The following is a 50,713-nucleotide window of genomic DNA, read 5'->3' as shown; positions in this document are numbered from 1 at the left end:
AGAAGCTTGGAAGAAAATAGTTCAGATTAAGGTTATAGAGTTGTCGGCAGCAGGATGTGAGGGAGGGATTTAAAATAATCTTTAAACTCAGAAAGGAAGACAAACATATCGGTCTTAGCCCAAAAATGTTGTCTAGGGTTATCAAATAATATTTGATTATCTTAGATAAACAAATATAATTGAGAAAAAATACGTAGTTTTTTTTGTTTCTCAATAAAATAAATAATATAATACTTCCTGATCCAGACTCCATGCCAGATAGTGGCGGTAATGCGCCAAATCGTTGTCTGCCAACCGTCAATAAAGCCCAAAAGAGGAAGAAAAGAGGGAAGCGGAAGAGGAAGAGGAGGAGGAGAATAATAAAGGCCGATATATGCTTCTCCGAGCCCGTTACGGACGGACGGACACTTTTTGATTTATAGTTCTACGAGCCTTTTTGTTCTGAAAACATTTAACCGCCAGAACAGTAGTTGGCGCAACGCAAGTCGAGCTTAGAGAAGCCTACCTCATGAAGTATAGAAGAAGTCCACGCTGGTTTATTTACGTCCCCCCGGCTCCTCACAGAGTGAACGATGGCAACTAACATAAAAAAGCTGTTGATGACGCGACAGTTTTTGCTGAAATAAAGTGACACCGTGCGGGTCATAATGCTTATGTTATCGTGTCTTAGCGCAGCGGTACCCAGGTCTTGTTGCCAAACTGCGTTGCTAATTCAACAGCTGCAACAGCTTGAAGCTACACGGAGGCACCTAGCTTCCCCCCCAGCTTCCACACACAGTCAGCAGGGACTCCCGATACTAACTACTACCAAGTGTGTGCTTCTAACCTGACGGTGTTTGAGAAACAGTGTCATGACAGCCGTGGGATTAAAGTCAGCGGGGTTTTGCGCTGCTCCCACCGCAGTTAGCATGGTGGCTAGCCCGCTAGCCCCGTTATGAAAGTTCAGAATAACCGTATGTGACCGTACACACATGCCGTAAGTGCTCTAACCAGCCATCGTCAGCCGGGCAACGCCGCTGGCTTAACACACTTGTCACATTTATCATAGAGACGTAGTTGTGATTTAGGTTTATTGTGCCAGAACACTAGGCGGAGTAACGTTTTTTGTCGAAGACAAAACACACAAAGAAGAGACGTCTTCTTCTTCGTCGACTCTTTATTTACGTCGCCACTCCGGCTCCTCATAGCCTATTTCTGGCGGACAAATCGGCCGGTCAGTGACGGGTTATACAAGTGGTCATACTTTCGGATCTCTTCTGCCAAGTGCTAATCTATTTGATCCATATTCGTTCTTCTAAATCTCCCGTGATTTCTCCGTATGATAGGGCATGAAACCGGAAGCTAGACTCCGGAAGGGATGTAGTAAGCAGACCAATCACAAGCCTTGCGGGCTGCGTGAGGCTCGCGTCGCTTTGTCGAAAAATTGGTGGACGCACGCAAGCCGCCAGAGGGCATGAAAGGGGCGTGTTGCGTGCATGCGTGCCCTCGGCCCATATGGCCCAGTTATGGCGTCATCCGGAAGTAGTCACGCCGGGCGGGATGACCGGTTGGACAAAATGGCGAAGGATGAGGACTTACGGGTAGGCGAAAACAAAAACACTGATCATGATTCACTTTGACAAACAATACAACCAGTACTGATAGTGTCATTAATAAAGCATAGTATATAACGTCCCGAGTTGATGGGAGAATAATGTAGTGCACTGCTAACAAGTAAGATTCCTTTCATATCAGATCGTTTACGCTTCGGCAGTTAGCTTAAATGCTAACAGGATAAGTCTAGTCGCTAATAGGTTTGTTGTAAGTCGTCACTACATTGACTTGTGTTTATCCAAAGGACTTTAAGGCATTCGTATAACAGATAAGTAATCTTAGGTGTTATGCAGTTCACGTCACTAGAATACAGCCCGTTAGGTCATAGTTAATGTTAAGGTACCATACTATCGTAAAAGTCACCGTGTTATGTTTAGAAAATCTCAGACTTGTACAACAAACTATTCAAATTTACAGAAATGCTGATAGGGAAGACTATAACACTCAAAAGAGAAACACCAGTTTCCTTTTAACAATGCTAGGGTCCTTTTCTACGAAGGTGACCAAACCCAGAATCATTGACTATATATTTAACGGTACCTGTAAGCTGGTTTGAATGTTGGTCTGTTGAGGCCCTGAATGTCTTGTCCGTGCTTATAGGGAGCGTGTTCGGCAGAGCAAACCAGTGCACTGTATTTCAATGAGAGAGAATGCGAAACTGTGAATATGAACAGGAGATTTATTAACAGCACAGTACTGATGTTACTGAGATGATTCATCACATGTTTTTGGTCCCATGTTCTCTAGGATCCTAATTTGTAATATGATCGACCTGTAACTAATGCGAAAAAAGTTTGGAAACTTGTATCAGAGTCTGCACATGCATTCAGTTCTCAAATTCCGACAATTAATCAAAGTCTCCATAAATAGCCAAGGCACTAAGACTTTATATATATTAAACAAACGTCTGAACAAATTACTCACATACACATACAGACACACTCACTGATGTCTTTTAACCGCTTATTTTAAATGTTGATTTGTTTGAAATGACAGCCACAATATCAACAATGATCACCATAGTGATCAATACTTTTTTTTGTGAGTAAAATCTTTCTTCATAGCTGTGCGCATTCATTAACTCACCTCGTCCTGGCTCCGTTCATTCTCTACCTCTCTCTAACACTTACACACAGATACACACTGACACACAAACTCACACACAGTGTCATCGAACATATCTGTAAACTCAGGCAATGTATGGAGAGCCAGAGGAGATGTCTGGGTGTGCTCGATTCGGTTGGCAGAGCTTAATGCAAATGATAAACACAGAAGGGAGCACTTAATTATTTATAGTCTGTAAAATATAACCCTTTTACGGTCCAAACATGTTTGAAAGACCCCAAATGAACACTGTAAGCGCACTTCTTGATTATTATATCAGTGATCACTATATTCGGTTTCCACTAGGTCTGCACGTTATTACGAAAACATACAATATATGACATGATATGATATAGAGCTTAATCTTAATATACATTACCTCAATGCACTTAACATTGATAGTGGAGACCTTAAAAACTCGCTCATTAATCGGAAGAAACCTCTAGAAGAACCAGACTCATTGTGGGCAGCCATCTGCCTAGTTGGGGTGAAAATGCAAAAAATGGGGAGGAGAGGAGAGATGGGTGGAAATGAGGGGTGAGAAGAGAGATAAAGGAGAAGGAGACCAGGAAAACTTATGCAACTAACAACTATTCTGATAGTCGATAAATCCATCAATTATTGAAACGATTAATTGACTAATCGGATTATGAATCACACAAATTCTCAAATGCTCTTAACTAGCCAACAGCTTTTAAATTTAGCTTGAGGTTGTCCGCGGCATTTGATGACTGAAAATAAAGATCAATACTTCATTCAAAAATGTCTTTTAATAAACTTAGCTGCATATTAGGGTACTATTGATACAATGACAAAGAAAAATCTAGTTTTTGTTCATTTAAAACGAAGGACAGGCAAAGCGCTAGTATAAAAATAGTTTAAATTCAAGTTTCCCTTGTTCCTGTGAACCAATACAAGGCCAAGTGCCGATACTTAAAATAAATAAGTATCCATTTTATCTGTGAACAAAAGGACAGGGAAAGTATCGGCAATAAAAACATCAACAAACGTAACTACAGTCTTCTTCAGACTGCATAATTGTGCTTAAAAAATAAGTTTGTCAGGCAATAGGATAACATAATGCTTTAAACTCGTTAAAATAAATGTTTAAACCATATTTTTCTAATGGATTCTAGAATCCTGCGCACAGGTATGTACGTTTATATATCAAGCTAGATAACAGGCTATCTTACAGAGGCGAGCCTGAATCTTCTCTGTACGGTGTCAAACGTGCCTCCTCTTCAAATGCTTGTGTCCTGCTTCCATGGAAAGCAAGGTCCACCTTACATATATTGCAGGTAGTTTTTTTCAGGGTTAGGGGGTTATGTTTAGGGTGAAAATCTCCCATGTTGGAATGTTTTAAGTCTAACCTTAAATGTAGAGATGGTGTCGGCCTCCTGTACCCAGAGTGGGAGCTGTTTCCACAGGAGAGGAGCCTGAAAGCCAAAGGCTCTACCTCCTATTCTGCTCTTACAGATTCTTGGAACCACAAGGGAGCCTGTGTTTTGGAAGGGAAGTGATCTTCTGGGATAATATGGTGTTATGAGCTCTTTAATATACAAAGGGGCTTGATTGTTAAGGGCTTTGTATGTGAGGAGCAGGATGTTGAATTATATTCTGAATTTTAAAGGAAGTCAATACAGAGAAGCTAAGAGAGGAGTAATATGATCTCTTCTGCTAGTTCCTGTCTGCACTCATGCTGCAACCATTCAGACCAACTGTGGGCTTTTGACAGACTTACTGGGACATCTTGATAATAAAGAATTACAATAATCCAGTCTAAAGGTAACAAATGTATGGAGCAGTTTCTCAGCATCCTTCTGAGACAGGATGTTCCTAATTTTCACAATAATCTCAAGGTGGAAGAAAGCTGTCCTGGAGACTTGTTTTATCTGTGGGTCAAATAACATGTCATTGTTAAACAAAACTCCAAGGTTCCACACAGTGTAGCTAGGGGCCAAACTAACATCATCCAAGTAGGTATATCTGGTCTGACAGTGTTTCTCTGAGATGTTTAGGGCCAATTACAACGACTTCAGTTTTGTATAGTAAGACGTTCTGGGTCATCCATGCCTTAATGTTCTTAAGACATTCCTGAAGTTGAACTAAGTTATAAGATTCATCAGGCTTCTTAGATTTCTACAGCTGGGGGGAGTCTGCATACAAAAATGAAGTGTAGGTGGAGCTTTCTGATGATGTTGCCTAAAGGGAGCGTTTATTCATTGACCACGGACAGCTCAACAGCCAGGAGAGGGCACACAGACAAGCCGCAGCGCCACCAAGTCTCGTGTAGACACCAGTGAACAAATTCACAGCTCCACTAAGTCCACCTGCAGTATTAATTTGTGTAACGAATAATACATACCGTACATGTTTGGACAGGGGCTGCACAATATATCGAAAGTCTATCACCACCGGATATCAACGTGAGCGAAAGACTTATCGCAAGAGACGAAAAAAACTGCGATAATTGGTGTTTTATGCGCTATGCATTCTCGCTCTGCGTTTCAGTATATTTGTCAGATGGAGCCCTGCTACCCTAGATGATAAATTAAAGACATTCAGATCATTGACGTGATTTTCTGTCAATGAATCATTGTTGTAACAAGAGAATATGAAGTGATTAGAGAGATTTGATGGAGGGATGCAGCTCCGTCTGATCTCACTCCGCCGTCTACGACTAAATTCTATTGTGGAAACTTCTAGTTATCACATTTGCCCCGAGTCAGATTCATTTGTGTGAGCCGTTGATTATATAAAATAATTGTGAAGCTTATTTATGATCCTAGAACCTGAGGGAAGTATATCTGTAATTTACTTCTCTGCTTTGTGTCTATCATTTGCACTGTGCGCTATGTCAAACCAAACAGGATTTGTATGGAGCTGGTCTCCCCCAGTTCCATACATTTACTAAGTTTATAAAGTCTATGATTTTACCAAGACAGACTTTGTACATGTGTGTGATCGGACACATATATCATATGAAACACAATATAACACATATCAGACAATAACTTAGTGTGGTAAATAACATACAGTAAAGGAGACAAAAAAAGCATTATACTAATATTCTTGCTCAGAATATTAACAAAAATTATACTACAATATACATGCATAGCATCTGAGAGGACATCAACACATCAAGGTAAATCCACTTGGGACCATTACTCGTGTACAGATTGGCTTAGATTTTAAATGATATTTCAATTTAATTAAAAAAAGTGTAGTAATTGGTTCAGTTTCTGAAAACTATAGGGAGTTTATTCCAGATTTTGGAGGCTCTCACGGAAAATTCTGAATTGCCAAATGTATTGTGTCTGTATGAAACATAACCGTCTCATCTGTTTACTGACCTTGTTAACTTCCAGTTCTTATTCTTAGTTGTAATGTAAACACTTCCTCCAGGAGGAGGAGCTAGGCCATTAGGAATTTTAAACATCAGGCATACCTGTATATTGTTTGAAGCTGTCCATACTCAATAAATTATACTTGAAAATTATATTACAATGATGGTAACTGTTTGGCTTTTTATCAGTTTGAGACCAGCTTGTCATACAATAATTACAATGAGAAAGTACATTGCATGATTAATTGGGCTCCCTGTAGCGAAAAATACGGTTTTATAATCCTAAAATTAGATAATCGAAATTTAACAGTTTTTACTACTTAGTTCACATGTTTTTTAAAAGTGAGAATCCAAAATTATGCAACGGTATTTCTGACTTACTTTTGCCATGAAAAAATAAAGTATCATCTGCATGCACTTGAACATCCACTTGTGGACAAATAGGCGGCAGGTTATTAATGTAATCACTGAACCAAAGAGGTCCCAGTTTTTATCCTTGGGGAACGCCATAATAATTATAGAGCACACTGGCTACGTCCCATATGAACTTTTTGACCTAAGTTTAATAGGATTGTATCCAATTAATTGCTTCACTAGAAGCATATGAGGACAGCTTAGTAAGAAGCACATTATGGTTGACAGTATCAAAGGCTTTTTTTTTTTTTTATCCAGAACTACTGCACCAACATCACCATATAAGTCCAGTTGTGATTTAATACGCTTAACTGAAACAGCTATTTGCTCATTTCTGAATCCAAATTTCATCTGATAAAACATGTTGCTTTTGTTAAAATGAGAAGTTCAATGCCTAGCAACCCATTTTCAGCAACTTTAGAATAGCTAGAATGATCATTATGGGCTTATAATTATTCACATCTTTTGGATCTCCAGATTTAAATATTGGAGTAATCCTGGCACTCTTCCAAGCAGTGGGAAATATCTCGCTTCTAAATGATAGATTCAGAAAGAGAGCAATTGGTACAATCAAAGCATATTTGTATCTTCAGAAAGGCAGTGTCTAGACAATGCACATCTTTAGCTTTGAGTTATTTAAAGACTTAATTATATGGTTAACCTTGGATAATGATATTTCTGGAATGCTAAATATTGGTTTGGTAGCATCAACTGGAATATTATCAATGTTTTTATTTACATTTTGTAAAGTAATTTCTTTAAAAGATTTGATAAGAAAGTTATTTAATATATTAGATAATAACTGAAAGTATTTGATTAAAATGCCATTTTAAGGGGCGGCTGTGGCTGAGGGGTAGTGTGGTCGTCCTCCAACCTGAAGGTCGGCAGTTCGATCCCCAGTATGACCCATCAGCATGCCGAAGTGTCCTTGGGCAAGATGCTGAACCCTGAATGGCCCCCCATAGAATAACAAAGTCCTGCGAGTAGATGCACTGTATAAATGTGTGTGTGAAAAGGTGAATATAAAACTGTACTGTAAAGCGCTTTGTGTGGTCATCAAGACTAGAAAAGCGCTATATAAATACAAAACCATTTACCATTTACTTTCAGTTCAAAATTGTTTGATTAATTTACCTCCCTTCCCAAGAGTTTATTTAGGTTTTTCCAAATTATTTTACCATTACCTTGAGCATCTTTAATCGCTCCTAGAAAGAAACCTGCCTTTGCCATTCTCTACCACCTTATTTCTGAGATATTTACACACAATTTTGTCCTCAGTGTAGCCAGATACCAAACCTTTTTTCAGGCACAATCTCGTTCTTGCATCAGCCTTCTGACTTCAATATTTATCCAAGGTAAAGTTGTTTTACATCTAGGCTTATATTTACTTTCTTGACCAAAATATTTTATGACGTTATTAACAGTAGACATAAAAGCTGTATAACAAGACCGTTCAATATTTCTTATAACATTGTTAAAATTACTTTGTTCATTTTTGTTTGATTGTGCTCTTTGAGATCGTTAGGATTGCTAAATCTCCTGGTAAATTTTCGAACCATCAGAGTAGCATTATGGTCAGAGACAAATAAGCAAGTTGAAAGACTTTGTTATTCATTAAAGCCTGGTCTAATTGTGTACAGTTTGTCTGGGTTACTCTAGTTGGTCCTTGTACTATCTGGGTCAAATTAAAGTAATCCGTTATCTATTTCAGTTTTTTCCTGCATGCTTTACTTTCCCAGGTTGTTAAAATCCCCCATTATTGTTGATCTTTTGTGGTCACATTCATCGAGAATGGCACGTAGAGGTTCATAAAACATAATGTCACATGATGGTGGACGACACAAGCCAATAATAGTCCAGATTATTTGGATGTTTCCATGGAATGGGATCCCTTTTGATATGGTCTCTCAAATAAATCATCAACCCCCCCCACCATGGGAACCCTGGGATATTAACAGCTGCAGATGGGACAGATGTCTTTAACCATGTCTTGCAATGGTGCTTACAAAGTGTTACCATAGAATGGTGTGCATTTAGGCACTTAATAAATTTGGTTATCAAAATAAAATATAAAACATTAATATTTAAAATATTAATATTAAATCATAACTTTAATTGGTTAAAGTTGTCTCGGGGCACCACCCTTCAAAGAAGGGAAACAAGAGCCAATTTATTGATTAAGATCAACGTTACTCCGCCTAGTGTTCTGGCGGTGAATTGCGTTGCAACACGCGCAACACGTTAGAGAAGCATAAACCAAAACGAGTCTGTCGATGCAACTGCGTGGCCTTCTGCGGTTGCAGTCGCAGGACTATAATTCGGCCTTAACGCCTTCCTGTGGGCTCTAAGATGGCCCCTAAGATAGCCATAAGATTTTTTCCGGAATGAAACTGCGTATGTTAAGATACCCCCCTAATAAACCCTTTGGTTTGGAGCGAGGGTCCCATACCACTTAAGTAGAGTTGAGTCTGAAAACATTTCATTGTCAGTTGTTTCTTGAAAGCTGTGTAAAGCCAAATACTTTATTTTTTCGGTAATTCTGTTTTATTTTCAAAACGATTCTATATGTTGCCTCCAACCTCAGATGTGGGATCTTTGGCCAAAGTTGAGGTGTACATTCTGCCTCATATGGCTTCCCAGATAACTTCTCCTCTTCCTTTTCATCTTTTTTTTTTTTTTTTTAGGAGTGATGATGATTTTGACTACAGCTACATTGCCACTTACTTCAGGTTGAGAATGTTGTACTATCCCATTATGATGAGCGTTTGTTCCGTACATGTAAATTACGTTTTTCCATAATGCATCTAAATTTTCTTTTGTTGGACTTTACTCCATTTCATCCTGACTCTCACTGGTGTTCGTTATTTTGAGTCGAGTCTGTACTCTTTCAGGGCTCTGTCCACCATATTACTAGGGATGCACCGATCCGATATTTGTATCGGTATCGGTACCGATATTGAAGACATTTCTAGATCGGGTATCAGTGACAATGGGCCGATCCATATCGGCTGATCTATTCAGTGTAATTCTATGCTGTGCGCTATGAGTGATGTCATACGCAAGCAACACGCCGTGCGGAGCCTACAGTGTTTACAAAATACAGCGAGCGAAAGGATCGGCTATCTGGAGCTATTACACATTACCTCAGCCAACAAGCTCCACGGCTACGTGCAACATCTGTTAAGTGAATGTTCCGAGGGGCGGTACTAAAGCGTCTAGTTACAATGCGTCCGTGGGCCTCCCTCCTCGGAGCCCCGGTTCCATCCATCCCACCTCCGCCGTCAAGCCAGCGACTCGCACCCACCACAGGATTGGGCGAATAGCGAGCCAATACGTCCATGTTTCTCTGCCCGCTCCCCCCCCGACCTCCCCTCCCCCGGAGCTGACAGCGGACATGGCCGAGGTCGCAGCAGAGCAGGCACGGCCGCCGAGGTCGCAGCAGAGCAGGCACGGCCGCCGAGGCTCGACCTGTCCGCCCCACCTCCGCATCCTACCGCGCCTCGCCAGCAGTCCAGAACCCGGGAAGCTGGCGAGCAGCAGCTCAGTGATTTTTTTTTTGTTTTTGTTTTTGTTTTTACCAAGCTAGAGAAGCTATTGTTTTGTTCAGATGCTTTTGTAATGGATGTTTAATTCCCATTTGCACTAAACTATATAAAGAGCTGATTGCTATTTATTTTGAATGTCTACCAACCAAGCTAGTGAAGCTATTGTTTTCTCAATTTCAGCTCCTTTATTATTTTATTATTTATTTTGTTTTACATTGTATTTTGAATCCCTAATTGCACTGACTGAACCAGTCACACTATATTTTTATGATTAAGATTGTTTTACTGGTGCACAATTATTAAATAAATAAGTAATTGAGTACATTTATATCTGTTTATTTGTTTTAAAAAAAAAAATAGGAAAGAAAGGTTTAAGTCAAGTCTAATGATCCCAGTCTTTTCCCCCCAATGAAATTTACAGTTTGTTACCATAATTTCGCACTGTTTTTCTATATCGGTATCGGATCGGTATCAGCCGATACTAAACCTCAGATATCGGTATCGGAGGTGAAAAAAGCGGATCGGTGCATCCCTACATTTAACACTCTACCCAAGTGTGGGCCAAGCTTTGTGGAGCATGGTAAGGCACTAGTTGGAGATCCTTCAACATAAACAAAGCGATCTCGATTAGTGCAATTAGTAAGTTGTCCTTTTATACCTTATCAGAAATCTCATCACTCCTCCAACAATTTTACCTCCAGCTTTATTCAGAAACTCTGCAACAACACTGTCATCCACAGATTCAAGTAGCTGTTTTATAGTTATCTCGAGAGAACTTTGATCAGACTTCAAGTTGAGAGGGTTGTTTTCTTAAACTGAAATAGTCGATGACGAATACACTCATCAATGATTCGTTGGTTACGTCATAGCGCGTGTTTTTCGTGCCGTGCAGCTGAACTAAACGTTGTTTTACGGATTTCGTTATGTGGCAGGAGGTCGGAATATCCGAGTTGCCCTGAACACAGCACAGTGAGGATGTTAGCATCTGGAGAAAGAAGCCTGGAGCTAGCCTCCGCTGCTCAGCTTCTTGTCCGCACTCAGTCAACGGGGAAGGGAACCCGGACAGTCCCGGGTCTGGGTGAGTGGTTCCGGGAGTGAGGACGTGACAACAACCGGACTGAAGGCCTAATTATAGTCCTGCGACTGCAACCGCGGAAGGCCACGCAGCTGCATCGACGGACTCGTTTTGGTTTATGCTTCACTCACGTGTTGCGCATGTTGCAACGCAATTCACCGCCAGAACACTAGGCGGAGTAACGTTTTGTTTCGAAAACAAAACACACAAAGAAGAGACGTCTTCTTCTTCATCGAATCTTTATTTACATCGCCACTCCGGCTCCTAATAGCCTATTTCTGGCGGACAAATCCTCCAGTCAGTGACGGGTTATACAAGTGGTCATACTTTCGGATCTCTTCTGCCAAGTGCTCTTCTATTTGTTCCATAAGCAGACCAATCACAAGCCTTGCGGGCTGCGTGAGGCTCGCGTCGTTTTGTCGTGTAGTTAGAAAAATTGGCGGACGCACGCAAGCCCGCAGAGGGCACGAAAGGGGCGTGTTGCGTGTCTTGCGTGCATGCGTGCGTCCGTGCAACACGAGTATAATTCGGGCTTGAGAGGTCGAGAACCGTCAAATCCAGCTAGCTCTCAGCAGCTGGCTGCTGCTCTCTCCGTCAGCTAGCTGCTGCTCTCATCGGGGTTTAAGAGTACAGCAGCGCATATTTTCAAGTGTAACCAGTTAACGGATCCCGTTTAACTTCCACAAGAGTTGTTCATATTGTAATAAAGATCTCAATGAGGAAACACGCTGTGTTTTTTCTATTTTCACTGCATTTTAATATAGCCTATAAATAGTGAATTTTTATATAAAAATATTAATGATTAATCGAAAATCGATCATTAATTCTCCCGACGATCGATTAATACAATTTAATCGAAAGGCCATCCCTACTCTCCATGGACGCAGGACTCGCGCATTTGAGGAGGAGGTTTGACATCGTAACGTAAACGATGCAGACTCGCCTCGGTAAGATAGCCTGTTAGCTAGCTTGCTATATAAACGTACCTGTGCGCAGCATTCTAGAATCCATTACAACAGTATGGTTTAAACATTTATTTGAACGAGTTTAAAAGCATTATGTTATCCTATTGCCTGACAAACGTATTTTTTAAGCACAATTATGCAGTCTGAAGAAGACTGTAGTTATGTTTGTTGATGTTTTTATTGCCGATACTTTCCCTGTCCTTTTGTTCACAGATAAAATGGATACTTATTTATTTTAAGTATCGGCACTTGGCCTTGTATTGGTTCAAAGAAAAAGGGAAACTTGAATTTAAACTATTTTTTATATTAGCACTTTGCCTGTCCTTCGTTTTAAATGAACACAAACTTGATTTTTCTTTGTCATTGTATCAATAGTACCCTAATATGCAGCTAAATTTATTAAAAGCCATTTTTGAATCAAGTATTGATCTTTATTGTCTTTATTTTCAGTTATCAAATGCCGCGGACAACCTCAAGCTAAATTTAAAAGCTGTTGGCTGAATAAGAGCCATTGAGAATTTGTGTCATTCATAATCCGATTAGTCAATTAATCGTTTCAATAATCGATGACTAATCTACTATCAAAATAGTCGTTAGTTGCAGCCCTAACTGTGGTAGAGCTCCTCTTCTCTGATATGATTGGAAATGGCCATTTCCTTTATGATTTATCTCTCCATGACAAAGCTGGTAAAACAGTCAGTTTAGACTTTCTTTGCCCCACAAGCCTGTTGTTGCTTGTATGATCCTTATTTGCTTTGACACCAGGATTTGAATCACTAGATTTAATTTCCTTGTTTCAGGGTATCCGTGGGGTCTTGAAAAGTATTAAAAGTTGATATATCAATTTAGGGAAAATCAAGACCCTTGAAGTCTTGAATCTTTTTCAAATTCAAGACTCTTTAGATGTGTAGCCGATGGTTTTTTCCTCTTATACAAGGAGTCAGCAACCCGCGGCTCTTCAGCCCCTTTGCAGTGGCTCCCTGTGCATGTTGCGCATATTTTTCGCGAACGGTGAACTTAACGAATCAGTTTTCATATGATGAACGTGCGTGAACGTCACGTTCACGTAAATTTTTTAAATCATCTTATCAGGCCATGAAATACCAGGAGCTGGCGAATGTGTGTTTGTGTGCACTCCCACACAGCGCACACAGAGCCGGGGCGCTCACTCGCTCAGAGACACAGTGAGATCAGAAAACAGAGTTTCTCTGGTCACAGCTGCTCAGAGATCAGCGCTGCAGCTTCTTGATCAGAGCAGAAGCTGCAGTTGGTTTGTACCGAGCTTCAGTTTATGTTTCCGCCTCTAGTCTGATCTGCTCTCACGTTTTGTTTTAATATTTCGTCAACTAAAATATGCGTCACATCCTATTACGTCTAAGGCCTGGCGCTCTTCCCTGCAGGTCGCTAATCTATAGTGTCCGACCCGGCCTCGGTAAACTAACCATGGATAAATCCCCAAAAAGAAAAGTCTGGGAGGAAAATAGTTTAATTCTGCGTGGACAGATTAATTTTCTTTCACTGCCAACGATGCTGGTTTACCTGTATGCTTGATATGTGGCGAGGAATTGGCAAACAACAAAAAATGTAATGTTTAAATACATTTCCAGAGCAAGCACACAGCATCTGCTGAAAAGTACCAAGTTGGAGATGAGCAAAAAAAGCATAGTTCTGTGTTTCATTTATTTCAAAGTAGGCCAACACATGTATTTTATTCTCCTCCTCATGAGTTTGGTGTTTACCTTTTTTGTAACAGGTAAAAATAGCAGTAAAATGTCTATAATTATATCTGTAATTTAATAAATGCAAAAAAAACTATATTTTTTATTTATATTGTATAACTTTACATAAAACGTTATTCGTTTTGTTATCAAATATGTTTTGCAGCTCCATACACTTTATTTGGGGGAAAAGGGGGCAAAATTTCTCTTTCGATAGTAAAGGTTATTTAAGCGTTGTCCTTTTGAAAAAGTTAGCCAAATATTGAAGTGTTTTTTATGAAATTATGGAAAATATTGCACTAGACACATTCACCTTTACTTATAAAATGTTCTGTCAGCTAATGCGTTAGATTATGATTATTCCGCGATTAGATATTTTATGGATTATGCCTTGCTTCAGGTCCTCGTGGATTTCATTATTGTATGCACAGACATTAAAGTCTGTGCAGGACCCTTCTGTCGGGAGTGCATCATGGTGCTGGGGGGGTTGAGCCATTGTCGATGGCTCACAGGTGAAGCCTTTAAACCCTTGTCAAACTTGATTAGTGCAGAACAACAATGGAACCATATTCAATGTCCAAATATGTCTAGTCTAGTCCGCTGGCTGGTGCCACTGCATCGAGGTGCATTACTCTTCACCAGTATACAGTTTGTATACTGATTCGTTCGGTTCAGCGTTCACAAAGAATATGAACAAACAGTCAATAACTGTCTGAACACTTGTAAAATCGCAGGGACTCTTCTCTTTCTTCCGCTCTCTCCACGTTCTCTGAGTCTCTCCTCTCCTGCTAACAAAATACGTATGTACGGAGGAGAGTTTTCTGGATGGGTGGGGGAGTGAGCAGTCTGCTGTGAGAGGTTCAGGAGAAGAGAGAGCAAAACTCGAAGAGAATTTCATGCTGACGGCTTAAAATATTCACTTGACAATTTATACTTGATGGTTGCGGTATGGTAATTGTTTGAATTGCACGTGGTACATGTGATACATCGAATATATTCCATATACCACCTACCCCTACTCAGACCAATCATCAGCCACATTCATTTTGGAACTAACACTACCAAACGCCTTGCCACCATACTAGCTCCCCTGGTTGGAAACATTTAAAAAAAAAACTCAGGATTTTGCCACAAATAACAGAAGAATAAGACTGAACCATGGTGTCCTACGATGTTCACTTTTTACACACATCCCTATCACAGAAACATCAGGGAAACAAACAACCACTACCACAAAAAGAAAATATGTCTATATCAATATATTCCCGGATTTAAAAGTGGCGTCATACAAGTAGAAGACACTTACAAAGTTGTCTAGAGCAGTGGTTCTCAACCTTTTTTCAGTGATGTACTCCCTTTGAAAAAAAAATTCAGCCGGGTACAGTCATTAGTCGGGCACTAATGACACAGTGCTGTGCCATTAGTGTCTGATTTTAATAAACCTTGTAACTAGACACTTTCTCTCTCTTGAACTATTTGGTAATAAAATGATATGAAAATAACCAAAGACTTATTAAAAAATAAATAATTATCTCAATTATAAATAAAGATTTGTGCACATAAAAATTATCAACTTAAAGTGACCTTTTTTGGGATCATAATAAAGATGTTCTCAAACTGAACTCATGAACTTCATTATAGATAAACACTTCTTCACAAAATATAAATCATTAACTTAATTTTAAATAAAAGATTAGCTCAAAATACATTTTTTAAATATGTCTCATCGTATATCTTTATGGATCGAAAATAATACTAACTATCTTAAATTTACAAACTGATAGCATTTAAGATTAGATTGTTGCATTGAGCTGAGTGAGTGCTTTTGCATTTACGTTTTAGTGAGAAACTTGTGCTTATGCTTCACTGAGGATCTTTCTCAGTCTTGGTGGCAGGGAAGCACCTGCTGTGATCAAGCTCTTCTCCATGCACAGTCTGTTTTCTTTGCTTTGTTTTGATCACACTTTTAGCAGAGAAGGAGGCCTCACATAAATGTGTGGAGGCAGAGGGTAGTAGCTGCTCCAAAGCTTTCCGTCCCAGATGTGGGTGCTCCTGCTCCACACACACCCAAAACTTTGTGAGTGTGGATGTGGCAAACTTCAACTGGAGGCCACGGTCAGATGACACTTCCAGGAGTTTTTCCTGATAAGTGACAGGTAGCTTGTTTCTGTTTGCCTCGGGGAGGCTTTTCGCATCGTTTCTTGAGATGACCTGAATTCAGAAACTTCCTCTTAAAAAACCTCAGGTGGTTTACCAACATGACTTTCATGTTTTGTCTGGAGATACCGCTGAAGATGTGTTGCCTTCATGCCACTGTGGCTAATGTCTCCCCATAGAAAAAACACAAAGTGTTAATTACCCAAACTATGTTATTGTTAATATTGTTGAAGTATCTTTCTGTTATTTGTATTGTGAAATATTTGCTCGCTTTAAGGTCAGACAATTTCATTTCCGTTTTTTTATTAAATGCTTTTATTTTTAAAGTGTTCCGGTAGAGACGCGGAGTTCCTGTTATGAATTTGTAACTTAACAACAGAAAAGTGTGATTTAGCGCCCCTCCGAAGAGGCACAAGCTCTCACAGTGTGGTTTAGGGAAGTTTCAAATAAACCTGAAAACATCAGTTAAAGTCTCGACCTTCTTGTGAATACTGACGGAATTTTGCTGGTCTGGTTTCGCCTTCTTTGGCAATTGTCCCTCCGTGTTTCAGCGGCATTGCTGCTTCGCTTCAGCCCAAACTCCAGAGTTTTCAAGGCGGCACTGCAGTGATGAGAGGTGACGTGTGCCAGGTTGGGTCAAGCCATCGGTATGGGGGAGACTCTGGGTTTTTAGGTTAATGAAATTGAATAGCCTACTGAATATAAAATTCAGTTCATGAACTTAAACCTATATTTTATTCAATATTTATTAAATAACAAATTTTAAAGGATTTTTGAATGGATGCTAATTTGAAATATATTTAAAAGAAATCTCACGTACCCCCTGGAGTACCTTCAAGTACCCCCAGGGGTACGCGTACCCCCATTTGAGAACCACTGGTCTAGAGAATGTGAGGTGAAAAGAGCCAACTGTCTAAGTGTTGTCAAGAAGAAGCATTTGTTGCAAACACGTCTGTACAGAGACCCTTCCCACTTTATAATGCCGCTATTAGTCACGAATATGAAAAACAACCCCATCCATTACACATTGGTTACGTGCATGGAAAACACATAACAAATTTGGACTGAAAATAAATACATACCACTTTTGCCTGCTTATATGGGAAGTGACGTTTAAGCGATGCATGATAGGTATAAAATAAAATACCCCAAGAACTCTAGCCTCACAGTGGAAACATCATTATAGATATGGACAGATCTGTGACTGCAAATACATTTATCCATAGGCTATAACAAGGGTTGGTAACCTGCGGCTCTGGAGCCGCATGCAGCGGTGTTTTGCATGAATGCATTCAATAAAAGATGTTCATTGACAGGTTTATATTTTTCGTTAAGATGAACTCGAACGAATCAGTTTTCATTAGTGCTGTCAAATTTAACGAGTTAATGTGGGATGACTCATTTGTGGAATTACGTTCATAATTGCGGTCATTTTTTTAACTCATGCACAGAATGACAAACTCCATGTACCCATACCCGCTCCCACTCACTTGCTCAGAGCGAAACGCGCAGTGTGATCAGAGCTCGTTCACATGTAGCAGCCCGTCAATGACTTCGTGGAAGAACAGTGAAATGGAGTTTCTCTGGTCACAGCTGCTCAGTGATCAGCTGCGTCATGATTAGAGCAGAAGCTGCATTTGGTTTGTATCGAGCTGAAGTTTCCGTGTCCTCCTCCACTCCGCTCTCACTTGGACTAATAAACGCTCATCACTAGCTATCAGGACCCGATCATTACACAAAGACACTTAGTGTTTGTTTGATTTGCTCCAGAGTTTGAGGCTGCATTTGAACATTATGAAAATTACTCTTCAACATGTGCTCAGCTCACGAGAGGTGACGCTCACAGTCAGGACTCTGTGTTAAAATGAGAGGAGCGACACGCAGAGATGATCCAAAACCATTGATTAATAACCAAACACACGACCGGACTCTGTCACCCAAATCATCCAAATAAAAAATTTACTATTATATGAAGTAAATGGTTTTGTATTAATACAGTGCTTTTTTGAAGTCTTGATGACCACTCAAAGCGCTTTACAGTACAGTTTTACATTCACCCATTCATACAGTGCATGTATTAGCAGCACTTTTGTTGTTCAATGAGGGCCAAATCAGGGTTCAGCCTCTTGCCCAAGGACACTTCGGCATGCAGATGGGGAAGACTGGGGATCAAACTACCGACCTTCAGGTTGGAGGACGACCGCTCTATCCCTCAGCCACAGCCGCCCACAAGTTTATTCTCATCTGCATGAACTGAACTTTGAACTTGTTCTTTTTAAGTGTGAACTGGCTCAACACTGCTTCTACAGTTGGGCTCAGATTCAGATTTCACATCCACATTTAATTGTGTAAAGGTTTGGTTGTTTGTTGATAAAAAATAAACGAGAAGTTTAATTCAACCATACTATATTTGCTTAAAAAAAAAGAGCAAAGGCTATGAACCCTCAATTGTTTCTGATAAAGATTCTTTGAGTTTGATTTAATACTAATACCATCATCCTATGTTTGCTCAGAGGCACATCAAAGAGAGAGCAACATTAAATAATGGTGTAGTGTGTTTTATCGTGTCGGGCTCACAGTCTCAGGACTCAGTGTTAAAGTGACCGTAGTGACACGCAAACATGATCCGTCACCATCGAATAATAACTAAACACATGATTCTTAGTTTGTCACCTAAGTCGTCCCAATTAAACAAATGAACATAAACTAGTTCAGTCTTGGAACCGTGAACTTAATTCAAAATGTAAAAAAATTAAATAGGAATGTGAACTAGTTCATTTTCACCAGCATGAATAGAACTTTAAACTAGTTTATTTTAAGTGTGAACTGGCACTACACTGAGTATAACTATGTAACTTTATAAGCTGTGCTATGTAATATGTTTTGCAGCTCCAGACAAGTTTTATTTGGTGGAAGAGGAGGCAAAATAGCTCTTTTGATAGTAAAGGTTGCTGACCCCTGGGCTAATGACTTTCATCACAGGTACAGTCCAAGAGAGGAAACCTGAAACCTCCCATTAGTTAGAAGGGAGGAAGCCTCTTGGATGATGATTGAAATGTCTTCAATGATCAAAAGCAATTCCGGTTGCCTATGTACTAGGGCTGCTCGATTAATCGAAATTTAATCGTGATTACGATTATGGGGTCAAACGATCTCTAAACTACTATAATCGAGTTGAAACAATTATTTGGCATTTTTTTCGAGAGAGACGCGCATGCGCAATTCAGTCCTTCCCCCAAAGCATTCACAACCCAGCTGACTGGCACTCACTCTCAAGCAGCAGTAAAGTGAAGGAGGCGAGTTGTGTGTGGTGATCGGCAGTGAAAAAAACAGTTCGAGTGGAAAAGCAGGGAGGGGAGCAGCAGACCATGTAGCGGCCGCACCGCGCACCGCTATTCTCAAGCGCGCTCCCGCCTGGCTGTTCAGACCGGTCAGACCGGACCCGCATTTCTCCGCGCCGGTCAATCGGTCATAGAGTGTTAGGGTTGCCATCATTAAGGGTATGAATAACCGGGCACAGATATCCAGGTTTCACGGAGCATAAGGCACGCAGCCGTCATCGGTGTTTACCGGAACCGGAAGTGATTACAAAAATAAAGCATAGACTTCAGAATAAGGGCACATATTAATAATCGTGATTTTGATATTGTCCAAAATAATCGTGATTATGATTTTTTCCATAATCGAGCAGCCCTACTATGTACACTTGTACATCTTCTGAAGGTACCGTAACCTGGATGACTGAGAATCTTCACACATCTGAATGTAAGGAGCTATGTTTAGTTGAATTTCTCCCTGAAATTCACAATCTATTTACCTACTTTATGATTGCATTGTTTCTTTTATTGGATTTAAACCATTTTAGGAGAATAATGTTCAGCAAATTAAATTCTCTCTTGGTATGATAGATATCCATCATTTTGATAGAGGCCATGTATTAGATCAGTTTCGATATACACTCAACAGCCACTTTATTAGGCACAACTGTTCAGTTGCATCTTAACACAAATAGCTAATCAGCAAATCACATGGCAGCAACTCAATGCATCTAGACGAGTTGAAGACGACTGGCTGATGTTTAAAATGAGCATCAGAATGGGGAAGAAAGGGGATTTAAGTGACTTTGAACGTGGCATGGTTGTTGGTGCCAGGCGGGCTGTCTGACTATTTCAAAAACTGCTGATCTACTGGGATTTTCATGCAGTACCATCTCTAGGTTTTACATAGGATGGCCCGAAAAGGAGAAAATATCCAGTGAGCAGCAGTTGTGTGGACGAAAATACCTTGTTGATGTCAGAGGAGAATGGGCAGAGTGGTTCGAGATGATAGAAAGGCAACAGTAACTCAAATAACCACTTGTTAAAACCAAGGTATGCAGAATACATTGAAGCAGATGGGCTACAGCAGCAGAAGACCACACCGGGTGCCACTTGTGTCAGCTAAGAACAGGAAACTGGAGTACAATTTGCACAGGCTCACCAAAATTGGACAATAGAAGATTGGAAAAACGTTGCCTGGTCTGATGAGTCTCGATTTCAGTTGCGACATTCAGATGGTAGGGTTAGAATTTGGCGTAAACAAATGAAAGCATGGATCCATCCTGCCTTGTATCAACGGTTCAGGCTTGTGGTGGTGTAATGGTGTGGGGGATATTTTCTTGGCACACTTTGGGCTATTTAGTACCAATTGAGCATCGTTTAAATGCCACACCTTGTTGAATCTATGCTACGAAGAATTAACGCAGTTCTGAAGGCAAAAGGGGTCCAGCCCGGTACTAGCAAGGTTTACCTAATAAAGTTGCCAGGGAGTGTATGATTCTAACTTCAAAGGTCAAAAGCTTACTTACCATAATTCATCTCTGCATTGTGTTATTTTTGCTTGTCATTTTATGCACTTCGGTGGTGGTAATTGGCAAAATTGATTCTTAGATGCATCAAGATGCAGACAATTCTGCATTGAGACACTGCAGAGACCGACCATAGAAACGGAACATAATCGATTCATTTTTTTCCTCTACTGACATTTTTTTAAGCGATGTCCCGTCTATGCATAATAGAACCACTGCTGCTTCAGGATCAGGACTGACATAATTTAAAGGTCTGGTCGTCTTTTACCATGTCAATGACTCCTGTCTGAGTGTCCTACCTTCAATCTCCAACTGATTTGAACTCACTTTACACTCTAACACTAATCAGAAGTTATTAGGACCCAAATAGTAATGGCATTTACTTTATGTTTGTCCATTAGCTTCAGAGTTTAATAGGCAAGTACTTAATATACTAGACATAACACACAAACAGTCAGGACATCAGTGTTAGAGTGACCACAATGATCCGGATTCAAGATCTGACACCATCAATAAATGCACACACCCACCCAGAGGCTGCAGAAAGCAGATAATACTTCCGTCAGATTATCACAAGACGCTTTTTTTTTTTTTTTACTTCATTGTTGCAGAAGAAACAACGCGCCGCTTATCAACGTAAATAATAATTCAGCAGGTTTTTATAAATATCAGCTCTTTGAAAGAGGAGAGGAGCCAAATCTCTTGTTGACCAGTGGAGTAATGCGCCTCAATGGTGGCCAAGTGGGGCCACCCTGATACAATAAAGGCTAATGTGTTGGCTAGTTACTCGGCCACTTAGGTCAATGTTTTCAGTGTTTGTGTATAAATAGAGATATGTATCTCTTGTTTCTCATTGATTTCTCTGTTGTTGTTTGCTTAGAAATTGTTTCTGTTCTGTTGATGAACTGCTCATACCTTTAAGTGTCTAACCCTGAGAGGTGCTTATTCTGATTTATATTCGTACAGAATCTCTGATCATTATAGAAAACACGGAGTATAGAGGTCAAGAGATGTTTATGCAATGAAATACATACTGAACATAGATCATAGTCAGTGACAGGCTGAACTCTCCAAAAGCATTACTCCATTATTGCAGTGACACCTGATCCAAACTTTTACCCATAGGTAATGCTGAGAGAGGAATAACTGTAGCGAACATTGACATCTCTGTTAACAGGAATCAAGCCTGTGAAACACACTTCATCCTGTCTGGTGGAACAGCCTGCCTTGATGCAAGACATAAAAACCAACATGAATCTCCAGCAGCCATCACCTCTCATCCCCCCTGTCCACCCTGATGTGCAGATGAAGCCCCTGCCCTTCTATGATGTACTGGATGTCCTAATCAAGCCTTCAAGTCTAGGTCTGATCTGTTTTCTTTCTTTTTTTATTTTAAATGATAACTCTAGATTTTGCCATCATGACTTGCAAATATGATGTATGAAATGTACTATACCAAAATAATCATGTTTTAGTGGCGTTATTTTCCCGAGTAGCAACAGTAAGCATTTACAATTTATCCAACAAGAAATTCATTTTATTTTATAATTATTTAATTACTAAGATGTAACTTGTTCTTGTCAACTTCCTTTTCAAAGGGTTCATTATAACAGACGAAAACCGAACAAGTGACAAATCACAAAGACTTCAAATGCAGTTAATTAAACTATCTAATCATATATTAGATGGAGGAAGTTATTGCATATTTGAATATGAACAACATTGTTAATTTCTTAACAGTCTGGTTTCAGAGTCTTGCATAGTATAGAGAAAGTCTTGGTGAAAATAACAAATTACCTACTCCTTGCTGGGGAGGAGTGAAGAGACTTCAATGCTCTTTTTGTTACACTTGATTGCCGCCTTTGACACTAAAGACCAGGGGTCGGCAACCCGTGGCTCCGGAGACGCATGCCCTTCTGCAGTGGCTACCAGGTTGTACAGGGATACCAGAAGAATACCAGAAGGGAGAGAAAATGTGTGTGTGTGGGGGGGGAGGGGCGACCCCTTTTAATTAAGTTGTCAGAACAATAATAATAATAATCCAGATTCTTTTCCAATACGTGATGTCATCACTTGTGTCTCCAGGAGCAAGTACTGCACAGAGGTACCACCAAGAAAAATATTTTATCTTTGCCTTGACACCACAGCAAGTTCGAGAAGTTTGCATATCCAGGTAGGACTGATAAATAGCTCAGTAATTGAACGAATACTCAGAGACACATGTCTGTGTGTGATGTAAATAATTAAAATGTTACTGACTCAATGGTCAACCTTTTTTTTTTTCAGGGACTTTCTGCCAGGTGGCAGGCGGGACTATATGGTTCAAATTCAACTGAGGTGGGAATGGTCAAAGTTCTTGACATTTTTTACAACTTAGAATCTGAACTAAGAAACGCAAACAAATCAAAACTTTTAAAATCATGTACAATAGCTTGATTAGTGTTTTCTTGAAGATCAAACCAATTCCTGTTCCATAAAGGTATTCACTAGTGCTACCAAAATCCGGTGCTATAATTGAGGGCGCCAACGCTAAAAATATGTTAACATCAATATTATTGTGTAGAACATTCTCAATTTAAAGATGCATTGTGATTCATTTCATAGCAGTGGTCCACCACTGCATGATTATTACTGCTGCTGCTTCAGGATTACAGCAGATGCATATTAAAAGGGATATCTCACCAAAAAATTCAAATCTACTTATCTCCTCACCACCGATGGAGGTGTGGATGATGTGTTTGAGTCCACAAGACACTTTTGGAGTCTCAGGGTTCAACAGTGTTTCAGCTAAGGCATCCACTTCTTCAGATGTAATACAGGGGACAGAAGCACAACATGCCTCCATACTTCTTATGTGCGTTCATCCAAGTCTCCACAAGAACTGATATTGATATCCGACTCAAAACGAGGTCATTTACACCATGTTTTTAGCCTGAAAGTTCACTACCGGAAGTGGCAAAGCTAGCGGACCGTCAATTAAATTCAAAACAACTTTGTCACCAGAGGGCAATTAAAGGACATAGCCACGCGAACCCTGCGCGTTCGTGTGTGCGCGGTTTGAGTGTGCCCGTGCTTATGTGAACGCGCCTCCGTTGAGGCTGGCAGAGGAAATTTAAAAGTATGCTTAAAGTATGGTGTAAATGATTCCGTTTCGAGTCGAATTTGAATGTTGGGGTTTGCGGACACTTGAATGAAACCACACAAGCAGTATGGAGGCATGTTATGTTTTTTCGGTTGTTTAATTATGTCTTAATAAGAGGTCACGATTGTCTTCAATCTCCAGAAGTGAGACTCTAGAAGTGTATTGTGGAATCAAACACTTCACCCACCCCTCCAGTGGTGAGAAGATAATTTCATTTCATTTCATTTTCATTTTCATCATGAACTAAGCCTTTTAAAGGTCTAGTATCCTGTTGGAGTGTCCGCCCTCCTCACTACCCAGCCGTCACACATTCACATTCTAACAATAAACATCAAAAGTAATTAGAAGTTATTTGGACTTGTCCAGTTCTGTTTGTTTGAGTAGCTCAAGTCTTTATGAGGCACATATTTCTCTTAAACCTTTTAAAGAATCCAACATTTTGTGCATATGGAGTTCACCTGCCAAAAAACGATAAGATGTGACATGACGCCAGCAGACAGGACATCAGGTTTAAAGTGCTAAGAAGGATCTTGAATAATGATCAAATGCCATTGATTAATAACAAAATATGATAAATTCTCCCTGCAAACTGTGACATACCCGGGTGTTAGTTTGAACTTGTTATAGAAGAAGTGACACCAGCCTATCCAGGAGAATAAATGAATAAATGTCACTTGGCCTTGCACTGTTTTAAACTCAATATATCAGGAATGCCGAAAGGGAATTTCATCCGTATGTAGAAATATGTAAACAGAAACTGCACTGGTTTATGTTGAGGCATACAACCACAGTGCAGTAATTCTGGTTGTTTTAAAACCTAAAGATATAGTGTCCTAAATCCCTGGCCGTGCTGGATATTTATTGATAGTATTTTATAGGGGTGGGAATTGGCAAAAATGTGACTATTCGATAGTATTGCGATATTTGGGACACGATTCGATATTATGCGATTGAGCAAGTATTGCAATTAAATTCTGCAATATATTGCGAAACATGTCCCCCATATTATTCAAAGGCATTACAAAAAATTGGGAAAATAATACTGCTCAACTCACTTCAAATGTCACATTTAATTCTGTGAACAACATTGTCTTCTACACATTAACTGAAGTGCAAAAACAAAGAAAGGGTAGTGCAAAAACTTTTTCCTTGAACATTCAGGACAGAGGACCTTTGTAAATATTTTCTGAATATTAGACCTCTCATATGAATGCTGAGCTCCCAGCACATAACTTAAAATTATTTAAATACAATACAGTAACATAAAGCAGACATAATAGAGTAACATAAACCTGAGAATAGTCATATAAATAAGAGTCATTTAGAGCTTCAATCAAATTGAGAAAAATAAACAAATGTGTACTGCATAAAGTCCAGTCCAGTTGGCTGCAAGGTCATGAACCAAAATGTTAAATTCATTTGGGAATATTGGCATTTTTGTTCAGAAAAAGGAGTTGGTCAACACGCTCAGATGTTAAAGTGCTCCTCTAGGCCGTTACTATATCTCCTGCAGTGGAGAACACCCTTTCAGCAGACACTCGTGCCTGGAATGCTCAGGTATATTTTAAACTCTGAAACTCTCCTCGTCATGCTTTGCCAGCCAGGGGCTGTTACATATATAATCAAATATTGCAAAAATTGTAAATAAAGTATTAAAAAAAATATATATATATAATATATAAATACTTTGTGCTACTGTATCGATATAATTGCGTGCGCAAAATATCGCGGTAATGAACAGAATCGAATTTGTTCCCCCCCTACACTATTATTTTATGACCGTTTATGTGTTTTCAGGTTTTGCTTGTCAGAGACAAGTTGCCCTCAAGAGGATAATTATCCCAACAGTCTTTGTATAAAAGTCAATGGGAAGCTGTTTCCTTTGCCAGTAAGTGCTTGTGTTATGGCGCAGTTCCAATTTAAGAACAATCCTGTTGGCTACGTTTCTAAACTCAATATGTTTTACTCCTGTAGGGGTATGCACCACCACCCAAAAATGGTGTGGAACAGAAGAGACCAGGGAGACCTTTGAACATTACCTCGCTTGTCCGACTCTCATCTGCAGTACCCAATCAGATTTCAGTGACATGGGCCCCTGAAATTGGAAAAGTGAGGAGAACTTAATTGGAATCCTTTTTTTTTTTGTTGCTTTTCCTCTTCTCTTTGAATGATTGGATCATAGTTGGGCTCAATAACTGTTTTCTCAACTAAGGTTTTTTGATCCTATGGTTTTTCAGACCTATTCTATGTCTGTGTACCTGGTGAGACAGCTAACATCACCGCTGCTGCTGCAGAGGCTGAGGATGAAGGGCATCAGAAACCCAGACCACTCCAGAGCATTAAGTAACTATTGAATCGACCACTATGACAACATGTCAGTGTTTCCTACAAGATGAAAGTTAAATAGAAGTTGAATGCACTAAGTATAAGTCGCTTTGGATAAATGCGTCTGCCAAATGTCATAATGTTATGTAAAAATAGCAGCAGTCTGAGCAGTCAAGCCTGCAGGGTTCGTACGGTCATGGAAAACCTGGAAAAGTCATGGAATCTTCAAAAGTATTTTTCCAGGCCTGGAAGAGTCATGAAAAAAAATAATCTCCCAAAAGTTTTGGAAAAGTCAAGGAAATTTGTTATATTCATATTTTCATGTCGTTCATTTTAGGGATGGGCATAATTAATCGACGGTCGATGAATTGATCATTAAGAATTTCGTCGATGACATTATTTTTTCATCGATGAAAACTATTGCATGTTCGCTATGTGGCAGGAAATCGGAATATCCGAGTTGCCCTGAACGCAGCACAGCGAGGAAATTAGCAGATGAAGGATGCACCCCGAAGCTAGCCTCCGCTGCTCGCTTGGCTTCATGTCCGCACACGGACCGTCAGTCCACAGGGAAGGGAACCCGCCAGACCCAGGTCTGGGTGAGGGGTTCCGGGAGTGAGGGCGTGACAACAACCGGACTGAGAGGTCGAGAACCATCAAATCCAGCTAGCTCTCAGCAGCTAGCTGCTGCTCTCTCCGTCGGCTAGCTGCTCTCTCATCGGGGCTTACGAGTACAGCAGCGCATATTTTCAAGTGTAACCATTGAATCCTGTTTAACTGCCACAAGAGTTGTTCATCTTGTAATAAAGATCTCAATGAGGAGACACGCTGTGTTTTTTCTATTTTCACTGCATTTTAATATAGCCTATAAATAGTGAATTTTAATTCACTAGAAAAGAAAGTCTATCGTTAATTCTCCCGACGATCGATTAAGACCATTTAATCAAATGCCCATTCCTAGTTAATTTACGCTGAGTTTTAAATAATTCATATACTTTTAAAGAAATACGCTCAAAATATAAGCAGGCATACTTGGGTTTGTGTCATTTAAGGTATACTGTATGCCTTGGAATTTTAATTGTTAGTTTAAATACTCAATTTTGTCACTGTTTGGCGTATACACAGAGATTTCACAAAATGTTCGGTCATGGAAATTTGGTTTAAAGTTATTGAAAAGTCAGGGAAAAGTCATGGAAATCCATTGGACAAAATGTGTAATGAAGCCTGAGCTTTTCACACTTGAGTAGAGGTTTTCACGAGAGCTGCAACAATGATTAATACATTTGTTGATTAACTGAATGTAACGATTTTAATTTAATAAACATTTTAGTTATTTCAAATTAGGCTATAATGCCAAATATATGCTGAGATAATTATCATTTTGATGCTTTGTCACTTTTTATTCTAAACTGAATATATTAGGGTTTTAGACTAAGACAAAACAAGACAGCTTTTTGTAAGCTGTTTCTTTCTAAAACCATTAATAGATTTAATTAAGAGACTAATCATACAAACTATTGTAAAATACACATTGTGTCAATACATTGCCTGTTCTCTCATTGCAGCATCAGTGCCACACACGCTCACACACACACACGTTTCTCCTCAAGGAATTTTTTGCAGTGGGGTTAGCACCAATGCTGTGAGGTGCATTTCTTCACACCGGTCAACAAGCGATTCTGCTCCCCTGGCTTAAAAGGGATAGTTCACTGAAAAAAAAAACACTGTACTAGTCTCAGAGGTAAACTTTGTTTTGCAGAATAATCTGATACAATTGGTACAAAAGTCAGTAGCGAGTCCTTCTTCAGACAACAAACAACTGTAAAAACATACACTACCGTTCAAAAGTTTGGGGTCACTTAGAAATTTCCTTATTTTTCAAAGAAAAGCATTGTTTTTTTCAATGAAGATAACATTAAATTAATCAGAAATACACTCTTTACATTGTTAATGTGGTAAATTACTATTCTAGGTGGAAACATCTGGTTTTTAATGAACTATCTACATAGGCCCATTTCCAGCAACTATCACTCCAGTGCTCTAATGGTACATTGTGTTTCCTAATCGCCTTAGAAGACTAATGGATGATTAGAAAACCTTTGAAAACCCTTGTGCAATTATGTTAGCTCAGCTGAAAACTGTTTAGCTGGTGAGAGAAGCTATAAAACTGGCCTTCCTTTGAGCTAGTTGAGTATCTGGAGCATCACATTTGTGGGTTCCATTATTCTCTCAAAATGGCCAGAAAAAGAGAACTTTCATGTGAAACTCCCCAGTCTATTCTTGTTCTTAGAAATGAAGGCTATTCCATGCGAGAAATTGCGAAGAAACTGATAATTTCCTACAACGGTGTGTACTACTCCCTTCAGAGAACAGCACAAACGGGCTCTAACCAGAGTAGAAAGAGAAGTGGGAGGCCCCGGTGCACAACTCAGCAAGAAGACAAGTATATTAGAGTCTCTAGTTTGAGAAATTGACACCTCACAGGTCCTCAACTGGCAGCTTCTTTAAATGGTACCCACAAAATGCCAGTGTCAACGTCTACAGTGAAAAGGCAACTCTGGGCTGCTGGCCTTCTAGGCAGAGTGGCAAAGAAAAAGCCATATCTGAGACTGGCCAATAAAAAGAAAAGATTGATATGGGCAAAAGAACACAGACATTGGACAGAGGAAGATTGGAAAAAAGGGTTATGGACAGACGAATCAAAGTTTTTGGTGTTTGGATCAAACAGAAGAACATTTGTGACTGCATCTGTGGCTGCTTTGGTGCTGGTAAATTGGGAGATTTGTTCAAGGTAACAGGGATTTTAAATAAGGAAGGCTTTCACTCCATTTTGCAACGCCATGCCATACCCTGTGGACAGCGCTTGATTGGAGCCAATTTCCTCCTACAACAGGACAATGACCCAAAGCACACCTCCAAATTATGCTAGAACTTTTTAGGGAAGAAGCAGGCAGCTGGTAAGCTGTCTGTAATGGAGTGGCCAGCGCAGTCACCAGATGTCAACCCCCTTGAGCTGTTGTGGGAGCAGCTTGACCGTATGGTACGCAAGAAGTGCCCATCAAGCCAATCCAACTTGTGGGTGGTGCTTTAGGAAGCGTGGGGTGAAATTTCGACAGATTACCTACATGCATTAGCAGCTAGAATGCCAAAGGTCTGTCTGCAATGCGGTAATTGCTGCAAATGGAGCATTCTTTGACGAAAGCAAAGTTTGAAGAACAGAATTAATATTTCAAATATAAATCATTATTTCTAACCTTGTCAATATCTTGACTATATTTACTATTTTCATTTTGCAACTCATTCGATTAGAAAAAGTGTGACTTTTCATGGAAAACACGAAATTGTCTGGGTGACCCCAAACTTTTGAACGGTAGTGTACCTTGCATTCACACTTCTCGTATGGTGTCATCCAAGTGTCCGCAAGCCCGGACATTCATATCCGATTCAAAACTAGTTACTTTATACCGTGTTTTAAGCCTAAATATCCCCTAAAATCTAACTAAGAGGTGGATTCACGGATCGTCGGACTATTAGTCTAGCCACTTCCGGTTGAATTTTAGGCTTAAAACATGGTGTAAATTATGCTGCTTCGACAACACACTTTACTTACTCCTCCATCTGCAGAAGGGTGAGTAGAACAATCACACATACACACACGAATGCACACACGCACGCGCACACGCACATAGAGGGCCTGAGGTTGCATTGATAGGCCAGGCATTATAGTGACACTGAATGTACATTTTTTAAATAGTCTGAAGTTCATCATCCAGAGGCTGGCAGTGTGTTTAATGTTTGTAGTCATGCATTTGTATTTGAAGGCACATCCACATAAGATATGATCTTTCTGACACTTCCCTTGTCCAAAATCTAGAGAAATCTGGAGAAATGTAGCATTGGATTCCATTAATTCCTTAACTCAAATATGTAGACCAAGTTTCCTGCATAGATGTTCATGACATAAGTGAATGCAGGTAACTGCAGAAAGCTGACTGCATGGCTTTCTGGCAAACTCCCCTAAGGCCACGGCCTGCAACTATTTGTTTCATGAGAAGCAATAGTTTAAGAAGCTATGGTTATCAGTTCTTGTTGTCAGCTCTTTACCTTTTTTTGCATTTGGTGTAGTTAATTGTTTCTTGGTGAATGTTTTGCCTATTCTATGTTCTCTCTTCTGCTCTCTGTGTTCCAGTTAAAGAGAAGCTGACCGCAGATCCAGACAGTGAAATTGCTACAACAAGTCTTCGAGTCTCACTTATGTGTCCGGTAAATTAAGCATCTGTGTGGAATCTTATGTGATCATGGCAACCCTCAAATTGATCTGACCGTGTAAATTGACTGTAAAAGTGTTGTTGGTGATAATAGTCTGTTAATATGTCACTACCAGTATTGACATACAATATTTTCAAAGTTTGGAAATGGATTTGTGTCAGAACCAAAAAACCTGAAAGTGACACCTTTTATTCTCTATTTATGGCAATTTGGTCCTTATATATTACTCAGATGAGATTGCACCTCATGATGGTCTTGGGAAATGTTGTCAATTAAGTGAGTACAACAATGTATTTGAGGGGGTCATCACTCGTCACTGCTGGTTTTTGGGGCTCTATCACATGTGAATTTGGGATTTGTCAAAATCAATTTAATTTAGTTCAAACAAGTGCTTGCTGGATATTGTCCCCTCCAAACAGTCACGAGGGATAGGCCTTGAAATGTTCCCCTAGGAGTTGGGACACCACTCGCTACGTCATCAGCAGCCAACCAACATTATTGTGGTGGCAAACAATATCAACTAACATTATTATATTAACAACTGTTATCAACCAACATTATAATCGGCTGTTTTCAGACATGACCTCTGGGTAGAATTCTGAGAATTTGCCTCGGAGTTTGCCTTTCACACATGCACAACACAGCGATACGGTTCTTTGCGCAGATGTATTCACAACAGTATCAAATCCTCCGCATTATTCAAGCGAGAGGGGGAGTAGCCATGTGCAGCAGACAGATGCAGGAAGCGACGTATTAACTCCGCTTCGTAGATCACGCAATAGTAGGAGTCGATGGGATGAAATAGTCGTTTGCTGCACCTCCCAGTGTGCCTGGTGTCATCAACACATCTGCTTTTAACCCCTCCTGGTACCCTTGTTTCCATGGTAATCCAGCTGTTGTGTACACACATCAACATCTTCTGGATTTCTACCGACGTTATACTAGGAGGTCAGGATGATAAAGTCCGTAGAAAGTGCGTTTTCAAGCAAATGTCAGAGCACGTGTATTTTGACCACCTCCGGAGAAAATACAGATGGTCTGTGGAGTCCAGTGCATGTCTGATAGCAGCTATAGTGACACATCCCTACCACTTTGCAGGACAGACTGATCTATTGATCAATATGCAGGCAGCACCTAACCCTAACCCATTGGCTATTTCAATGTATCGTTAGTCATGTCCTTAGAAAGCAATATCCCAGCAGCGAAAAAGTGTGTTTGCAAAATGTGTGGCTTTTCAACTTTTCAAACTACATATTAGGGACACTGGAGTAACAAGCGTTACTCTAGTTGAGACTGTTTACATGCTTATTTGACTAAATGAAGAGTGATTGTACTGAAATCCTTGTTACAGCGACTCAATTAAATTTTCATTTGCCTCTGGATTATTATAATCTGAAAATAAATGTCATGGTTATTTTGCATCATCTCATACTTACATCTATGTGCATTTTACCTGTTGATTCGCTTACTCTGTTCGTTAAGCATTTGGGAATTTTCATCTACCCCTTGTTTTTAGGGTGGAATACACCACTTTTAAAGGGGTGATTCAAGGGCTAGAATGCCACTACCCCTTGATCACATAGATTTAATGGCACAAAACTACCCCTTCACCGCCACATGCAAAATGAAGTGGTAGGGCCAAGGCGTCAAGCTAAGGGATAAATTGGGACAGGCCCGTGGTAAAACGATTGAAAATCATCTCTTTTGCAGTTTCAAGCTGCTTTCAGACCTACACTGAACTCTATATAATGTCCAGACAATCACAGGAGTGGCTATATGTGAGAGTTTAAATGTCAGAGTTAAAGCCTATGGACTTTCCCTACAGTTTCTACAGCCAGCCCCCTAGTAAGAATGCCATAGAATACAGCTGGAGAACCTCTGCAGGATTCAACATGTTCAAGTGTTTGTCTTGATGTTTCCCACATGCGACAGATGCGGGGGGAAAAAAGAATACTAACATTGTAGGCTGAAAAAGTAGTACCTTACACATAGAAGACACTGACAAAAATGTAATGAGAGGAGAGCTTTTAGTTATGAGGGCTGACATTTGTGTTATGCTGTAAACCAAACGTGATATCCACAGCATTGTAAATATGTTACATCCCAGTGCCTGCTGCGTCACCCCTCATCCTGACTTGAGAATCTCCAGCTGCGTTGTTTATTTGTGAAAGGCAAAAACAGGAGAAAGTCGGGAGGCAATTGTACTGACATTCTCTGGAGTTCATGTTTGAAATTGACTTCAGAAAGAACGCCACCATTCAGACGCTTTATTAGTCCTACTAGTTATGGAATGATCCTTCATACATTTTTTTGACCAACTTAAATGTGTCTTGTCCTCCAGCTGGGTAAGATGCGACTCACAGTGCCATGCCGGGCAGTGACCTGCTCTCACCTGCAGTGTTTTGATGCTGCCCTCTACCTACAGATGAATGAGAAGAAACCCACCTGGATCTGTCCTGTGTGTGACAAGAAGGCTGCATATGAGAGTCTTATCATTGATGGGTTAGTTAAAAAAATTAAGCCAGACACATACCATGACATAATAGTTATTGCTGTGGCAGTTGTACAGCTTTTGGAAGATTTAACAGTTTGTCATGTGCAATAGTCTCATTAAACATTTCAAACAATTTTAACATGTAAGATTTATTGTACATTTAAGTAGTGGTGAGTAGCAATGACTGCATTACAATTATCTTATTTTCAATTTTAAAGTAATAATTAAAGATATGTTTGATATGTGGCTCGGCTGCGGCTGAGGGGTAGAGCGGACTTCCTCCAACCTGAAGGTCGGCAGTTCGATCCCCAGTCTTCCCCATCTGCATGCCGAAGTGTCCTTGGGGAAGATGCTGAACCCCGAATTGCCCCTCATAGAATAACAAAGTGCTGCTAATATATGAATGTGTGTGTGAATGTAAAACTGTACTGTTAGGAGCTTTGAGTGGTCATCAAGACTAGAAAAGCGCTATATAAATACAAAACCATTTACCATATGTGACATGTAATTTACACTTTTACTGGTCAAAAGTTCATTTTACAGATATCTTTAATTATTGATGTAACAAGTTTAAAAAGGATTGTGGCTATTACAAATGTTTGTTCCGATTTCAGATATCAACAATGTAATTTTGACATGTCAAGAAACCAATCTACAAATGTTTTCATAATTTGAGTAACAATTTACTCGTTTCTGTCAACAGAAACGTCAACAAAGTGCGGCAAATATTTATTTTTGTAACGTATTCAACAGACATTCAAACTGTGGCACTTCGACCCGCAACATAAGCAGTGAGACTCACCACTGAGACACGCAGCTCACGCAGGCAGTGTGGCAGCTCTGACCTGGTAACATGGTCACCTGAATGAAAAGCCTGTTGTTCCTAGTTGAGCTCACGCAGCTAGATTAGCTTAGCTTGTATCACCAGTTATTGCACAATTATCTATTGTGGAGTTTTTTATTCTTCAGTTTATTCTTGGAAATCCTGAACGACTGCTCAGATGTGGATGAAATCAAGTTTCAGGAGGATGGAACGTGGTGTCCCATGAGACCAAAGAAAGAAGCGGTCAAGGTCACATCTCAGTCAGTTCCAAAAATTGACAGTAAGTATGTAAGTTCTGTAGAAGTTTTAAGCCGATCCAAATGATGAACAAAATTATTTTGGGAACAATTCACATAGAGCTTCGTTGTCCTAAAACTATTTAAATGTTCCTTCTTTTACCTCAGCTCCTTTGCGCCTGTCGTCAGTGGTGCCCCATTCTACTGAGCCCAGCTCCACCAAGAAGGCTGATGTGATTGATCTTACTCTGGAGAGCTCCTCATCTGATGATGATGAGGCAGACACAGACCCTCCACTGAAGAAACATTGTGTTTACATTTCCAATAATGAGGAGATGCATGCGAAGGGGTAAGTAATGCTATTTTGTAGAACAAGAGGCAGAGCAGCATATAGCTACTTTGTTCCCTAAAAGAAAGATTTATTTCATATCCATTGTTTAGTCTAAAATATAAAGCCTCAAATCTACAATATTAATAACAGGGTTCCTATGGTCATGAAAAACCTGGAAAAGTCATGGAATTGAAAAATGTTTGTCCAGACCTGGAAAGTGCTTGAAATAAATAAAATCCCAAAAGTTTTGGAGAAGTCATGGAAAGTTGTTATATTCATATATTCATGTCTTTCACTTACGCTGAGTTTTAAATAATTAATATGCTTTTAAAAGAAATACACTCAAAATATAAGCAGGCATACTCTAATACTAATTGAAAAGTTCGGTGGGGAAGCATGCGGGATAATGCACTATGCTAGGGAAGTGTAGATTTAACCATGCTTGGCTACAAATGGAAGAGGAAATGCCATGGGTTACAACAGACAAAGACCACAATCCAACTAACGTCTCATTCATTTGTGTCATTTAAGTTATGCTGTATGCTATGAAATTCTCATTGTTAGCTTAAATACTAAATTAACTCACTTTTTCATGTATACACCAAGATTTCACAAAGTCATGGAAAAGTCATGTAAATCCATTGTTCAAAATGTGTATGAACCCTGTAATAAGATCTGGAGCACATAGCTGCAGACAGACCTTTGTTCTGCAACAACTACTGTTTCGACATAAAGCATGTCATCAGAGATTGCTGTTTTGTCTCAGAGTGTTGACCTACCAGCCCACTGTGCGCATGCCGAATGTCCAGTCCCTGGACCCGACGTATCTGACCTCTACGCTCGCTGACTATGCAGTCCCCTTCCATCCTTCTACTCTGGCTACCATCCCCACAGACATGCAAAGTGAGTCAGCTGGGTAGATTGACTGTCAGTATTGTCAGGAACAAGTGGTGCTGTTATTAAACACTTGTTTCTTATCTTTTAGGTCTGGATTTGTTTTCCTTAATTCAAGCAGATCCTCAGGTATGTTTTTTTACTTTTTTACTACTAAAAGCGGCATTATGCCTGACTGCTAGTTTATATTAATCGAATTAGGAGGCAACAGCAGAGAACAGCCTCAAATTGCTGCTTATAGTGGGAGTGTCCTATACTACCTCAGGGAGATTTTCTCAAATCCAAATTCTTTCACACACATTGTAGGATTTGTATAGGTCTAGTCTCCACATTTGCATATGGTATGTGAGTGTCAGTAAAGACTGTCAGTTCCAGCAAGAACTTTGAAAACAGTTCACTGGCCCACTGAGATTTGTCCTGTTATTCCCAAATGTCAATCCGACTGTGGTTGAGAGATCTTTTGAGTTGAAAGGCACAAGGACAAATTAGTTGCTCTTTTTCTGCTCAACAGGCAGTTAACATTACTATTGCTATGTTTCACAGAGTTAGTACGTCAGTATGATTTGTCCCATTTGTTAGTGTTTGTGGTCACTAATTCAATGTAAGCAAGCAAGCACCTTTGTCACACTTATGTGTCTGGCAATGTTAAAACAAGTCACACAAGTTTGCCAATTCGCCATTTAATTGGATTGATGCAAAATTCAAAAATAGTCTGCCAGATATCATTTTTACCCTGTTGTGTATTGGATGCAGTGTTTGTGTGTGCTGATTAGTGATATTGTATACAATATGGTTTGTTTTAGTTCAGCTTTGAACAGTTATTTTTTCCTGCTCAGCATTACAGACCTCAGATGTTCCTGGATAACCTGACCAGCAGTATGCAAAGTGCAGCTGCAGCCAGCACAAGCTCAGCCTTGGTCTCTTCCAGCAGCCACTATGACACCACCACCCACACCGCCAGCTCCATCCACGAAACCCAGATCATCACAGGAGGAGGTGGAGGTGCTGGACGAGGAACTGATGGTGGAATATCAGATATCATTTCACTAGACTGAGCCATGTCTCACTGGACCTTTTTAGGCCTGTTTTTGTGGCCTTTTTTATACTGGACATAACATATGATGAACAGGTACATCACATGCTCAATTTTCACTAAAACTGGTATACAGGAGCACTATATTTTATATTTTTTTGCCCGGTTTCCTCTTCTGCCTATACATTTGTTGATGATAAATTGTCAGCTGTCAATTTCTCCAGACATTACCAATTATTCTTGTTTGGTGTCATACACTTGATCATTAGATAAAATGTATTCCAATTTGTTTACTTACATGAACATGTATGTCTGACTACAGTCTATTCAATTGTGTGCCTACTTAGCATGGGAGAGAGTCAGGATGAAAGAAAGAAGAACGTGGGCTCACAGCATGATCTTGTTTCATACATCTTTGCATCTTTAGAATGGTTGGAAGTAGAAAGGCACTGTGAGTTAGACTTGTGGACTAAACACAGTGGACGGGTTTGTTTCACTGTTTTTATTGTATCTGCTGGCTTTTTAAAGCCCTGTTTTACCTTCCATTCAACCTGATGGAAGCATGGAAGGCTGAGGTTTTAGGCTCATGTCATTACAGCTTTCATGTTATACCAATGTTACATTTCTTTTTTGGTTCCATTGAAATTTAGACAGAGCAATAATAATTTAACTAGTGTTAATCGAAGTTGTAAATATAGTTCATATAATGATTCCACTTGGTCCATATCACTACTACTCTGCTCTGTCCTACTTTTGTATCAATTTATTAGCCAACTGCTATAGGAGTTGTTCAAAATGTTATATAACATAATTGTTTTCTTTTGGATTTTCAGATGGACATGAGTCATGTTTTAATGCTGCCTTCAAATGTGGTTGTGGCTTAAAGTACATGTGAACGCCCCCCTTTTGATGTATTTACAACAATTGGGGGGGGGGCAAGAAGTAATTTTTTTGTTGAATGGAAAGTTTGTCTTGAAATTTGTTTAGTTTTTTGTCTGAATTTTATAATATGTTGAAGGAAAATGTTAATATTACAACAGTTTTCATTTGTCATTATGTCAGTTCATTTCCTGCAATGTTACACGCTTACCAGCTTGCTTAATTGTTAGCCTCTGTGGCCTCTCGACATTGACAGTTATGTTAACATGAGCCTCCATGTTATTATTGCCTGGCAGCATTGCTCTCAAGAACACTTGAATGCCATTATGTACATGACTTCCCACTTTGTATCAACAAGCTCCATGTGAAGGAATCATATGTACTGAGCTGGAGTCTGTGATTAGCCTAGCTTAGCATGAAGATTGAAAGCAAGGGGAGTCAGCAAGCATTATTTTCCACAACACAAAATTATGATAAACAACACCAGATAAGCTCATGTTTCTCATTAGTTTGCTCCTTACTCAATTATATATGTAAGAACCATACTTTGTTGTTCTAGTGGGATTTAGGTGCTACCCCTTGCTAGCCATTTCCCCCTGCTACCAGTGCTCATGCTAGACCAAACACATCCAGACTCAAGGTCTGTACCTAACTCAAAGACATGAGATCCATATCCATCATATCATCTATTTCTTGGAAATTGTCTAAAAGTGTATTTCCCAAAATACTGAACTGTGTTTGAAAATTTCTGACTAATCAGTGTATCAGCTTTGACAAGTATGAAAATAATTTTTAGATCACGTGAAGTATGAAGGTAATGCTGCCAAAATTCTGACTTACTTGCCTTCATTTAAAAGTCCACTTTGTAAATCTTCTGGACTTTGACCTCTTCTTTCTGCCAGGGGTTGAATGTCAATGATGCTTTATGTTCTCAATAATTATATGGACATTTGCTTAGCATTAACATCTACACTACACAACAGTAAGAAGCAACATACAGGGCAGCTACAAAACTACATAATCTGGATCGCTTACTGTTTTTATTCACTCCAGCCACGAGTAGCTCAATCTCAGGGAACTACACTGCTAATCTGGGCTTGACAAATTCATTGAAGTAAAGTACAGACACATAAATAACACTTTCAACATATCTGTCTGTGATGATTCAGTCTGCACAGAATTTAGCTTAAATTTAGAAAAATGCCAGATACATTTTTCGGAGTCCATTTTACTTTGTATAATGCACACAAAGGAAAGAGTCCTGAATTGAACTAGTATGAAAACTGTCTGTAAAGATGTTACTAGATTACGTTCACCTTCATTATAATGGTATTAAGGCACAAATCTGAGCGACAACTTAAAATCTGGATATCTAATACCAAATCCACTACATGAAGACATTTTGGAAGGTGCGAAAATTACTTTTAGTTTTCGTGACCCAACATGAAACAATTAACATTGTGTAATAAGTTAAACAAAGTTCAGCAACACAATCAAAGTCTTTCCCCACATGTGCCACACCTTTTTTTGTGGAGAGATTGCACAGAGGTTACCGTTTTACTGATGGGACATTACCTGCAGGCAGATATTGGTACTGTGGATCTATGTGTTATCGTGTTATTTTGGACTCTTAATACTTTGTAGATTTTGAAACAAAATCCAGAACAGAACCATGTTTCATGTCTGATGCCATCTTGACGAACTTAGTAAAAGTACTTTTTTTATTTTGTTCAAATAGTTATTACAGAATGATTCATGACGAATTTGTTTTTGTTTTCTTGTGTCTCTGAACCTGAAGCCTTTTGAGGTTTGGTAATGTATCGGTATTTTTTATTATTAAACCTTTTCTTTTCTCTATTCAGTTATAATCTGTTGCCCTTGGAAGTCTTGCAACAAGTGTTATTTTCAGGAAATTATGACATGTCTGTTTGACCCAAATGCTGTCTTGTCAGATTAGAAGGTTTAAATATCAGTTTAGTCTGGTTTAGAGAAAGTTGAAAACGTAAAGGGACAGCTCACTTAACTATCCAAATCTATTTTTTTCTACTTAAGGACTTACATTCCAGTCAAACCAAAAGAGATTTGACCAGACAAAGAAAAGGGCTCCTCTCTTATTCCACAGGGGGGCAGTACAACCTCAGTCAGTGACACACACCACTACTCGTAACACCATCAGATACAATTGTACATTGGTGAAATAAGCCCAAACCCCACATGTTATATTGAATGTCATGCAGTGATGTTTTCTTTATTTTATTTTTTTCTTCTATCCATTTCGGTCCAAACTAACTTCTAACATTTGTCATTATGGTCTGAGACACATGGCTGATCCAGATGAGCTGGAGTCAGAAACGGTGCAACATGATTAGTAGCTTTCTTCTATACTTTGACATCAACATGAACTAATGGCTCTGATTGGATGAACACATCAATCACTAGGCAACTCTGGACAAAGACTAAATTAATATAGATTTTGTAAAGTAAAAATATTTGAGATATTTTGAATGTTTGTTTCTATTTAGCAGCAGCAGGGTTTATGGAACCCACAACCACTTATTCACTGTACAAGCATTCCAACCACCTGAGCTGAACAGACAATGTTGCTGAACAGTTATGAAAGTTGTTCTATTAAAAACTTCAACTGTTCTCTATGCTGACTTCTTGGCCTCTGTTAGAGAGAGAGAAGGAGAGGAATCGGTATACAAACATTCTAAAAAACTTGAATCAACAAACTTTAAAGATAAAACAAAATTAAACAGAAACAAAATAATTAAACTATTGCAACAATACTTTCTTTTCAAACTATTTACACTAAACAAGGGATTACAACACTTTTTTTTTCTGCCATCTTCCTCCGCATCTCGACCATCCACTGGTCATGTGGCATATATAAGTGTTAAACAGACAGTATAGATAGCCATATATCGACTGGCCATTATTACGATTATGGGGCTGGTGACACTGACTACACCAATTGCATGGTCTACGAACACAATAGTATTGGCCTGCAGGTTGTTTCGTGTTTGGCCTGTGTGTCAGTCCTCAGCTCCAATGTTGCGGTGCCATGAAAAAAAAGAATGGATGGAAAAAAGATGGAAATGAGGAAACTTGATTGGACAAGAGCAGATAGTCTTTCGTTCCCGCGGCACCGCTAAATACACTGCTGAGAAATAGCTTGTTTGAAGGGTTCAACCATACCTCTCTTCTGGGCGGCTGTGGCTGAGGGGTAGAGTGGTCGTCCTCCAACCTGAAGGTCGGCGGTTCGATCCCTAGTCTGATCCATCTGCATGCCGAAGTGTCCTTTGGCAAGATGCTGAATGTGAATTGCCCCCCATAGAATAACAAAGTGCTGGGATAGATGCACTGTATGAATGTGTGTGTGAATGGGTGAATGTAAAACTGTACTGTAAAGCGCTTTGTGTGGTCATCATCAGACTAGAAAAGCACTATATAAATACAAATCCATTTACCATTCTGCGTGTGTATCTAATTACTTGCACCTGTGTCTCTCCCACTGGGGAAGAGAGATCTATGCTCTAGCAAAGTCCTCGAACAAATCACGCTTTTTGATGAATAAGAGACAACTGCCTCAATCTTCCGCCGAAACACAAGGATCATGAAGGATCAGGTAAAGGGGGAACAGATAACTAGAAAGATTCTTAACCTTTTGCAGCATTCTGACAAAACTTGCGGTTGAACAAGCTCTTTCTCATTCTTCAATGGTCACAAACTCACTGATATTCCCATTTGAATTCCAGCCACTCAAGTGCTTTTAAAACATCAGTGACTCTCTGGGCAGGAATTTGCAGCTCTGATCTTTCCTCTTCCAGCTGTGATGTTTTCTCCATCCTTGTATGCTCCACTTTAGTCAACATGGCTGCCTCCTCAAGTTTTCATTCACTTTCCAGTATTCTGAGCTTGGATTGCTGAGTTTTATGTATTTCACTGCCTTCACCTCCTCTTGCTTGCATGCAAGTTCTGCTTCTGTATCTAGTTGTTTACTAGAGCTTGTTGAAGTTGCAATTGAATGGTCTGATTTCTGTGATACTTCTGAGACTGTGGTTTCAGCTTTTGTGTGTCTTAAGACAGCCATGCTTTTCCTTATTCAGCACTATTCTCACTCTCTCCTTTCGACTCGTTTATGGTAGTTCCCACCAACAAGTTATCGATGATTAGTTACAAGAGCAAGGATCTCTTGTGTCAGAGTAGAGCAGGAGTCCATTTAAAAAAAAACAATATCTGGAATGGAGGTTTGGTTGTGTACAAATGGCTCATATTGATGTTGCGCTGCAACATGTTTTGTAAAAAAATGTTGTATTTTATCAAGGTCATCTCGAAAGCAGAACGTTTTTAATCCGGTGAGTCATAGAAGGATCATAGAAACTTTTTTTTTGCCTTTGGGCAGTCTCTGTGCAGCTCCTGAACCTTCACTGGTACTATGGTACAACTTTGCAGAGAGCTTGTTCTGTCTTGATGTGTGTCTTCGAATTTTCTTGTCTCTGCTGCATCGAGTGACATGTTGTAATTGTGTTGCTGATTTCACGATCAAACTTTAATCTTTGAGTGTGATATGCAATCTGCGAGTATTAACTTTTATTCAGTAAGGAATACCACTCTAGCCAGTCATTTAGACAGGATTTGACCACTATGAACAGGATAGCTGACAACAAGGGAAAAAGCTTGTGACGATGAGGAAAGGTAGCTGACTGGATGGAATAGAACCCATTGGGGCTGGAAAGGGTAAGCTACAGGATCAAGAGCCGGATCCAATACGAATTGGTATTTGGATACATCCACTAATGACTACGAAAGCAACTAAACAAAAACGGAAGACGACTCACTAATGGACTATATGACTAAGGACCCTGGAATGGAAAATCATAGAGGAAGGCAAGCACATTTCAAGAAACCATCACAGCAGAATCTGACAAGAAGCTCCGGGGGTCTCAGTTATAACTGTTGCATATGCACAAAAAGGCGCCTGAAACATGCGTACTCCACTTCTCAAGCAAACGTTGGGATTTATAAAAAACTTGATGGGAAAATGTTTGTATTTCCACGCAAACTCTGACCCATGCGTACGAAACGGGAAAGTGGCGACGCAGACGTGAGGTGGTGAACTGAAGCCAGATTATTGATCCAATTCATCATTTACATTAAAACTAACAGCTTAGTTTTGCTCCCGGGACATATCTGTTCCACCCGAACCTTGAAGAAATTAAGAAACTTTCCAACTATTATCCCAGAGTGGAGGTAAGGATCCACTGATGTGAGGGAATCGGTCTGATGCTCTAAATAAATAAATAGTGCCGTGACAGTGGTACAGGGTTCTGCGTGATGTGTGCATGTGAGTGGAAGGATGAGAAAGAAATGTCTGATCAGCTGATCTAGATTCTGTTGATCTGTGATCTATGATCTTGTTTTTTACTTCAGGCTTTGTTCTTTCTATCGTCTTCACTCTCACCCATTGTGTTATCCACAGCAGCGGCAGAGTATCAATGTATTTTTTTTATTAGTGAAATCACTGCTGTCCCATAAAATCACTCTTCAGCTCCACCTCATGAACAAACACCTTGATGTCAGTGTCAGAAAGTTTCACTTCCTCTTCTCATCGCTTGATGCCGTGACTCTGTCAGGACTCAGAGTGGAACCCATTGGTCGGCAGCATAATTTAATATTCGTGCCATGCTTTGCATTGACAATTTATGGTTGAAAGTGGGCATGTGGAGGAAGGATTTGGAGGCAGATCCACGTACAAACATTCCCAGGTGGCCTGTGATTTATAAAGCGAACATTGCGTTCAGGTGTGCGTGCGCACGGTTTTATAAATCTGAATTTTCTTTTGGGGACGCCATTTCTGGCTTTTGTGCGTACGTACACTTTAGTATGAATCCTAAGCACTGTTTTATAAATGAGACCCCAGGTGTGTCCCTGCAGCTGGAGGAAAATAACTTGAGCAAAAGGCCTAAAAATACAAGGAGGGAAGTGCTTGATCGAAAGACAGAAGGGATTTCACATTGATCAGTACTTTATAAGAAGTCAATCAAATCAGTTGAGTGAAGTCCGAGACTGGACTTAACCCAAATATGACAATGGAGCTGAACATTTTGGAGTTACACAGAAATAAATGATTACACCAACAATTAAAACCAAGTCACCAAGGCAACTGGAAATAGAACGCTTGGTGCAAAAGAGAAGGCAGCTTAAAAAGCAGTGGAAGAAAGTCTCAGTAGAGCCGAAGGGGGGAATTAACTGCAGGAGAACATTAAGAGCCGACTGACAACCTGACGACTTCAACTAGGACTTGGAGCACCTGGAAAGAACACACTATGATCCAAACAGACATTATCCAATAGCTATTCCATCTGATATCCCAGACAATTGAGCAGCCACAATACCAAATGGATGTGAGCCCTCCAAAATGGAAAGAAGTGGATAACTCAGTAAGGTGGGCAAGAGCGTCATCAGCCCCAGGCCCGAATACAGGGTATACAAGAATGCTTCTGATGTTCTATGCTTCTTGTGGAAATTAATGAGTGGCATGGGTGAAGCAAACATTAACCAAAGCTTGCCGCAGAGCTAGCGGAGTGGTGATACCAAAACAGGAGGAATCCTCAAACATGAGCCATTTTACCTTAAAGACCTGTTAATACCTTATCAACCCACTAGAGCACTCCGCTCCCAGAATTACTTTTCGTCCCTAAAGTCTCAAAAAGTAGAATAGGAGCCAGAGCTTTCAGCCATCAAGCCCCTCTCCTATGGAATAATCTCTCACTTTCAGTTCGGGAAGCAGACACCATCTGTATGTACCTGTATCTGTATCATTGATTAAAAGGCAAAAACACCTGATAGTGCAAAGGGAATTTATGATACATGACACACAGAGCTTCTCTTTCAAGCTTCTCCTTCCTCTTCTTAAATCATTATCACATCAAAATAATTCATATCTCATCAATACAAGTTTCTGACCCGACCCTTTCCCCGGTGTCCCTTTGCCTTACTGCCAGCAGATCCAGGGCCGCAGTTGTGGCCTTATCATGGATTAAGATCTGTGAATCGCGTATCATAGATCATAATGGTGGATCCAGTTTGGCGTATTCTGTATCTGCTGGCAGATCTTAATAATAATGGCGGATCCTTTATCGTTGGCATCTGATAATGGTGGTGGACCACGACCGAGGTGGCAGCTGATGATGGATCCTAATTGGCGGCAGTGGACAATGACTGTGACTTTAGTGGCATCCGATCTTGATGGTGGATCATGATACAGGGCTCCTACGGTAATGAAAAACCTGGAAAAGACATGGAATTGTAAAATGTTTATTTCCAGGCCTGGAAAAGTGCTTGAAAAAAATATAATTCACATTTTTTGGGAGAAGTCATGGGAATTTGTTATATTCATTTTCATGTCGTTCGTTTACGCTGAGTTTAAAAAAATTCATATGCTTTTAAAAGAAATACACTCAAAATATAAGCAGGCATACTCTCTAATACTAATTGAAAAGTTCGGTGGGGAAGCATGCGGGATAATGCACTATACTAGGGAAGTGTAGATTTATATGGAGGACCATACATGACTTAAGTAAAAATAAATAAATAAATAAATGTATAAATAAATACAGAAATAAATAAATAAATAAAAAAGGAAAATAATTAATTAATACAGAAATAAATATGTTAATACGAAAATAAATGTCAAAATAAATGTCTTAAATATATTTGCACATTTATTTATTCCCTGATACATTTCCTTTTCATTTGCAGTGTCCTTATGCTAATGAGAAAGGCAAGCCTAACCGCAGTCTCATGCAGGATTGGTCACAAGAGTGTAATGATCCAGCCCTACTACTTCTGCCTCTCAATGCTGGTGTCCAGTAGCTGTTTGCAGCGTTGAGCCAGTTCACACTTAAAATGAACTAGTTCAAGTTCAGAGGGTTAGTTAAGGTTATTTTTTATTGGGATGATTTAGGTGTCGGTAGTCCTGACTGTGAGCGTCACGTCAGGTGTTGTACTGAGCACAAGGAGCGAGCCGAGAGGAGAAGGAGGAAACAGAAACTCCAGCTCGGTACAAACCACCTGCAGCTTCTGCTCTGATCATGAAGCCGCTGATCTCTGAGCAGATGTGACCGGAGAAACTCTGTGTTTCCACTGTTCTACAAAGTCACTGACCGGCTGTTTCACGGTGAAGAGCTCAAGTCTCAGTCACTGCCTGTGTCTCTGAGCGAGTATGTGGCGGAGCGCAGGGGCTGTGTGTGTGTGTAGCTCAGTTGACCAATCCTGCTCGAGACTGAGGTTAGGCCCGCCTTTCTCATTAGCAAAAGGACACTGAAAATGAAAAGGAAATATATCACGGAATAAATAAAAGTTGGAATAAATGTGTAAATAAATTAATAAATGTGGAAATAAGTTTAAGACATTGATTCATTTAATTCTGCATTTATTTCCACATTTATTTATTTATTTCCACATTTATTTATTTATTTCCACATTTATTCCAACTTTTATTTTTCGATTTCAGTGTCCTTATGCTAATGAGAAAGGCGGGCCTAACCTCAGTCTCGAGCAGGATTGGTCAACTGGGCTACACACACACAGCCCCTGCGCTCCGCCACATACTCGCTCAGAGACACGGGCAGTGACTGAGACTTGAGCTTTTCACCGTGAAACAGCCGGTCAGTGACTTTGTAGAACAGTGGAAACACAGAGCTTCTCTGGTCACATCTGCTCAGAGATCAGCGGCTTCATGATCAGAGCAGAAGCTGCAGGTGGTTTGTACCGAGCTGGAGTTTCTGTTTCCTCCTTCTCCTCTCGGCTCGCTCCTTGTGCTCAGTACAACACCTGACGCTCACAGTCAGGACTACCGACACCTAAATCATCCCAATAAAAAATAACCTTAACTAACCCTCTGAACTTGAACTAGTTCATTTTAAGTGTGAACTGGCTCAACGCTGCAAACAGCTACTGGACACCAGTCAGCATTGAGAGGCAGACGTAGGGCTGGATCATTACACTCTTGTGACCAATCCTGCATGAGACTGCGGTTAGGCCCGCCTTTCTCATTAGCATAAGGACACTGCAAATGAAAAGGACATGTATCAGGGAATAAATAAATGTGCAAATATATTTAAGACATTTATTTTGACATTTATTTTGGTATTAACATTTTTTTTTTCTGTATTAATTAATTAATTTCCTTTTTTATTTCTGTATTTATTTATTTATTTCTGTATTTATTTATACATTTATTTATTTTTACTTAAGTCATGTATGGTCCTCCATAGATTTAACCATGCTTGGCTACAAATGGAAAAGTACATGCCTTGGGTTACAACAGACAAAGACCTCAATCAAACTATTGTCTCATTCATTTGTGTCATTTAAGGTATGCTGTATGGTTTGGAATTCTCATTGTCACATTTCATGTATACACCAAGATTTCACAAAATGTTTGGTCATGGAAATCTGGTTAAAGTTACTGAAAAGTCATAGAAAAAATCATGGAAATTCATTGGTCAAAATGTGTATGAACCCTGATGATCTTGCTGGCTGCTGACCATAGACTATGATTGCAGCAGGACTGTTTGATATATAGTATACTTGACATCTATTGCACTTCTGTCCATCCTGGGAGAGGGATCCCTCACAAGTGTCTCTCTCTGAGATTTCTACGTTCTTTTTACCTTGTTAAAGGGGTCTGAGAAAGTACACCTGAGGTTGCCTGTGCTTGGAGCAAGATGAAATGTAAACTTTGTCGTAGAACAAAAGCAAAGACATCATCGTAAAGGTCTTGACCTCGGGAGTAACAGTATGTCATTGCGGAAATTTTGGATGGCTCCTGCCCCTCAGAGATGACCTTTGAACCTTGCACCTGTGTCAGTTTTGATGGGTTTCTTGATGGAAACTAAATATTCAATTACACTGCAGGTAGTTCAGTGGGTAGAGCAGAGGGATAGAGACCCAGAGGTGGGGAGTTCAAATCCAGGTGAAGGCAGGTTTTCAACATTGTTTTGGGAGAGGCGGTGGACTAGTGGCAGAAACTTAGACTATGGTGAGAAAAGGTCTCGCCACTGAGTAGGGCCAAAACCTTGAAAAAACTAGATTTTACCGTTTTATTAGTAAGAAAAACTAAATCTGACTTATCAATGAATATGATTATATTAATTAATATTTATAAAATGAACAGTGAAGGTTTGAGTTTGAGCACTGACTGTCAATCCAGCCGTATTTACACACATAAGCACAAATAATAAAAAAAAGCTAGCTCTTTAACTACAAATATAATTTATTTAAAACAGTAATATCAATTCATATCAACAATACTTATCTACTGAACTAAGGGCACTGCCGACACAAGCAACTATACTATAAGGCAGGGATTCCCAAAGTGTGGTGCGCGAGCAGTGTTCTTGAGTGTTTTGATGCCCTTCGCCACAACTTATCTGTGTGAGGATGGTTTCTCTGCTCGGACAGGAATCAAGACGAAATATTGGCAAAGACTGGATGCTGTGGAAAAAGATTTGAGATTTTGTAGTTCTCTGTATGGTTCTTCCAGTTTGAGATTAGGAAGAACCTAATCTCAACTATTAGGAAGAAGATTAGGAAGAACCTAATCTCAACTGCTAAATTGAGATTAGGTTCTAAATTTTCCTAGGATTCTTTAGGAAATTTGGACATAACTTTTAGTACGATATCTTTCGAACCGTTTCATGAGACCATGTTGCAGTGCATGGGTCATGTCTGCTCCAAGTGGAAGCTACACTCAAATTACTAATATAGATAACAAACTACATACTCAGAAAGGAGAATATGAATAACAAAAATAAACCCAGCCCAATAAATAAATCATCACATAAACAAACAACATAAACAAACAAGTTAGTGGTTGGTTCGGCATCCAGTGTGCCCCGGCCATAATGGTCATATATGTTCTTTTGTTGTTTTAATTACACAAAATATGGTATATGGTGGGATGATAACTTCTGCTGTATTTATTGTGCAGGAGCTGGAGAGAATAGTAGTATTTACATGAAGGCACTGTTTCTCTGTCATTTTATCAGAATAAGCAGAGGTTGTCTATAATAAGATCCCAGTGTCACAATGTCTTTCCTGTATTCCACAGATCGGTCACACAAGTAAAGAGCAAAATCGATCTACCTTTTTTGAGTGATTGTTGCGTGTAACTAGCCTGGATGCCAGACGAATTTAGCCCCGCCCACAACATTTGAGGTCGGGAAGTTTGGTCTGGAGTCGCTCTGTTGGGAGGAAATTATGCTTGAACAGAAACTGTTCAGACCAATCAGATTGTCAGGGCGGGCTTTATACGATGATGGACAGATGATCAACAGTAACGTAATCAACCACGTCATCAAAGTGCGCTTGGGTTGATTTCGTTTTCAACAAACATGCCTGCCGCTGGAGAGCTGAGATGTGTAGATGCTGCCATTGAGTCTGTTTTAGAAGACATCGACAGCGCATTCATTTTGAAAGAGGAACAGAGAACGCGGAGGCGACGCCAAAACGCAGCGCCGCGCTAATCCCTATCGAGCCGGCGCTTGGCTGTTCACACCGGACGCTGAAGCGACGCTGAACCGCCGGGCAGCGCTAATAATATCACCCGTTGATCCAGTAGTATTCAAGCATATACTTACTTGTTGCTCCAACATTAAGCAACAGCGTCCCAACATTTGTCTGTTTTGGTGTTGTCTTTATACAACATGTTCCGAGGATCATACAACTCACTGTACTTCTCCACTTCAATTATTAATTTAATGTCATTCATGTTGAAGAACTTCTCCGCTGTTTGCTCCGTTAAATGTCGGGTGTCGAGGGTAAATTACGTATTCTCCACTCAAGCCTATGTGGAGAATACGTAGCCCTCCCCCTCTCTTTTTATCTTTATCACTGCTTGTGTGGCTGTAGTGGATGGGACATTTAATAATGTCATTGGTAAAATTAAAACTCCAGGATAACAGAAGGGGAATTGAAAGTATGGGATGCATATTTGATAATTTATATCATATAAAATATGTGATCATTATCGTTTAAAATCATTTTTCAATGTGTTTCCTGGCGCGATACGCTCGCTTCAAACGCAAAAAATAGACTCGACGCCGAAACGATCGCTGCACGGCGCTAGGCAGCCTTGGTGCAGCGCGGCGCTTCAGCCTCCGGTGTGACCCGCACAAGGGTTTAACATGGGAGTGGATGGGAGCCAGCTCTTTGGCGTCGCTTCAGCGTCCGTTGTGAACCCGTCATTAGTAAATAACTCACAATGCGTCGCTTAGCATACGTCACATACTACGTTGCTCTGATTGGTTGTAGGTCTATCCAATTGAGATAAGAGGCCTTTTTTTTCTGGTTCGGTTGAAACACGCCCCATAATCACAGCCCAATGGAGCGGTATCAGCCACACATTCTGACTAGAATTGTGAGTATGACAACGTCAGGCTAGTGTGTAACCATGTCTCCAGATGATTGACTGATTGATTAATCTGTTCTCATAAAAACCATCTAACACTTTGGAACAATTTAACTTTGGGAGGTTCTCACAGTTCCACAGCAGCAATGAGGCACCTTCACAATTTCTCCCTCTGTTTCAACTTTGTATGCCTGGGCCACACTAGCTGCGAAATGGCTTTCTTTTCATATCAGTGCCTTTGTTAACAGATTAGCATGGCCACACTGCCTGCAATCCGTCAGCCGTGGTTGCAATGCTTCTCTTCTAGAGATTCAAGGTCTCGCTTGTTGTCTAATATATTATACAGAAGTTAGAGGATTTACTTAACAGGTATTATTTTTTCATTCATTGTATATCGGCTATCTCATAGGTCTGTTAAACCGTAGATATAATCTTAAAACACAATGACCGTTCAAAATAATAGTTTGTAATTCAGTGCAACAAAAATAATTGAAGCTTTGAATTAACTTATACATTTCTTATAGAGGAAGTGACTCCATGAATGTTGTTGCTAAAATAGAGGTCAGCACCTGTGAATCTGCAGTATGTGTCAGTCTGATATGCTGAGTAAAAATGATCAAATTATCAAAAAGATCCGGTGGCACAGATATTATCTACTGTTTAGTTGCGGACCACCACTTTTTGAACACTGGTATAATTTATCAGAGAGTACTAGATAATACGATTTGTTTTTGGTAGTTGTGACTGTGAGGTATAGTGGGACATCCACTAACCAAAAGGTCAGCAGTTTGATCTATTCCGCATGCCGAAGTGCTGTTGGCTAAGACACTGAACCCCAAATTGCCCCTGGTGGCTGTGCCGACAGTTTGAGTTATGTATCACATAGAGAAATGTGCTGCACATATAACACTGCACTGTATGAATGTGTGTCATAATGGGTGAACGGCAAAACTGTACTGTAAATAGCTTTAAGTTGTCATCAAGACTAGAAAAAACTATTAAGAACAGAATAGCTCTGACTGGCAGCGGATGGAAAGATCCCAATTATTGGGGGAATGAAACAGCAGCTGTTGCTTGAAGTGGATGAGAGGCTTGTTAGGTTTTTA

General features: G+C 39.8%; 1 protein-coding gene across 1 annotated transcript; it reads left to right on the top strand.

The window, feature by feature from the left end:
• The first annotated feature begins 1,428 nt into the window (after positions 1-1,428).
• pias2 (protein inhibitor of activated STAT, 2) lies at positions 1,429-39,835 on the top strand. The gene is made up of 14 exons (XM_053420081.1): positions 1,429-1,580; positions 21,941-22,126; positions 22,849-22,936; positions 23,050-23,100; positions 25,703-25,793; positions 25,880-26,014; positions 26,143-26,248; positions 30,420-30,493; positions 32,841-33,001; positions 33,963-34,096; positions 34,221-34,401; positions 35,150-35,286; positions 35,369-35,406; positions 36,114-39,835. The coding sequence occupies exons 2-14, from the start codon at positions 21,994-21,996 to the stop codon at positions 36,330-36,332; spliced, it is 1,548 nt and encodes a 515-aa protein (XP_053276056.1). The 5' UTR covers positions 1,429-1,580; positions 21,941-21,993; the 3' UTR covers positions 36,333-39,835.
• Positions 39,836-50,713: the final 10,878 nt, after the last annotated feature.

The sequence above is a fragment of the Pleuronectes platessa genome, chromosome 4 (genome assembly GCF_947347685.1).
Source record: "Pleuronectes platessa chromosome 4, fPlePla1.1, whole genome shotgun sequence".
In the NCBI taxonomy this organism is placed as follows: Eukaryota; Metazoa; Chordata; class Actinopteri; order Pleuronectiformes; family Pleuronectidae; genus Pleuronectes; species Pleuronectes platessa.
Note: the sequence above shows the minus strand (reverse complement) of the source record. Positions and strands in the feature narration are given on the sequence as shown.

Coding starts and splice junctions, on each gene's coding strand:
- pias2 (XM_053420081.1), top strand. CDS start 21,994: ATGCAAGACATAAAAACCAACATGAATCTCCAGCAGCCATCACCTCTC. Junction 22,127..22,848: donor AATCAAGCCTTCAAGTCTAG/GTCTGATCTGTT, acceptor TTGTGTCTCCAG/GAGCAAGTACTGCACAGAGG. Junction 26,249..30,419: donor AGACCACTCCAGAGCATTAA/GTAACTATTGAA, acceptor TCTGTGTTCCAG/TTAAAGAGAAGCTGACCGCA.